This window comes from Chroicocephalus ridibundus, chromosome 2 (genome assembly GCF_963924245.1).
Source record: "Chroicocephalus ridibundus chromosome 2, bChrRid1.1, whole genome shotgun sequence".
NCBI classification, from domain to species: Eukaryota; Metazoa; Chordata; class Aves; order Charadriiformes; family Laridae; genus Chroicocephalus; species Chroicocephalus ridibundus.
Window position 1 is genome coordinate 22,659,515 of NC_086285.1, and position 71,632 is coordinate 22,731,146.

Sequence of the window (71,632 nt, forward strand, 5' to 3'; positions counted from 1 at the left end):
CAGGGTATGTTTCCAGCCATCCAGTGGTTGCTTCCACCATTGTGAGCACATAGCGCTTGCCTTGATGGGTTTGTGGCAGTGTGATATAATCAATCTGCCAGGCCTCCCCATATTTGTATTTCAGCCATCGCCCTCCATACCAAAGAGGCTTCAAACGCTTGGCTTGTTTGATCGCAGCGCATGTCTCACATTCATGGATGACCTGTGCAATAGTGTCCATGGTCAAGTCCACCCCTCGGTCACGAGCCCATCTATATGTTGCATCTCTCCCTTGATGGCCTGAGGAGTCATGGGCCCACCGAGCTATGAATAGTTCACCCTTACGTTGCCAGTCCAGATCCACCTGAGCCACTTCAATCCTGGCGGCCCGATCCACCTGCTGGTTGTTCTGATGTTCCTCCGTGGCCCGATTCTTCGGTACGTGGGCGTCTACATGGCGTACTTTCACAACCAGATTCTCTATCCGGGCAGCAATATCTTGCCATAGGTCAGCAGCCCAGATGGGTTTGCCTCTGCGCTGCCAGTTGCCCTGCTTCCACTGCTGTAACCACCCCCACAGAGCATTTGCCACCATCCATGAGTCAGTGTAGAGATAAAGTACTGGCCATTTTTCTCGCTCAGCAATGTCCAAAGCCAGCTGAATAGCCTTCACCTCTGCAAACTGGCTCGATTCACCCTGTCCCTCACTGGCTTCTGCAACCCGTCGTGTAGGACTCCACACAGCAGCCTTCCACTTTCGATGCTTTCCCACAATACGGCAGGACCCATCAGTGAACAGGGCATATTTCTTCTCATTTTCTGTCAGTTTATTATATGGTGGGGCCTCTTCTGCACGCGTCACCTCCTCCTCTGGTGACATTCCGAAATCCTTGCCTTCTGGCCAGTCCATGATCACTTCCAGAATTCCTGGGCGACTGGGGTTTCCCATTCGAGTTCGCTGCGTGATCAGTGCAATCCACTTACTCCATGTAGCATCGGTTGCATGATGCGTGGTGGGGACCCTTTCTTTGAACATCCAACCCAGCACCGGCAGTCGAGGTGCTAAGAGGAGCTGTGCTTCTGTACCAACTACTTCCGAAGCAGCTCGAACCCCTTCATATGCTGCCAATATCTCTTTTTCTGTTGGAGTGTAGCGGGCTTCGGATCCTCTATATCCACGACTCCAAAACCCTAGGGGTCGACCTCGAGTCTCCCCTGGTGCTTTCTGCCAGAGGCTCCAGGTAGGGCCGTTCTCCCCGGCTGCGGTATAGAGCACATTTTTAACATCTTGTCCTGCCCGGACTGGCCCCAGGGCCACTGCATGGACTATTTCCTGTTTGATTTGTTCAAAAGCTTGTCGTTGCTCAGGACCCCATTTAAAATCATTCTTCTTCCGGGTTACTTGATACAGAGGGCTTACAATTTGACTGTAATCTGGGATATGCATTCTCCAAAAACCCACAATACCTAAGAAAGCCTGTGTTTCCTTTTTACTAGTTGGTGGAGACATAGCTGCTATTTTGTTGATCACATCCATTGGAATCTGACGGCGTCCATCTTGCCATTTTATTCCTAAAAACTGGATCTCCTGCGCAGGTCCCTTGACCTTACTTCGCTTTATAGCAAAACCAGCGTTCAGAAGGATTTGGACTATTTTACTCCCTTTCTCAAAAACTTCTTCTGCTGTATGGGGGCAACTGATACCGGCACGGGTTGGTTTCCTGGTTCAGTGGCAGTGTCTGCTGCAGGGGTTGCAGTAGCCGCAGGGGCCGCTGCAGGGGTTGCAGTAGCCGCAGGGGCCGCCGCAGGGGCTGCAGTAGCCGCAGGGGCCGCCGCAGGGGCTGCAGTAGCCGCAGGGGCCGCCGCAGGGGCTGCAGTAGCCGCAGGGGCCGCCGCAGGGGCTGCAGTAGCCGCAGGGGCCGCCGCAGGGGCTGCAGTAGCCGCAGGGGCCGCCGCAGGGGCTGCAGTAGCCGCAGGGGCCGCCGCAGGGGCTGCAGTAGCCGCAGGGGCCGCCGCAGGGGCTGCAGTAGCCGCAGGGGCCGCCGCAGGGGCCGCAGGGGCCGCCGCAGGGGCCGCAGGGGCCGCAGGGGCCGCCGCAGGGGCCGCAGGGGCCGCCGCAGGGGCCGCAGGGGCCGCAGGGGCCGCCGCAGGGGCCGCCGCAGGGGCCGCCGCAGGGGCCGCCGCAGGGGCCGCCGCAGGGGCCGCAGTAGCCGCAGGGGCCGCCGCAGGGGCCGCAGTAGCCGCAGGGGCCGCCGCAGGGGCCGCAGTAGCCGCAGGGGCCGCCGCAGGGGCCGCAGTAGCCGCAGGGGCCGCCGCAGGGGCCGCAGTAGCCGCAGGGGCCGCCGCAGGGGCCGCAGTAGCCGCAGGGGCCGCCGCAGGGGCTGCAGTAGCCGCAGGGGCCGCCGCAGGGGCTGCAGTAGCCGCAGGGGCCGCCGCAGGGGCTGCAGTAGCCGCAGGGGCCGCCGCAGGGGCTGCAGTAGCCGCAGGGGCCGCCAGTCTGGTTTCCATCTCTTCCCCTTGAGGGTGCTGCATAATTCTGAGCAGTGCCTGGTAGATACTGGCCAGGGCCCAGCACAGCGCGGTGAGTTGTGCCTCTCTAGAATAGCCACAGCATTTTCCCTTCAAATATTCTACCACTTTATCAGGGTCCTGTAATTGTTCAGGGGTGAAGTCCCAGACCATTGGAGGTGAGTAGTTCTCTAGGTACCTGCCCATGCTCTCCCACATGCCATGCCACCCCTGACTATCCAGCCTCGGAGCAGATCTCCGGGTGGTAGTCTTAAATAGTTGCTTAACCCTAAACAAGACCTGGAACGTATTCAGGAGACATAGCACTAGGAACACGCTGGTTTGAGTATCCCAAGGATATTCAAGATTCTCAAAAGCTGTCATACCTGACCCGAAGGAAAAAAGGGAGGCAAAAGGGCTGGGGAAACTATTAACAAATTCTGAGAGACGGTGTCCAATGTACGGACAGGACAACAAAACCACATAAACACCCCAAAACAGCCGTCTGAACAGTGATGTTATCATATCATAAACAGATATCGCACAGGACAGCAGAATGATAATCCTCATCCCTCTTCCAGACATGGTAAACAGCATCGCAGGGAGTACATAAGCCATATAGGAATTTATGTAACACAGCCATGAGAACAAACCAAGCAACATGATGACCAGTGACTGTTTACCTAATAAAATAAATGCATACAAGAAGAAAAAAAAAAAACCAAAACCGTTTTTTCCACGTTCTAGTTGGATTCTGTCGTTATCTCAACCCTTCGTGCCCCACGTTGGGCGCCAAAAAGGACTGTCGTGGTTTAGCCTCAGATGGCAACAAAGAACCACGTGCCGCTCGCACGTGCCTTCCTAATAGAGGAAGGATCGTAAGAAAAGGCAAGACTCTTGGGTTGGGACAAAGGCAGTTTAACAGAACAGCAAAGGGAACAGGCAAACAACAACAACAACACGGATAGGGGAATATACAAACGCGATTACGGAACCGCCGCTCCCCGCCGCTCCCGACCGGCCGGACCCGGGACGCCCCAGCCCGCTTTTAAGCAGCAACTTCCTGTCCCCTCCCCCGGCAGCTCAGGGTGGGCGTGGCTCACATGGCATGGAATACCAGGGAAAATTAACCCTATCCCCACCGGAACCAGGACAAACCATTTCCACAAATCTTGTTTATCTTCTTCTTAAGACACAGTAGGCTTGTTGGTAGAAATGTGAAGATTACAAGTTTATTGTAATAAGCAATTTAACACCTGGATTGAGTCTTTGTACTTTGCTTTAAAATATGTAAGTAATGAAAAAACCCTTAGAGGCTTTCAGGGTACACTTTACCTCTGTTTTCCTGAATGTTTAAAGCATTTAAAATACTCAAAAGGCTGAAAATTATTTTTATAATTGTAATGAATGACTTTGCATGTTACAAATTTCATATAATTTATAAAGGGAGCTTGTAACCCACATGGCCCAGATCCGGTCCGGCCTGTTAAATACAGCAGCTTATAAAGGTGAACAAACAGAAAAGTAGGCCTGATACCTTCTAAAGGATATAATAAACAGGTAGCAGAATATAAATTAAGTAATCAAAATTAGCGCATACATAATTAATGGACAGTAGCAAGAAGATGAATTGTTTCATGACTCCTTTTAGGATCCATTGTTTGAGAGATACCAGAAGGGTTGAGAGAGAGGACTAAGTTTTATCATGCTGGGTACTGTATTTACTGTCTCCAAGGACTTATAATTCACTGTGACACTACTGCGTGTCTTTCTCTTACAACATAAATGCAACGAGGAGAGTTTACAGTTAAAACCAGCCAGGCCAGCAGTGCCAGTCCTGTTGTCTATACTAAAATTTGCAGTTCTGTCAACAGTTTAGTCCATTGCGCAGCAGTAGTATCAGGTTCAAAATCTTCTAACAGGTGCAAAAGCAAACTAGCACAGAAAACTGAAAAGATTAATTCTGGGAGAGCTGACTTTGTAATTTTGAGAACAAATTAGTTGTAATTCCATAGATTCCCATGTTATAATTCAGGTATTTCGAACACAGTATCATACCAACTCTTCTGTGGCCACAGTTGAAAAATAAAGCTTTTCCTTTGGCTGCAAGAAAAATAAGGATTCTATATTTCCATAACTGAATTACATTTCCCTGTCACAGAATGATCACAGTCTAGTTACAGAGGAGGTGATATGTCCTTCAGAAACTGGTAGGGAAAATCAGGCAGCATTTATTTATGAAAATGAGAGGAAGAATCCTACACAAATACATGTGCACACATCAATACAAACACTTATATTTGACAAGAGTGCTGATGTGTCTTCTCCGCTCTGAAGCTAATTTAAACAGAGGCATAATAAGCAGTGGTTTTCTCATCCCAAGCACTGAAGTGACAGTGGTTTTAAGTATACAGGACTTCTGAAGAGAGAAGAGAAGTGTGCACACAACTCAATTGTGCAGAAACACTGGGATTTGGGATTAAGCATTGAAAGCAGTAAGGGTTTCGTCTGCCCTGTGCAATTCAACCAAGTGCCAGCCAGCCGCCTTCTGTGTCTGAGCAATGCATGAGTTGTGTGGCCGATGGCTTACTCATATCCTATATCAAGTCCAAAAGACAAATACAGAGGAGTCAGAGTGTTTGGAGGCATTGATCTCTGCCCCCGTGGCTGTTCAGTTGTTTGAGACTCAGTAGATGGAATGACCCATCCTTGCTATGGCCATGCTCTCCCACGCTGCAAGCAGTGGGTAAAGATGCCAGTGCCTGCCTGATGCGAGCAGGCCTGGCCGGGGCTGTGGGTCTCCTCCTGTCAGCCCTCTCCCCAGGTACGAGCACTGCTGCACTGGCTCACGCTGCCCTCACCTGTTTTCACTGCTGTTCTCACCACAGTGCTCCGTCTTTCCTGTTTCTGTAAGACGCGCTTTGGATCAGCCTTTGCAGTGTCTCAGTCTCTTGCACAATCCTCTTTATATGACATTTGTAAGTCTCATATAAGGCATAAGGTATGCTGCTCTTGCATGATGTTCAGTCTAACTATAAAATAGCTATACATAAAAATGTATGTATAAAAATGTATATCCTTATATGTCCTCCTTATGTGCGCCTTTCCATATTTTCTTATTGCAGGAGGAGCAGCATACCTTATGCCTAGCCTGTGATCCCGTCTTTGTTCAGGCATGATGTGCAGTCTAATGACAAAATATCTGTACATAAAAATGTATGTATATCAGAAGATTTTCATATGGTAACACAGATAGCTGGTATGCAGAGCAGCCTGACTGTTGAGCTCTCTGTGCTTCCCACGTGGTGGTGATACCGGCCAGGCTTCTCCTCTGGAGGTCCTAGGCTGTGCTGAATTTAATCACCAGAATACCTCTGTTATGAGCTCCCAATTTTTACAGTTAACCTACAAATAACTTAAAAAAAAATTAGTCTCTTCTATCATATCTTTCCTTTTTTCTTTTGGGGAAGGTGATTTTAATTTATCAGGTTCACTAAGCTGGGCGTATATGCGGTAGGATCCTGTACTCTTTGTAAGTATAGAACAGGAAAAGGACTTCCACTATTTACTCATCCAAAAGGCAAGTGTAATGATGTATTCCCAGATTTCTGTAGCACATACCAGGAAACAATTTTATCTCTAGTCATCTCCATGGGAAGCAGGTGGTGTTTTTCTCATTTGCACAGTTTCACGCAAAGTTCTCTCAGCTATTTCCTATTTCCTCCTGAAAATAGCAGTTACTGTTTCTTTATCACAGGAGCTGATATTACAGGACCTACTATAGTAATTTAAGGAATTTTTTTCTGTCTAAGGGCATAAAAGCCTGGGCTTTACAAAGTGTGCAGAGGACATTAATTGTAAAATTTACTTTTGGTTTACTTTATTTTTAACTCTACTTTAAAGAATCTGTAGGGTGTTTTTGTTGGTTTTGTTTGTTTTTTTTTAAACCAGGTGTCTTGGTTAAGTAATGTCACACAGGCATACCAGAAAGAGAAAAGCCATACAATCTTTAGACATCTTTCTGTATCTGTGATTGGTGCAACTTCTTTACAAACTTACAAACTTAGCCAAAGATGTAGAATAATGTGTGTCCATCCAGCAAAGGAGTGCAGGGGAAAAAAATTGAAAGCTCAGGAGGAAGCATGTTAGCAGGGGTGCCCCATGTTTTAAGATAGCCCTTGATAAAACAACTGAAGTAGGTATTCCTAAAGGAAGGGGGTACTTCCATTCTAAGTAGCTATCAATAGCATTTTTACTTAGGAGCCTTTATTATTTACTGGATATCTAGAAAAAAGGTAAATAATAGAGGTAATACAAGCGTGTTCTCAAGCTCCTGAGGCATAGGCACAGATGTCCTGGTGCAGAAACCTCTTCTACTTATTCCACATATTCTCTTTTCTTTAAAAGAGATCTTTAGCATGACATCATCTTCGTGTCAGTCAGAGACTTTAAGCATAGGGAGAGGGTAAGAAATTCTGCCTACAGTTCTCACAGAAGCGCCAAAGAGAATCTGTTTCCTGTTACAGATATTTGGTAGAAGGTCCTCTGCTCTAGCCCTGCTCCTCTGTGTGCTTCTTCGCTGGGGCCTGTTAGTGCCAGGTGCCCTCCTGTGGCTTGGAGAAAGGTGTTTTCATAACTCAGGAGGAACGATGCATGTCTTAAAACACAGAATGATAAACTGCCCCCCTGAGGCAAACACTGCTATTGTGTACAATTGAAGAAGAGCTGAAAGGGGACCAAGGCAGTACATCATCAAACAAAATTATGACAAAAAAATGGAAGGATTTATTTTAAAAAATTACATTGGTGATTTTATTTCTCTAAACTGGAGAGTTATATAAAGCAGTATAAGATAGCCGTTTATTATACATGCTTGGATTTTAAAAGGGGCATCTCTGTATACTGAAAGCATCATTATTGAAATAAAACCCAATGGAAAGATCACCTACTGTTGTACTTTTATTATCAATTTGAACCTGTCAGAAAAATGTTGATATTTACTGAATAATAGAAAAGTTCTATGCTGTAGAAAATGGCATAATTATTCCCAGAATTCAGACTAGAAGTAGGTATAAAGGAGTCTCTTCAATTTTTTTCCATCTTTCCATCTATATTCTGGTAAGGAAATAATATTAAATTCACAGATAGAGGTATTACATCAGGTTTTACATGAAAGAAAAAATAGTGTTGTAAACTGTGAAGCTGAGAATCTGAGATGAGCAGTGTTTCCCATCATAGTCCAGATAACACTGATGTAATACAGCAGGAAAAAATAATGTAAAGATATGAGTAATGATTTCCCCTGCGTGCAAAAAGGAGAATTTCTGCATTGAGTTAAATAAAATGATTTCACATAGTGAATATCTGTGAGAGTTTTCCCATAACACCTCTGGAGCCGGCTTTTCAGCCACGCTCCCTTATGTGAAAAATCTATGTGTACTCCCCAAACTAAACAAACTGTAACACTTTGTAGGGAATTTTGAAAGGAGCATGTATGCGTGTGTGTTTATATAAAACCATGAACTTTATTTTTGTGGCAAGAGGAGACTATTATCTGGGTAGGAAAATGCAAAGCTCGTGTAAGATTTCACCGATTCATAGGCAGTTTTTTGTTAGTTGGAATATACAGGGATTTTGTCGGACTACATGTCAGTATGTGCATCTTTTTCTTGGATATCCACAGTTGCTTCTGATCCAGTCATTCTGGTTGAAGTAGGTAGCAGGTTTTGTCTTTTCCTCCTCAAGTAGAAATAAATTATACTTCCAGCTCCAACTATAGAAAGGGCTAGAAGAACGTACAGCCAAATGATGCCGGCGGAAAGTACTTTCTCCATTTTTCCTTCTGTAAGCGGATGAAATGGAATCAACAGTTTTGATCTTAAGAGATTTCAGGATCTAATATTTAAGGGGAATTCTTTAACCAGAAATCAGACAAATGCAATATGCATGTAGATTTTCAGTTCAGCGAGTGGTTTTGTTATTTTTTTTACTAACAAACCCAAACAAAATATGATTAAATCTGATCAAAACCCAATTTACTTCCTATATCTAGATACAGATATACTCCTATATCTAGATACAGATGTAGTTTATGGACTTTTTATTTTTAAGTACTCTCAAAAATAGTACCTATAAACTATGTAATTATACTCTTGTTGTATTTGAGCATCTCCTTATAATTCTACTTAAAAGGAAGTATTCTTACCTGTGTTTTCTGTTGACATCTCTGTGTTTTCAGGCACTTTTGAAAGGAAAATAAAATGTTTATTCTGACCGCTTTAAAAACAAATGAGGCATTTTAAACTTCCTGAGTGCAGATATTCCTGACAATTCCCCCTCAATCCAACTTGCTGATGACATTTCTCTCCCAGAGGGATGGAGCTAAGCATGTGTGAACCGCTAGTTGGATGATCGGCTCTTTCATCCCAAGAGCATCTGACCTCCTCAGTTGAGATACCCAACAAGACATGAACTTAGAGTCAGATTTCTGTTATTTCTAAAAATGTTTTAAAATGTTAATTTCTGAGAAACTGCCCACAGGATCCTTAGTCGTTTTAGGGTATTTTCTGAAACAGGAAAAAATTGCCGAATGAAGGTGTCAAGTGTTAGAGATGTGTCATGAGCATTTAATTTGAGCTGAAAAGATCTTCTTTGAGTTCAGCACCTTCTGTCAGAGGCAACCATTCCATGTGGATGTATTTCCTAACGTAATTGCACTTCCTAAACTTAGCAGGTAAGGGAAAGTTGAACAGAAATATGAAGTTTAACCAAACAAAATGTTCATGTTCTGGACCACTTCCACTTAATCTCAGTTGGTCATCGAACTCATGCATTTTTGCGCAGATGATAGTTTTGCTATCAGGATGGCACCAGCATTTCATTAAACATGATTCTATTATACTGTAGATAAAGGATGCCACAAGAATGTATGTTATCATTTTCCTCTAATCCATCAGCTCAGAGGACTGTAGTGAAAGGAATCACCAATTCCAACATTTCTACAAGACAGTTTTCATTGCACTCAATAGAACAAGATTTTTTTTGAGAATATATTCGGCTGAAATTAAACAAAACATTGCTTTTGAGCTTATACTGTGTGATATTTGAGGGAAAATGCTACTGGCAACTAGCTTTTTATTAAAAATGAGTGGTCTTTGACCATTCTTTTCCTTAAACACAAGGATCAGAAGCAGTCATGATGGCTGCATGGGGGTGATGGTAATTTTACAGGACTTCTTTAGCCTTCTGAGGAGGCAGTTGGAAGCCATGTGGCAGTATTTAGGCAGCTGAATCCTGCTATTAGCGTCTATTGGTTTTGAACACAAACCTGTAATGTTTTACATTTTTACATTATACAATGAAAATATATTATCAGGCATTATTGACCTTAATGTATTAGAAATGTTACTTACTTTTTGGTTTTTTACAGACATATCCTTTTTTGAAAGAACAGACATTGGTGTTCCAGAAGCCAGACAATGCACATACTTCTCCACACTCTTTATACCTTCTGTTTGAAGGTTCTCCCATTTGCCAGTTGACAAAATCCATTGCAGATTTGTCTGTCCATTCCCACTGTCCTAATATTTAAAATGGGCGTATATGTATAAAATACAGGGAGGTAGGCAGATGGAATAAGTTGTGATGGGGAAAACAAGCAATTATATTACGAATAGGTAGTTAAATGTTTCAGTTACATTTGTAAGCATATGTAAGCATGCTTTGAAATAAACTTTGTATATTTTTTATATACATCTACTTTCAAGTATACAAAGTTGCTTTCTTTTAATATAACATATCATCATTTTGTATGATATGATAGTGTATGATTAAATATTGAAGATATTACCTCTGTCATTTTTCTTTAGCCCTATCCAAAAGTTCGGTGATTTTCCGTGGAGTATCTTAATGGTGTCTGACAGAAAGTTTGTTTCAGTATAGTCTCCTACTGATACCAAATTAGCAGCTGAAAAAATATTAATGAACACATCACAATGTCTCATTTTCTTACAGCTTAAGTCAATAAACATATAAAAGATATGCAAAAAGATACAAAAGACACTGATTTGTGCACATAATAGTCACTAGTCTCGTTATGGTTATTATATAGCTATGTTATATTTTGAGCATGACTGTGAGCTGTATGGATGAAAATCAGCACAAAAACATAGATTTTTGTTTAGCGTTTGGTATTTCAGAGAAGAAAAATTGCTCTCCTGCAATACTTTTTGGACAGGTCCAACCACTCGCCAGAATGTGATGCAAGGAGGCTGAAAGTAGTACATATGATGTAGTCAGCACCCTGCCCCTTGCCACTACAGCTCTGTCATCCACCAGCGGCTGGGCAGCATTTTTGGCAGTGCCTGATGCTAGGTACTGCAAGGGTAGAGAGGATGTGTAAGCAGCTAGAGGTTGCGGTCCAGAAGATGTCCAGAAGTTGATTTATAATTGCCATATGCCCTGGCAGTACAAGTACACAAAGCTGTGTTGGGGTCATCAGGAAATGACTACCTTCCTGGCCTGGCATGTCGGCAAAAGTGTTGGAATTTAGAATGTGGACAAACGTCCAAATGTGACCTTTTATTCTGGTTATTAGTGTAATGTTTATTTTTTCTGGTAATTGTGTGATTTGTCTTTCTACAGAACCATTTCAGGAATTCTGTTGTCACACAGCTGTAAAGTGTAGCCTTTGCAGAGCTACTTTTTCTGTTTACTCAGTCATAGGTCAGTGTTTTCATACATACAAGGAAATGCTGCTAGAAATCCTTGTATTCTCTCTTACAATTAGAATACTATCACTCAGACATAAAGTGCTGATGTGTAGGATATTTCCTATCTTGGTCACACTGAAATGCATGCTGCATCACAGCAATTCTCAGTGTACAGTCAGGAGGAATAAAAAATGTAAAGTGTCTTTTCCTTCCTCTTGATCCACACACAGCTCTTCTTTCCAGATCCTAGACAGCAGTGGGGGCTGTTCCAGACCAGGAGCTGCATGACTGGATGTGTTTTACTGGTTCATGAGAGGTAAATGACTCTTCCATCTCGCTTCTTGTTCAGCCAGTGAGATCCAATTAATAACCTGTGCCCTGGAACTACCAAAGACAGCTTTCCTATGAGTTTGTGTCTCCTAGTTTACACTGTGTGTGGATTCCCTTTTGTTTGGGGAAGGGAAGGCTAACCCTGCAGTCTGTGCCTCAGTGGGACTCTTAAAAGTGTTTATCTCCCTACACAATTACTGACTTCCATAAAACTAGCAGGAATTTCATATTTTTGAGATATTCATATTTCACCTATTATTTGAGATATCGGATGCCTCTGTCTCTGACAATGTTTACTTTTATAGTGAAAAAGAATGCTCAGAAAAGCAAGCTAAAAAGTATTAAGTTTGAAGTTTTAAAGTAATATAAGATTTGCTTAGCAATATGATTCATTATTTCATGTGTTTAATTACAACCTGAATTTTTCTAAGACAAAACACTCACCTAGTCGGGCACATTCCTGATGAGCTTGAGACCAGCTTCTTTTCCTGGAGGCATCAAAGTAATAGCAGTGGCCATGGAAAGGTATCCAAGATTTGTGTCCTCTTGATTCAGGGCATTTTCCAGGAAGTTGTGGGGGCTCAGTAGGCACCGTGACTGATAAGAGATCAGGTAGCTGGATTCTTTATTTTATAAAATTTGGTTTTCCTGTTATACTAGTCAAACGGAACTAAACAGACTATATTAAGTTTGTTACCATAGAAGAAATGAAGCATGTTCTAAAAAGAGCTTGAATATGGGGTTGATTTTGTGTTTGAGAGCACATTTTGCTTCATATTCATTTATCAAGTTCATTAGGCAGATACATTAGTCTATCAGAAGAATAGATTCTATCCAATGATGATTTTGTAATTACTGTAGTCAATAAAATATCCAGCTGGTTTTCTGACATAAATGTCTGCCAAATTAGTTAAAACTGCTATTTGTAAAATGTCCTCTGACACTTCAGTCTCATTTTTTGACAGGATCAAAACCTTATGGCAGAAACTGTGATTGTGAATGAAAGTGTTGGTATAACTAAACATGGCTTGCAGGATTTTTTATTAAACTGCATCCTGAATAAATTCCATAGTGATTGATATAACAGGAAGATTTTGGATGAGAAGATAAATGCAGATGGAACGAAAATTAAATGTTCTGCCAAATTACATTTTCTTCCTGTGAGTCTTCTACAGTCTATTTCTTTCCCTATTAAGGAACATTCAGCTCTCAAATTAGATTCCAGAATATTAAAGTGGAAAGAGACATTATATATCAAATCTGAGGACTTTTGTCAAATTACAACATCTTTGAATGTAATTTGGTATGTAATTTTAAATTTTCTAATGATTCAAGATCTTCCATAATGTTAACAAAATGAGAATATAGCTAAATTGTGAAATCATATTTATATTTATTTCCATAGAAATTATAGACGTTTGTGCTTGGCTCAAGGGTCCTCAAGGGGTTATTTACTTTATCCTTGTACTCACAGGTGACATGAAGTTGATATGTAATTATATCATTTCTAACAGATGTTTGTCCAGTCTGTTCTTAGCAACCTGTAGTGGTGGAGATTCCCTGACCTGTACAAAGGATTTATTAAAGGCTTCCGTACTGATAAAATTAGAAGGTTTTTCTTGCTGTGTTTAAGTCTGTTACTCCTTTCCCACTCATATCAGACATAGAGAAGAATTTAATTTCATTCTTTAGGGCTTGTTTTTAATATTTAAAATTTATAATGTGGTTTCTCTTTGTCCTTTGTTTCTTAGCCTTTTGTCCAACTCCAATTAAATTTTTCTTTTTAATCCTTGTTTCCTGTCCATTTGAAAACCCTAGTTGACTGAGAGCCTTTTCAAACTTTGGTGCCCCAAACTGGCTACAGAATTTCATCTGGTGCCTAATCAAAACAGATCTCATAGCAAGTGAATGACTTTTCCTATTAGAATGAATAGTTAAGAAATGAATGATTATTCAATCCTTTGTTTCTTAGGATTTTAGTAATTATTATTATGAATTAATTTATTTCTGGGAAGAATTCCTGTCAATATTTAGAGCTATATAGTTAGCTATTCGTGTCTTCCTGTGTACTAGTGTATAAGTACTTTTCCAGTGACTTGTTATATTAGCACAGTTGATAAATCTACAGGCCTTCTAGTTTCTCATATTCAATTGCTTACCATTTGATTTTTTACAGACAGAAAAGAGTTTTTCCTTGCAAGACGCTGTCTTCCAGGTGCCATCAATGTCTAGATAGACACATGCTAATGTCTGTTTTGGTTCCCCGCTGGACCACTTGCTGTAAGCTAATCTCCATCTGTCAATCCATTGATACTTGCCATTGGTCTGGAAGCAAAATCTGTATGGTAATTTCAAGGTTGCTGAGAGTGACATAGCTGCTACACACGATACTCAAGAGAACTCTCGTGTAACCAGTATGGACTCCTATGCTTACTGTTGCCCCCTTTTTGTGCTTGTAAATGCTAACTGCAACAAAATACACAGTGTCTGTTATCCACAAATATGAATGCAGAATGATTTTTTTTCTCCCCTCCAAAACGTATCTAACATTAATTCAGAGCATTTTTCAAGCACTGGGAAATGGAAGGGATAAAAGAAAGGGGGCATGAGAGAAGGCATAAAACTGGGAGTCAGATAAGACGTCATGTTGGTAGGACCACCCAAAGGTCTGCATGAAAAATGGGAGTGTGGGTGGGAGTGTTCTTAATAAGCAGCGCCGGTCGCCATCCCTTTTGTTATAGTTGTCATGACTGTGAATCATGGGGAAGAGTGTAGCATGTCAAAACACACCTACCATCCAAATGTTCGCTCTCCCCTGTCATACAACTGATACAGACATCTCACAAACAGAAGGGATTTTTTTCCATAATATTCTAACTTCCTCATGAGAACACCATTAAGAATTGCATTTTCAAATGAAAAAATGTACCCATTGGTCAATATGTACCATATCATATAGCCTCCAGATTCCTATAACTAATTTTTACCCTTGTTTCTGTTCACAACTGTATTTTGCTACTGCTACCATAAATAAGACTATTCTAGTAGAATGTGTGAGCATAAACACACACACAAAAAACGTTTCTTTGCAGGTCTCAGATCTGCAACCTGAGATATAATATCACTGATCACTAGGTATATAAATGCATGGCAGGGGGGCAGGATGGACATTATTCCTGGAATATTTTTTATATTAAAATAAACTAAAAATGTGGGAGATTTTACAATTTATATTTGAGAGTCTTTAAATTACTCCAAATAACACACAGGGTTGTTATGTACTGGTTTGCAGGAGCATTTCCTTGTGCATTTCAGAGTTCATTAAAATCTCCACTGTATGAGTCTTATTTGAAGAATATCAGTAGGTCCTGTACTGATGTAGCATGCTGTTTGCAGCACTACACTGGCAGAAATTCCTGTAGGTTACAAGATGAGAGCGTAACGTAAGATCAGGTCCAGTGTCAGCTTGACTACCTGTATGTAATGGATGTGTTCTTACCGCGTTGCTGTTAAGACCAATCCACAGAGGCTCTCCATATTCCCATGCAAGTAAGAACAACAATGCCTGGTGATATGGGTCTAAAATGCTGGCAAGTTCTGAGGCATTGTTATTGCAGTTTTTCTGTGCTTCCTCCCAATTCATTTTCGAACGGGTGACAGCATAGCTAACGCCACCAGAATGGTCAAAAGCGAAGTCCAGCGATGTTGCTGATGACTTAAAGAGTTCAGGATCTGTAGCAATAAGGTGAAAAAAAAACCCAACCCAAGAACAGTAAAATCTGGAGGCCATATTTGACTTGAGCAACTGAATGACATCTTAATTATTTACAAACCTAGTAGAAAATGGAATGGAACACCTTCTCAGTAGCTGTTTATAAGTAACAGATAACGTCAAAACAACAGTGAACTTACTGCATGAAATAAATACATTTTCAGCCTCTGAGAATTTTGAATCAGTAAATTCACAGTATCTTGTATTGCAAAGGTAAATTCACCCCATCAGTCAAAAACCCCACACCTACCCTGTGTGTTTTCAAAATACTCTTTGGGGCTTAGCAGCTTTGTGACTGTCAGGTTTATTTGGGTTGGAACTAGATGATCTTTAAGGTCCCTTCCAACCCAAACCATTCTGTGATTCTGTGATTTGGATAAATCTAAAACTTACCAGTTATGATAATCTATAGATCATTATGAACTTATGTAATTAAAATGTTTGTGGGTTTTGGCTATTTAATTACACTTTTGAAAATAAAATGATTTTGCTTTCCTAAATTCTGACATTTTATTTATTGTCCCCTTCTCTAAAGCATTGCTAAGTAACACTGGGGTGCAAGATGGGCCCTTAGATTTTACCAATCCTTTGCCTAAAAAAAAAAAAAGATGACTGATCTAAAGCATGTTAAACAAGGAAATTGGTTTTAATCCTTGTATTATAAATTTCAAGATTAATGATACAGAGCTCACCGCTATTCTTCTGGCATATATACCCTTTGTACTTATAACATTCCTCATTGTTCCATTTTCCTGTGTCATCAGCATGACCTCTCTTCAGAGAAACACAATCAAACTGTTGGAGTAAGAGAAAGAATACGAGTACATTGATATTAGAAGTTATAAAACAAAGTACTATAACCCCCTGGGTTGTTTCACTCCTTTTTTCTTTGAATTCTGATATTGTAGGGTTTGTACTAAAACTCTAGAAACACCTTTTTATCCTTTTCAGTCCTTTCTGGCCTTGTATGTGGTGGCCAGCTCCACCTTGGTACTGTCTTTGTAATCTTCAGTTCAGCCTGCTTGTTCATTTGGTTATTTTTGAGGAGGTGTACTTGAAAGGCACTATTATTTTCAAGAACCTTCTGTAACACCTTCTGTCTTGACTAATGAGTGACTATCAGTGAGTTTGTTGAGTAAGAATGAAATAAAAATAAATGGAGGTCATGCTATGTATTTGGCTTGCAAAGCCAACTTTAAATAGTGGTTATTCTTGACAGAATCATCTAAATGATGGTCCTTGACAGAGTTATCATCAGCTCTAGTTCTCAGAATTTGTTTCAGCTACACCAGATCAGGTGCTGGGTGCTTCAGAAGATGGAACTTGAAGTTTATTACAACCTGCAACAGCCTTATTATGGAAATAAATGGAAGAAAGGCAATGTGGATGTGCAAAGCAGTCTATATTGGTCTGAATATGTAGAACTCTATTTTATTTACAGCAATCTGAGGTTTAATTTCAGTGCTAGCAGTGGAGAGGGTTTGATTGGTTTAGAAAGTAGTTGACATCTGTTGGCCCGTAGCAATTCAACTACAATTTTAAATAGGGAAGAAGTAGAAAAAAATGGAACTCTTTCCTCTTGCATCCTCTCCTCCTTCTTTTTCAAACATGAGTTAACATGTCAAACATGAAAATATTTCCAATGTGTATTTACTTCTAAAACTCTAATGTTGCATTTATGTTTTCTCCAAAATGAACAGCAAATTACTATGAAAAAAACAACTTTACACAATCTATCCAATCTTTATTCAATCTGCCCATTGCTGCAATTTTTCCAATTTGGCAAAATTGCAGTAACGCCATTTTGTGCTCTGAAATAGCTAGAATACTCAAACATTGAAACTTTTTATCACTAATCCCAGTGAACAACTTGGGGAGAAGGCTGAAGCAATGACTGTAGCAAAGTGAGCAGTTTACTTGAAGTGATATTTCTCCTCAGATTTAACCTGATGGTAAACGCTAGGTGGTATTTACCTGTTGCAGGTTGTGGCCATCTTCTGGACGCAGACTGGGAAACAAAACAGGTTCTACAAGTTTTGGGGAATCTGGAGCCCAGTTTGTATAGGAGACAGCACTTCCATCAGCCCAAACAAAGTTGAGTTCTCTGAGTAGGTCATTCAAGCCAATCCAGGGATCATTTGAAACATCCTTCAAATGGTAAGTGAGAAAAGCTGGAAAAAAGCCGATCGAAAAGATGAACATGTCATGTCATCAGACTGCTCATAAACAAGTCCTAAAGTATTTCGTTTGTTGAAGTCTTGTAAATACATTTTAATTAGCATTTGATTAGAAATTTACCCAGGTTTATTATTTCAAGGTTATGCCAAGTGTTTGCCTGTGAAAATTCTCAAAGAGTGAAAGTATTTGGAACTACAGAGCAAGATTGGAAAGAGGAAAGATAAAAAAAAACCTGCCTGACCACCATGTTATCTAATGAGTTCACTTATTTCAACACTCAGGATGAGCTGATTGACTGATGGAAATGTGTAGCTGTATACAGGTGCAAATGGAAGCCCGGGAACATAGGCAAGGTGAAAATGTGTCTTTCTCTGGCATTCTACTTCTGAATTAAGTTGCAGAATTTAGGCAGTCATTTCAGAGATATGGTAATATATCCCTTTCTACTTCTGGCAGAAACAGCCCATGGTTTCCTTTTCTTTCTCTGTGTCTAAAACTACAAATGCCAGGTCTGGATCTTTTATTTTATGCTAATTCATACCCTATAAAAAATGTAAAGCAGTTTGCACGGAACAGGAGGAAGCAGCCCTTAGCATCACTTAGTCTTTAGCATGACAGATGGTTCCAGTTCTTCCAAAACCATTTCATGCCATGGCCATATAACCTATGTTGAGTATACATATTATAAAATACATATATTTATGTACTGTCTCTTTTTGCTATGTTCTTCTTTGCATGAAATGACCACTGTATACAGAGTAAATGCTATCTATTACATAAAGCGGTGTTGCACTGTACCTTGTACTTGTTCGTTATGTATGCTCGCCAGATTTCCTCCAAGGCTTGTACAGGTTCTTCTTGCGCTATGCCAATTTTCATAGGAATGGCCAAAAAATTTGTAACACTAGGGAAAAATTAGTATAGACTGTTATTGAGTGACAGCAAAAGGAATCTACAATGGAATTACACTTGTTTAAGCAGAAATTAGCCCAACTCAGACACACAAAATAATTTTCAAAAATTAACAGGGACTTAGCTCTGAACCAAGGCAAAACCATTCACAAATTTTAAATTTACTCTCTGTCTTTCTGTGAGGGACTGAGAAAGTCTCTATACACTATACACTACACTATACTCTTTACACTATAGTTGGTACTTTCATTTGAATTCAGTTCAATTTTTTGAAAGTACATACAATATAGCAGTTTTTCCAATGTATCTCAGATGACCACTTCTCAGGAAAACAATTAAAAACCTGTAAACCCACTAATTGGCAAGAACTAGTCAACTGGTTCAATTTTTAATGCAACTTTGCGTAATCAACATCAAAAGATATCTGGAAGACAAAAGGTGTCTTGTATATCTTTAAGTACCTTCCCAAGGACTAATATCACTGTATCTAGATGGATGTTATCATACCTGATTTTTAAATAAAAGCCAATCTTTAGGACATCCTCCAGGAGGTGAAGGTACCGCTAAAGGAAGTGTTGAATTTTTCGAAATTCGGTGCCTCTCACAGATATAGCCGTTTGAAAAACCACAGCTGACATCATTCCACAAGCCTGAAATCAATTTAAATATAGATAATAAGACACTAAATAAGATTGAAATTTGTGGCAAAGTGAACTGACTTCCATGCTTGGAGGTTCGAAAGCAATCTGCCTGGGAATGTGAGATAACAAGCTTCAGCCCAACTCTACCTCCCATCATCACTGCTTACAGGAGGACTTTGGTCCTGCTGTGACTGTTGGAGTAGAGGCCATACAAGATGGCTGATATGGCAACTCCATGACCTCTTGAGTAGATCCCACCTGAACAGCTTTGTTGCACTGAAACATGCAAGCGTAAAGTAACACTTTATCAGTGAAAACACTATAAAACGTGAAACTCCATATGTGTTCTATTCCTTTGTAAACTATTCCCTAATTAATTTTTTTGAAAGACCAATTTGCTGTTGATTTGGATAGAAAATATTGTTTGTGCAGTGGTTATATTGTCCCTGCATTCCCCGTTAAAATAAATTTCTTTTATTCCACATTTATGGCCCCTGAAGAAGCCTCAGATATAATGACTACATTTTATTATGCATATTTTCTCAAATTGCTGGGAAAAAAATGGATTAAAGCTGGCAAGTTATTTTTAACAAACAGGGTAGGAGCAGTACCCATAAAAATATTTTTTGTTTTAAAGTTTTATAACTCACCATCGTTTTTATTTAAGACCACACAATTTTCTTGACCGCGTGCAAAGTTGGGCTCACCCTGGGACCAGGCTGTGTAGTGCACCAGGCTTCCATCCATCCAACTGGAAAAAAATCCAACAACAAAACAGTAGCAGTTGCTCAGGTAGAGTGCATGGAGCAGTTCAGAAAAATCTACCTTAACATACTAAAAATATTTTTTTTTTAAATACAGCTGAGTCTGTCTGTAAATTGAGTTTCCATTAGAATTAAAAGACCTTTGATAATGAATGCATGCCAATTAAAAGAATAAAAACTCCTTTATTTTCATTAGACATTATCTATGTATTCGTAGCATGCGTATTACCTATAAAAATGCCATTTAAACTAGTGCTTTTACAATGTATTTAAACCAAGGAGAGCACACATTTCAACATGCAATATAACTCTCTGAATCTGCATTTAATTCCCTTGCTGTGGTCCCTCTAGAAGGAATTCTGACAGTACAAAACTTCTACAACCACTTTTTACGAATCTTGATGTATCTTGTTTACCTACCTAAACTGTCGATCAGCATTCTGAAATAATCCTATGAGATATGATTCCAATTTGCCATTTTTTAAGATCTAAACACAAAAAAATGTACTTTTAGTTAGTGCTTTCTAATATTTAGCAGTTATCTAATATCAAAAAGTGTAATTTTTGTGCTATGGAAGCAAATAGATGAATACACGTTGTATAAATGATCACATGTAGTCACAGAGAGAACCTCTGTTGATGTAAATACCATACAACACATACTTTTGCTTTATTATCTTTATTATGCTGCTTTCCCACTTTTGGCTGCGTTATTGGTATGATCAAAGCTTTTAAAGTTGTGTTCTCAATTTAAAAAGAAACTAGGAAGACTTGAGAAAAAAATTAGTATAAAATTTTTTGGTACTTTCCTGTTCTTAACCATCCATGTAATTCCTGTGTCTCACGCTGTCTGTCCTCTCCTCCTTTCCTATCCTTTCCCGCATAAACATGGAATCATAGAATTGCCTGGGTTGGAAGGGACCTTTCACTAAACCATATCTCTAAGCACTGTCTGCCCATCTTTTAAATACCTCCAGGGATGGTGCCTCAACCACTTCCCTGGGCAGCCTGTTCCAACGCTTAATAACCCTTTCAGTGTAAAAATTTTTCCTAATATTCATTCTAAACCTCCTCTGGTGCAACTTGAGGCCTTCTCCTCTTGTCTTATCGCCTGTTACTTGGGAGAAGACATGAATCCCCACCTCACTACAACCTCCTTTCAGGTAGTTGTAGAGAACGATAAGGTCTCCCCTCGGCCTCCTTTTCTCCAGGCTAAACAACCCCAGCTCCCTCAGCCGCTCCTCAGAAGACTTGTGCTCCAGACCCCTCACCAGTTTCACTGCCTTTCTCTGGACCCGCTCCAGCACCTCAATGTCAAAGCAAGCACCTAATGGTCTGAAACAGAAAGGAGGTTGTGTGGCTACTTCGGTATTACTAAACCAAACAGGATTATGGCCCAGTTTTGAGGCAACGTCCATGCTGTTAAATTTTCAGCATGCCCCGACACAGCTTTGGCATGTACCTATCAGAACCATCTCAGGCAACATGTAGGCAGTGCCCTTGAAATACATGAACAGTTTTGGTGCATGTTGCAGGGAAACTATTTCATGAAGGTCGTAGTTTGTCAGTCCCTGACCTGGGCCAGGCTATACCTTTCTTTGAAAAGTTGTTTTGTTCAGCAACATTATGTGGTATGTGACCATCAGAGCTACACTGGCAGTAGCCTCACATCTACGTATAACATTGTATTCTAGAACATGACATCCAGATGAGAGGTAACCACCCTGTTAAAAGGACAGTTTTCTCAGTATACACCTGATCTGCCTGTTCAGTGCTCCTTAGGTATATTTGGTCACGGGCAGAACTCTATTTAGATTAGAATATACAAGAATATACCCACCCTAGTAAATGGTAGATTCTTTTGTATTTATTTTCCTACAGAAAAGCTCTATTCTGTAGAATAAATACTTTTTCATTGAACATTTAAATCTACTGCTAATAAAAAGTAGTAGTAATATGGAACAAGCACATTCTCCTGTACTTCACAAGCATGTGCAGCAGGGTATATAGGCCATATATTTTATAACATAGCCAAATTTCCTCTTACATTTTTCCACAAAAATTTTCTTTCACTATTATTTCCAATAGTAGCAAGATCTCCATGATTGTTTTTGCAGAATGTTCTGGCTTTCTCCATAGAGACCTTTTCTGTGCTGAAGAAATATTGTTTGTCTCCTTTTATAATCCAGCCATCTTCTGTGACTTCATACGCTGCAACACAGAAGAGGAATCTCTGTATTCTTCACAGTTCTTAGGCAAAGAGTGATATTACACTTTAGGTAAGAGAAAATAAACAAATAAACAGAAGCTTACTGGCAGAAGGGCCTGGAGGTTCTGGTTTCAAGGGTGTCCCTATAATGAAATGGGGAAAAAAAATGAAGATGTAAAATGTTCAAAAACGTTGAGCCAGTATAAATGTTCAATTAGTGGAAATTATCTTCATGTCTATCAATTTTTCATATTTTACATACTCAATGCAGAATATATTTATATCATGTCTTTGATACAGAGAAAAAAAGGATGTTCAGGGAATAACAGATGCATTACAGGCCCACATCTCTGTCTTCATAGATTATTCGTAAATGCATTTTATACATCCTGAATGTTCCCTAAATTACGTGACTGAAGTTAGTCTGAATGGCTACTTGTTTCTGAAAGAAAACTAAATAGTGAAAATACTTTACTTCAATGTTGGTGTACTTTGCACAATAATAAGAGATTCTTTATGGATATTTTCTTGCATATGAACAAGAAATTAAAATCCTAAACAAATTTTTGCTTCAAAGTATTTTATATTTTATTAGTATTCATTTGTTTGTGAAACTTTTTTTTTCCTGTGTAACTGCTTTTTGAAGAATCACATTTGACTGAAGATCCACCAGCTTTTGAGGAATAATTTAAAAGAAAAAATTCCACATGACACGGAGTGGGGTATTGGAGCAATGTTTCTCTAAACATGCAAGGCCAAGAGCTATAAAAATGTAAAACAAGCATCACCTTTATAATTTTTTTCCCCAGGAATTCATCATAATGTTTGTTTTGCTGTGTGTGTAATTACATTAAATCAAGTGTGTGCTTGGGTGAAAAAAAGAGTCATGTCATCTTTTAAAAATAATCATCTCCTGTATGATTGGATAAAAGTTTTAAAAGAAAAAAATATATGTCTGTTCTGGAAGTACAAAGCATTATGGCTATTTCAGTATATTTCAGTATGACATTACGCACTGCTGACTAATGATCGTAATTTCTTCAGGCTATAATTTCTGCCATTCATACACTAATAATAATTAGCAGTATACAATTCCTATTGACAGTTTTGCTAATGATTTTTAGTTGTGCTGAAGTTATCAGGAAAGATATCTTCACATCATCTCTTTGAGGTAGATGTCTATGACCATTACTCTTTAAGTATGAGAAGCTGAGACAATGTGCCTTGAATTTTGAATAATTCACCAGTACAGAAATTATCTTATTTAGAAAAGCATCACTTTAAATGTTAACTCTTACTGGTTGTGGGAAGGAGCCTAAGGAGCCACCAAAGCAACATTTCTGTTAGTCTTGGAAGTAAAATGTGTAACTCAATGCAAAGCTGTAATTGATTCCTCTCTTATTTTGCTGAATATCTTTCTCAACAGTAGTTACATTTTGAAAACAAACAAACAAACAAACAAACAAGCAAACAAACCACCACCAAAACCCAGAAGTATAAATGTAGAAGAATTTGCTACTAGTATGAGAGGAAGATGTGAGTCTGCCTATTGTCTTAAAGTATATAAATTTTGAAGCTTGGATTACCATCTTTTGATTACAGCAAGCCTGTTGTTACAGGAGTTTCTTCACATGTCATCTTACAAAGAGCAGGATTCTAGTATGCTGGTAGTCTTGTTTAAATTAGGGTAGGTGACTAATGTGTCCTTGTGTAGCATTCTAGCTGCACCTGAGCGGAGGAGTGAAGTTTCACTTCACAAAGAATACGGAAATTGAAAGTAATCTTTTTCTTTCAAATTGTTCCCCCAACTTGGAAATTCCCTACGAGCAAAAGTTCCAAGAAACATTCAGTTTCATGTCAGTCAAAGCTTCTGGTTTGATAAAAATCTGCTTTTATGCAGAGCATTGAATTTTGCCAGATGAGCCCTTGAGCTTGCTTTCACCTTATTGTCTATGATACTATAATTATATAAACAAGTATGTTTTCAGTAAATCTTATATATTTTTTAAATAAAACAAAGTTTATCTTTAAGACTTGAAACGTTGTAGTCTGAAAGTATTTATATGTGTTGACCTATTTTTCCTTATGTAAAATTCCCGTGAAATCAACCAAATTTTTTACCAGCATGTAATTTCCAGAATTTCCTGTTTTGATAGAATGGGATTACGTTTAATTTCTTCCTAATGTGAGTTTAGAGTAAAAATTAACCTACCTTTCTTTATTTCACAAATCCAGTTATGATTGTATTCGCAGTGCACCTTAATCCATGATACGGAAGATGTTTCACTGATTGCTCCACAATATTCAAACGCAGTATTGTAAAAATAATGGTTTGCCTTATAATTCACCTACAGAAGAAACAGAGCTTTGGTTTTTATTCTTATCGTACAGGGAAAAAAGTTGTATTCTGGAAGGAAAGAGAAGCAGCACTGAAGTTTCAAACCACTCCTTACTTTCCTCCTACGGCGGTGCAGCCTACGTGGGCTATTAAAGCAATACAGTCCGCAAGAAAAAAGAAATGCTGCATTTGCGCAGCGTTGAACAGACTCTAGGAGTCCCGTGAAAACTGTAATCAAATGAGGTTATCAATCAATAGGAGGGGAAAGGAACGTGGCAATATGTTACCAGAAACTAATAAAAATCAGGAGAGACCTTTCTCATATATTTGCCACTTAGATAATCACCTCTGTAGCTGCAGCTAGTACTCCATGTTACCGCTGTTGTGATGGTGTAACCTCAGAGTTTATTGGCCTTTTTCTTTTTGAAACCAGTATGAAGAATAATGATTTAGAGTTACCCAGTGGCAAGGTGGGCATTTTTGGGAATTCTTATACAACTTTCATTTACACCAGTCATGGAAACAGCTCCAATGGCGAAAAAGTCAGAACAACAAGAAACTAGCAAGGTCAAACACTCACCGGCGATCCGTCACTCCAGGAAAGTCCGCCATCAGGATCCAAACACTGCAAACCTATCCAGAAAGGCTGAGATGATGGGGTTTTTTTCCTAGATTATGAAAAAATGTATCATGGAAGAAGAGGACAGATGTGGCTAGCTCTGATAAATTTTGCAAATTACATGGGTCAGTAACTCTCCCATTTATTGAAGACTTCAAATGGAGTAGAAATTTTAAAAATAACAAAATGCTGTTAGCCAGCAAACTCCCGTTAGCAAGTCAGTGAAGTTCACACCTTAAAATTTTCTACTTTGCAAATGGTTGTGTTGAAAACACAGCACATCATTGTTTTTCTTCATTGATGTTGTGATTATAGTGTTCTTTGAGAAATAAAATGTTCAGGTTTGCTGGAAGTCACAATTTAGTTTCAAAATGTTACAGTGAACAAACTTAGAAATGAATCTGAAGGCGAAGCATTCAACCAATTTGGTTGCTGGGTTGGTTTTTTTTAATTTAAAAATTTGCAGATGATGACGCATTTCTGGAACTCCAAAAATGTCTTTGCAAATGGTACCCATACGATACATTTTCTCAGTTCTTTTTCTTATGAGTATGATGATAAACAGATATAGATTTTCAACTAATTATCTCAGGAGCAACTCAAGTATATTATCATTTATTCCTATATAACATATTGTTACACCAAAATATGAATTATTAGATATTTTGTTTACTTACATTATTAAGTTTGCTATCACTGTTTGCTCTTCTTCACTTCTAATGGCGACCAGGTCTCCTCCTATTTCTCTGCAGAAATCTCGGGCTTCAAACCATGTTCTCTTTTGGTTTTCTTCTCTCACAAAAACCTATGGATACAGGTAGAACACTATGTTTACAGCACGTCAAAAATAAATCTCATGACTGCCTCGTATAAGCAAAATAGGAAAATATTCCATTACATATATATAATATGGATTTAAAAGTATGTTAATTGGATGAGCTTACGTATCACTGATAGAGTGATAACTGCAGTGATTTCTGTGAAGAGCTGTGTAAAATCTTGCTACATTTGTGCAATAACGTAGCATTCTCTGAAGTTTAGATGCCCTATCTATTTGATGCGCTTTTGTCTCATGAGTAGGACAACTGGAAAAAAAAATACTTACTCTGAAGCATGAATTAGTGCTACTGCTTGTATCCCAACCCAAGGGACATTTGGAATCAGAATAGTTGTTGGGAGCTAGAGGAAGAGTGATTTTTTCAGCTAGTTTTTTGCAGAGGAATTTTGCCTTTACTTCACAGTTCTGAACATCCCATAGTCCGGCTGCATTTCCAGTCCTTAGGGCAACACAACCGGCTTCATTCCCTTTGTGAGATGTAAAAGAAAATTGAAAAGTGTTTTAAAGTAGTTCCCTTGACATTTTTACGGCTCATGTGATTCATTTACAAAAAACTTCGAAATATTAAGTGTAGTGTCCACTCAAAGGGGGAGCGTTGTAAAAAGAGAAAACCAGCAACCAGAGTCCGTCATCATCTTTCCTCCCCTTTGAAGAGCTTTACAAGTGCATGAACAACCTGCTGCCTGCCTCTTTCCTATGCCACTCACTGCAAAGATTTGGCAGCCCATTGCCCAGGCTGGAAGGGATTTCACCCATTCTGCTCAGTTCGATTTTGCTCTTATAAGCAATGAGGACCCGGAGAAGAAATATTTTCATGGCATCGTAGAAAATCATGGAATCATAGAATCATTTAAGTTGGAAAGGATCTTTAAGATCATCAAGTCCAACCATTAACCTAGTACTGCCAAGTCCACCACTAAACCATGTCCCTAAGTGCCATATCCACATGTCTTTTAAGTACCTCCAGGGATGGTGACTCAACCACTTCCCTGGGCAGCCTGTTCCAATGCTTGATAACCCTTTCAGTGAAGAAATTTTTCCTAATATCCAGTCTAAAACTCCCCTGGAGCAACTTGAGTCCATTTCTTCTTGTTCTATTGCCTGTTACTTGGGAGAAGAGACCGACCCCACCTCACTACAGCCTCCTTTCAGGTAGTTGTAGAGAGCATCAAAGTCTCCCCCGAGCTTTCTTTTCTCCAGACTAAACAACCCAAGTTCCCTCATAAGACTTGCTCTCTAGACCCTTCACCAATTTCATTGCCCTTCTCTGGACACGCTCCAGCACCTCAATGTCTTTTGTATAGTGAGGGGCCCAAAAATGCACACAGTGTTTGAGGTGTGACCTCACCAGTGCCGAGTACATGTATGAAAGACATGACTATTTCAAAGGCAGAATGTTCATATGTGTCATCATGGATGTGTTTTAGCAAAGTTGGGAAACAGTTTAGAATTACAATACAGAAAGTTCCTCAGTAGCATAAATTTACTCCTATGGCAGAGTACCAGGCATTGCCGCGTTCCAGTTTGTGTAGAGAACACCTTCACCAGTCACCCACTTGAACATCCCTGGCTCTTCTGTGTCTGAGAGACCAATCCAAAAATACTTCTCGGAGTTCAGACCAACAAGGCTGGTCAGGTAGGCTTGTTCATACCTAAAATGGCAGGAATCAGATGGGGATTAAGCCTAGCTTTCCCTTCGTCTGCCATTTCTCAGCATCCTAAACTACACAAGACTAGAATGAATGGAGTCACCATTACGTTTCCTTTTATGTGGAAATATGTTGCTTAACTGGGTACCAGATGGACTAGCTTTAATAGTAGGTGAAGCTGTGCTATACTGAAAAACTGCTTCTTACAGAACAGAAGCATCTGTGGTCTGTTCTTTCAGAGGAGAGTACTGGAAAACATCAATGTGTAAAATACATTTAGTTAGAAAAGACATTCTGGATTTATGGATTTTAATTTTTTTTCTCCAGAAGAAGGATATCCTCTTTTTCTAGTTTCACATTTTTTTCCAAAAAGTTCTCACCTGTTTTATAAAACTCCAGTATTATTGCATCAGATATACAGTTTTTAAAACTCTTTTCGTACCTGTCTCCTATACTTGTCAAATAACCACTGCTCCTTTCACAGGTTTTCTTTGCTTCTGAAAATGTTACAGAGGTATGTCCAACTAAGTAGCAGTAAAATCCATGTCTTCCCCAGCCCTGTCAAGTACATGTGAAATATACTTGCAGTAAAAAGAGCATATGTTACAGTGCTTGAACTTCAGTGTATACTCTTAAATCAACATATTTTTAATATAACCTAGTGCAATAATGTATTCATTTGAATTCCAGTGGACTAATGGAAATTAAGCTTAGTAAACATCCAGAAAGAAGAGATTTAATGCATATGAGTCCGCCTTTTTTGACGATTATTAGTAACTGATAAATTTTAACTCATAAAAAATCAGAGGTACACAGAATGGAGGGTGTATTCAGAAGCAGGTGAATAAAACACTTCCTTAGTCAGAACCAAAGAGAGTAGTCTGTGTTATAGTGAGATGCTGACTCAAGTTTCCTGATGTTTCTAGCTAAAAGAACAGTAACTAGAGTAATTAATTGCTGTAACTCATCAGCTCACCTCAAGTCTGACTGAAGAGGCGGCATAAAAACTATTAAAAAGCAAAATTCTCAAAATTACAGCTGAATTCCAAGTCCCTTTTCCCTTCTATACCAGTTCAAGATTCGCTTGTTGCACCCAAGAAAGGTAATAAAATCTGTGTTCAGTATTTGGCTGCTGTCTAATTCCAGGCCTCAGCTCTGTTCCCCATATGGGGTTGTGGGAAATGTTACTAAATATAGAACAGAGGTAAATCGGAAAGTAAAAAAAGAGAAAAAGAGAAGAAAAAAAAGGCGGTAGAATACAATAACTTGTTCAAAACAAATCCACTCATAAAAGCAATTTGATTGGTTTGATTTGGCTTCAGCAGTGAGATTTGTCATAATCTTACATCACGTCACATAGTCCAGAAATGGCTCCCAGTCTCTATTATGTCTTAGATAACCACAGATGGTTGTAGAACAATATAACAAATAGGCAGAAAACCGCAGTAGAGGCTTTAGCCTCTTTCACAGGCAGTTCTGAGAGATAATGGGCCTGACTCATATTGGCCAAAAAAGTTTCAAAATAACTTCATTTTAAATAAGGATATGTAGTGCAAATTATCACCCCGAATTTGATATACAATCACACATGTTAGGGAGGAGAAAAAAAAAAAAAGAGATAGTTTCAATGTCAAGTAGAGCTTGTGAAAACAATGGATTTTGCTAACCAGATTCTTGGTTGCGCTTTCTTCTTACCTTCAGGCAGGCAGGATCAGTCTTTGCTGTCCCAGAACCTCCTTGTAGTGGGTCTGTTCTGCAGATGTAACCCAATTTTCTATCACAGGCACTGTCTGCCCAGTATCCATCCTGAATGCAGTTTGGGAAGAGGTGAAAAATAGTGAGGCAAAACCTGTTTCCTTTAGGAACATTACTGATCATTTTGTTTTAAATATTGCTTCAATGGGACAATAAAGATCTATGCTTTTTAATGAATTCCAAGTATTTGTGCTCAATTTTGAGGTTATATTAAGCTATGCTTGGCATAGAGTTTACACTCACAATCAGATATGAACATTTATCTAGTTGTCTCCAATTTAATTTTAAATTTAATTTAGAACAACCATCTTTCTGAGTGAATAAAGATACCATTCCCTGATTTGTTTCTAAATTAAATTAATTAAAAAAAATAGAAATAGAAGCAAAAATCATATAGTATAGGGCTACACAAATATGGAATGATTCTACCTCTCCTGCCATAATGACACAATCTTCTTGCCCATTGATTGCATGGGTTGGTTCTCCAGGCAACCATTTGGTGTATGTCACGGGAGTCCCATCGCTCCACTCGAAGTACATTGGAGTGCTGAGATCATTCAGACCAATCCACAGCTCATCCACAGCTTCTAACAACAGAAATTCACTTGTTTTAGTACCCAAGTTGAAACAGTCTATAGGAGCAAGGTTTTATGGACGTGAGCTGAAATTGCCATGTTACAATACAAATTCATCAAGATTAAAGACAGAGGAGTTTATTTTAAGGTCCAATTCACATTCTTGTTTCAAGAAGTTAAAAAATGAGATACCAGCAGGAAATGAGATTCCTCAGCTTTATCGGTAAAAGTCCATTACTGTCTGTACAGCTACAAGGTGTCTGAGGCAGATAATCCGCCCAAGTACTGCAGTAACTAGAGCTGTCATTTCCTTAAGTGATTTCATGCAGTGAAAAACAAATGCGCATCAAAATGAAAAGAATGAAAAAGAAAATTAGGAGAGCACTAATGGTTCCTCTTGTGGGTTTTCGGTGGTTTTTTTTTTTTAACCTATATATCTGTGGGCTTCTCTATAAATATTCATCTCAAGCAAATAATTTTCTTTTTTTAAATCTTGTATGGTTCCTAATAATATGGTTCTCCATTTGTACCAAACACTGCCCTGTAGAAATACTCACTGTAGCCAAGCTGAGAGAGTATGAAGCCATGCTCCTCGGGGTTGTGGATACTGGCCAGATTGCCATTGCTCTCATTGCAGGCAATCAGGGCTTCTCTCCATACTCTGGGGTCTCTGTGAACACTGTAACAGTGATCTCCATACGGCAACCATCCTTCTGGGCATTTAACAGGCTCTGCATCCCCTCAAAATCAATAGATAGTTCAAGTTTTTAAGTAGTGCAAACTGAAGTCTAGAAGAACTGCAATTACATTTGAAATCAGTCAACTAACTAATTAGAATTAAAATGGAGTGATGACAGATAAGCAGTGCTTCTATTCATTCCTCATACATGTTAAACATTTTACTCTATTTGCTGTCGCACACTGTACTTTTACAGAAAAAGTACTGCATTTAAACAAAAGAAGAGAATAATGGAGCCAGTGGTAACTGGGTTTCACTAGTGTGAAAGACGCACTTTTGGACAGAGGAATATTTTGGAATGCCATGTGTAGTGTTTTCACCCATTATATTTTGCATATTTCATAAAGGCATTATTAATGCAGCACAAGTAATGCTCTGGACACGTTGCTTTCCGTAATAAGTCTCATTAAATAAATCAGAGAAAAGCGTAATAGAAAAGTGGTCTGAAGGAACTTGTTCTTTTTGCCATCTTTTAGGTTACAGGCAGTCCCCCTGAGGAGGTGGTTTGAGCCTACTGGTGCCATCTTTCCATGACTTCAGTGATAAGCCTCGGTGTTTTCATTAGAATGCACTGCAGGAAGGGTGAGGCATCTCTAACGTTATTTTCACATCCATACAGTCCGTGATACTTTTGTGACAGTGTATGGCTTAGACCACTGCCTCTGGAACCGGGAATAATAACATGAAATAAAAATTGCTTGTGTGGTTACTGGGTTCCAGGAACATTTCCAGTATTTAAATATATTTGGTTAAAGGAATAACAGTATGGTTTGTTCTGTGCCACTCATCAAAGCAGAACAACAAGTGGCAATGCTTTTTTTTTTAAATAGCAAATAGCTGTGAAATTTCATTTTAGTGACACAAATTCTGTCTTTATCAAGGGGTTTTTATTTGCTTGACACACCTGGTGGAAGAATGAAAGGATCCAGCGTGGAGTTTTCCTTTTTACAGATATAGCCAACTTTCAGCTCACATGGCTGGTTTTCCCATTTAGCATCTCTTCTGGGATTTAGTACTGCACAGAGTTTCCCAGGCTCAGGCTCAGGGCTTCCTTCATAGAATAAAGAACAAATTATTTTTATGTAGCACAGGTTTTATGTCAGCAGCTGAAAGAACAATTTTCTTCCAGCCTTTCCAAGTGTCAATTATGGACTCATGACTTCATTGCTACAGTTATTCTTCTACCAGAGATAAGGAAATGTAATTTAAAAGTACCCATCAAAACATTTCTTCAGATGCTCGATGCATAATTCACACTTTCTGCCATATTTGATTGCAGAATAGTGGTCTCAAAAATAAGACATTCCTATAAGTTTTGTGAAAATTGTTGGCTTGCACAGAAGAGAGACTAAACTTCGAGCCTGCACTGACGGAAAGGCTGCAGCAAGTCCTTTTCTTGTTCCCCCCACCTGTTTAATCAGCCTGTGTGTAGGGGTTGGCCATACATCTGCTGAGAAATATCCGCCTTAGGACCAGTAGCAGAATAAATTATGTTGTTGCCCAGTCAGTAGATGCCGGACTGAAGAGTCCAGACATTGGAGGGGTACCTGGTGCTACTACAGTTGCAATGCCGTACACAGACTGTTGGAAATCAGAGTTCATAGTTTTACAGCTCATAAAACATCTAGTTTTATATCCAATTTGTGGTCAGGACCCAGTTATGTTAATAGGACTAAGTAATGAGCTTAAAACACCATGTTACAGTCATGATATGGAGGACATGGTTTGAGCTAATATCTTTGGGCAGGAACACAGTAAGGCAGCATCTTAACATAGGTCATATTTGCACAAGGAATTTTACAGATGTGAAGAGAGAAGAATGTTCTTCAGAGTAAGAACCATCAGCTGCTAACAATAAAAAGAAATTTCAAAACCTGAAAATTAGACTCCTAGCTCTGCACTGTAGAGCTAAACCAAGCTCAGTGAATGAATATTATTTGTTAAAAATATGAGAAAACAGCAAAATGCCACTGATCTGTGGGATACGTTGTCTGGCAGCTGAGTACGGAGTGTTGGGAACCTAGATTGGACAAAGCCTGACAGGGTAAGCTCCCTCTTCATGGGCGCATGTTATATGGCTTCTAGTTTCTAGAGCTGTGTTTAGCAGAACACAAAAACAGTCATATGGAATTCCTAAAATAAAATATAAGGCACATCTTTTGGATGGTCACATCCAAATCACATGTGAAAACAAATTTTCTCGTGTCTGCAATGCCCTTGCGGGGGAGTCTTTCCTTTCTATGTCAGGTTCTGGTCCAGCGGCTTTCAGTGGTGTGCTGGAACAAAGAAGTTCCATTCAGACCCTTTGGAAAGATCCTTTCTGCATGTCTCTGGCAACCTGGCTGCAGGTTTGTTCCTTGCTGCAAGCAGAGCCTCCTCACCTGCCCTCATGCTTCCTGTGTGCCTCTCCTCTGCCTGCCTCTGCAACCAGCCCTCCAGGAGGTTCTCCGGGGCCACGGTCCTTGGGGAATGAGCAGTGTTTTCCTCTTCTCAGAGAGGTCCACAGTGTGATAACTTGCTTTTTCTTTTTCCCTCCCCCCAAAAAGTGTAAGTTATAATAATTTTGCAGTAAACTGTAAATGCGTAGATTAACTCATCATAATAGCCATCATGTGGGGACACAGGAACTCCAACAGTGTGGGCTGCTTGACATGGGAGCTAGCTGCTCTTCTGCTCTGCAAGGCTTAAGGAGTTTGACCAGCTCAGTGGAAGGCAGAAAACCCTCCACCAGACTTGGCAGCTCTGGGCTTTCCCTTCGTCCTCCGTGCCAGATAAAAACAGGTGGCACCTCTGAGACTTGGAGAAGCCCAAAAGATGGAATATGCGTGCATTTATTCAGCATCCAACATTCAGCATTTGCTGCAAACAGCTGTTGCCATGACAATCATTAAGCAACTTTCAAAAATAAGTTGCCAATGCTGCGAACTCTATTTACAGTCTCTCTTGAATGTTAAAGAGGAGACGAGAAAAGGGGAAAAGCATAAAAAGTGAAGGGCTTTGCAAGACTGATGCTCACTGACAGCTGAGTCCTTGCAGGATGCGAGGTCTCATAACCCTTGTGAGATTTGAAAAGATACAGGGGTTTTAACTGACTTGAAGGCATTCCTAGCATGCTGCAGCTCAACTAGTGCTTTTCACTTTATGTAATTCTGATAGGAGGTGAGTTTATTTAACTCCTCTGCTTGAAACTCCTTGTGATATACCCAGTGAAGAAAAGCATCATTTTCAGCTTTTTAATCTGACGTATCTCATAAGCTTTTCAACTCCATTTCCTCGTGATGGTGGGGAATACTACAGGACAGTAATTAATATGCATTCAGCATTCTGGCGGGAAACATTCATTCCAAAAACTTAAAAAAACAATTACTACCTTGTGCCCAGTTAAAGTATCTGAAGGGAATGCCGCCACTCCACTGCCAGCCACTGTTGAGGTTCAGGCTGTTAAGCCCAATCCAGAGAGAGGATCTCTTGCTGTCAATCAAATCTAGGTAACAGAAAGAATTCTAATGAGATCTGTTAGGAAATGCTCTGCATTTTCAAAGTTTGGGGGACGATAATAAATGTCTGCGCAGTGATTTCTAAGTTCAGTACAGAATCCATGTTTGCTGGTAATAAACTCAGGGAGTTTATTCTGTAGTTAAAGAGAATTGTGAAAGACTATTTTGCATATTAGTTTATCTGAATGAAATCTATATTCTACAGTTCTATATAAGCAATAAACTTTGAAAACTGAAACACTGAATATTTATGTTACAAGTTCGCTTTAGTGAGATGCAAATGATACAGGGCCTTAGTTCTGTGCCAGAGTCTACGCAAAAGTCCAGCAAATCTTTAGATTTTTAATAGTGTTATGCATAAAACTTGTATGGTATTTCTGAAAATCTAGTTCATTAGATATATGTGAAGAATACTGATTTCTTAACACAATAGTCATATAATGACTGTATTCTATAATGACTTTCCTTTTTGTAAGGTCCATTTCGGGCACCTTTCTGGTGTTTTCTGATCTTGAGCCAACTTTTAGTTAGTTAGATGGAAATTCTTCATTTTCTTTGCAAAGAATAATAATAATAGAAATAATTTAAAATGGCAAATCCACAACTTACAAAAGTTCCACTGATAAAAAGCTTAATTTACAGTAATTGTGCTATTTCTCTAGCAATACGTATACTATTATTACACTGGCTATTCACTGTAATATGATTAAAGCACTGAAACATTTGTGATCAGTCAAAAAATCTATTAGACACTCTTTTTACAGAGTTTTGCTTATTAGTTCACCTCTGAGATATATTTGTTCATGTATCTCTGTGACACTTAATAATTCTGCATTCTGCTGCTGGCAGCTCTTCCTTGCTTGGTGCCACGTGAGAGCTGACTGGTAGTTTATCTGGTAGTAGGTTCCTGTCAAAGGATCTGCGCTCCAAAATCTGTCATTGTCTGTGTGAGAGAAAGGAGATTTAGTATTGCAGTTTGTTATAAACATCTTACATAAAATGGTATGAGACAATTTAACTGCAAGCTTACTTGTGAAATGAGATTCTGGAGCAAATAAGGCTCAGAACCCCCAGACCCATACTCTTTGTAAAGTAAAAGACTTTGCTATCGACGTTAGCAGAGCTGGGCCTTTCATTCTTTATTTTCAATTTTCCCCTGTCAAATCTAATAATCTCCAGGTGAAAAAAAAATAAAGAGATCAATAAAGCAAACCTGCACCTTGGTCATTATCCACTCTGAAAACCTTTTTAGCAACTCATAGGCTATGCCCCAGTTACTTCTTAGCTGCAATAGAACTGAAATGCAAATATTTCCAATGATGGAAAGTTTGCTCTTCATCATTAATTACATTTCCAATGCTACAGTCCTGGGGAAAAGGGGCTGGAGAGCTGTCTGGTGGAAAAGGAGCTGGGGGTGTTGGTCGACCGCCGGCTGAATATGAGCCAGCAGTGTGCCCAGGTGGCCAGGAAGGCCAACGGCATCCTGGCCTGTATCAGAAACACTGTGACCAACAGGACTAGGGAAGCAATCGTTCCCCTGTGCTCTGCACTGGTGAGACCGCACTTCGAGTTCTGTGTCCAGGTTTGGGCTCGTCACTACAAGAAAGAAACTGATGTGCTGGAGCGTGTCCAGAGAAGGGCAATGAAACTGGTGAAGGGTCTAGAGAGCAAGTCTTGTGAGGAACAGCTGAGGGAGCTGGGGTTGTTTAGCCTGGAGAAAAGGAGGCTGAGGGGAGACCTTATCGCTCTCTACAACTACCTGAAAGGAGGTTGTAGCGAGGTGGGGTCGGTCTCCTCTCCCAAGTAACAGGCAATAGAACAAGAGGAAATGGCCTCAAGTTGCACCAGAGGAGGTTTAGACTGGATTTTAGGAAAAAATTTCTTCGCTGAAAGGGTTATCAAGCATTGGAACAGGCTGCCCAGGGAAGTGGTTGAGTCACCATTCCTGGAGGTATTTAAAAGACGTGTAGATGTGGCACTTAGGGACATGGTTTAGTGGTGGACTTGGCAGTGCTAGGTTAACAGTTGGACTTGATGATCTTAAAAATCCTTTCCAACTTAAATGATTCTTTGATTCTATGATTTTTTTAAACTGTATTTCTTATTTCTAGTCTGCATGTGTTTTAGGTAATTGGAATTTAGAAATTGTCTTGTGAGAGCCCACTGTTAACAAAATTATTCCCTGGGCAAGTGCTAATAAGCTGTGATTACAACTTCGCCTAGCTTTCTATTTGTTGAGGAAAAGATATTGAATTTCTTGAATGATTCATTAGATGAAATGTTTTCTATTTTTATTGTGTGTGTTTATTGCTGTTTCACTTCAGATTTTTAATATACTTTTAAAATTGTAGATTCAGTTGTTAATGATAGTGTCTCAACAATTTTATAATGCCAAATACTTCATGTTTGCCAGTTTCTAAAGTGAGGATGTTCTGGGATTTTTCAAGCTGCTACGTGCAATATTACACCATGAAATAATTTTCAGTATTATTAGTGAAAATGATGGTGGTGGTTGGTAGTTGATAACGAGTTGAACCTGGTTTCCCTGTGCAATACTCCTATCAAAATGTCGAATAGTGAGTCTGTGGTACAGCACTTAAAAATTAGGTCTGAGGTAGCATTTTTAATACCTTCATTAACACCGTATTTCAGTGTCCTTCATCCTGCACTCAGATGCACATACATTTATTTGTTCAGATAACACTATCCTGTCATGTTATCTGAAAAATTACGAGGGAAGGACTAACAATGCTGCTATTTCAGTAAGACCTTTGAGCCAATCTTCTTATATTATGTCTTTCAGAAAACAAACTACATCCTCCCATGCCTGTAGACCAATCTTATTAGACAGAACAGGGATTTGCATGGGTAGAAGAGGTTGTACTACTGTTACCACAAATAGCAACGAGGCAAGGAGAATTAGGCTGTGAGCATCATCTCAATTGATGGTTTTATGCTGAACGCAGTCATATTTAAAGTGTACTGGTCTTTTCCTGGGTGGTAGCTACTGATGGATGCACCCAGACAACTATCAGCCTAACTGTAGACTCATTTTTGTTTCTTCTGTAAGGAATGTTATGGCATGGCAGAGACATTTTTGAGTAAAATAAAGTCATTACAAGTTTTCTCCCTTCTGCATTAGTAACAGCTTCTCCGTATTGATGTATTAACCTAACAGTGTTGTGTTATAGCATCTATGTCAGCATTTGGGACTTACAGCCAGTCGGACAGAACCCATACAAATGGTCCGTGTCGAAGTCGGGGGTGGTTGCACACCAGAGCAAGCCGTCTGACCTGCCGGCAGCCGTGCACCCGGCGTGCCATTTACCGCTCAGCCGGAAGGGGAAGGCACATGGAGCTCCATTGGCATTTCCTAACAGTGTAAACAGATCTGAGGAGGCAAAAGAGAAATGGTAATACAGGTACAGGAATCTGTGAGACCTACGTATCTGTACACTCCATACGGGTACGTGGAGAAAACGATTACAAGTGTCACACCAGTGTGACTGGGGACCTGCTGTCACCAACAGTGTCTTCCAAGGAATTTCTAGGTAGGTCTTGCCATTTACCATTTACTTATGGTATTGCCAGCTGTAATGGTTCAAAATAGAGCAGTTTCATATTGTAGCCAAGAACCATGAAAAAACTGTAGTGATTTTTGTCTCATTTATTTATAAATAATTTTCTAAAAATAGCATTATTTGGTTTTTCATGTAACTTCCTGTCATTCACTAAAAATAAATCATTGATTTAGCTCTTATAAAGTTGCAGGTTTTTTTGTCATCTGAAATCTTGTAGAGGAACTGAATGGTAGCATGCATGGAATTATTTCCTTATATTCACTATAGGAGTATTAAACTCAAAGATTTTTGCCTTTAATACAACAATGCTAATCCAACTTCACTAGTACTAGTATACAGTTAAATAAAGCACTCTGATTAAAGTTAACAATTAAAACCAGCCTAGATCTACCTTTTGCTTTAAAAATAAAGAAAAAAAATTGCACATTTTGCATCTAATTTATTCTCTCTGAAGCTAAGCACCTGTACGTCTCCAGAATGGAAGAACACAGGCCTGACTATGTGAATGAATCATGTTCCACTCCAGTATTGCCAGAGGTGGAACAGCTGATTTGGTTGAACAGCTGACTAAGGGCAGCAGAAGTCAAAGGACCCTATCCTTGAGGCAAACAGGTGAGTTCAAGACACTGTCAGGATTAACCTTTAAACTTTACCTTCATGGCCTTTAGAACACAAGTCATCCATGGTTCCGTAGATCTTCCATTTATTCATCGTCGCTGATCCTGTGTTCAGCATGATACTGTCTTCTTTCCTTTTGCCAGCGCTGAGGAATAAGTCCTCCCCTTGGATTGCCAAGGTTGCATTTCTGCACTCCCATTTCTGGAATTCACTTTTCTTGTTGCAGGGGTACAAAGAAATTTTAGCCTGATTTTGCTTGTAGGGCACTCCCAAACATTGTGCAAATGCCATGCTCATCACCTGGTGATCAGACACCCACCTGAATTTTTGTAACTCAGTGTTTTTGTTGCAAGCAGCTGTTGTGACTGCGTGAGAACTCTGAGCAATTAAACAGAGCTTAGTATCCGCATTGTGGATTAAAAATATTTCATTGTCTGTAAAACAAAATAATCAGAATTAAGGTATTTATGGTGAGCACGTGATGAGGGGAGCTTGTGAGGAAAGAGACACGCTGTTGATTCTATGCTGATCTGACTCATACCAGGAGACTAAATCTGAGTCACTTTTGCAAAGATCAAAGAGCATTTTCAAGACTTTTATTTTCTTCTGGGAGGAAAAATAACTGCAGTTCGTGTAAATACAATACAGAGGAATAAGAGCACATAAAATACATTATGACAGCTTCAAAAATTATATCACTATAATGGAATTTTCATTACTCTAGTAGATTTTATTCTCTAAATCCCTCCTGAAATACACATTTCTTTCAAGATTTCCAAAAGAGACCTTCCTGAAGATTTGGATGCTTGCCGTCACTTCATGCATTATAGATTTAGCTCACGTTGCATACGTCTCCACAGGGTTGCATTTGTACTTAACACAGTTAGTGAGCGAGCCTTCTGTGACTCTTGCTCCTTCTGTAATTGGCATGTTTGGTTATGGTTTGGGGTTTTTTTAGGATGAAAAACTGTGGAACAGTGACTTGTTACCTTGCCTTGTTACAGTATCCTCTCATTAGTACATCTATCATAAGAAGTCAGCATAATGCACGCAATCAAATTATAAACCTCACAAGAACCAACACTGGGCAGTATATAAAGGTACTATAGGTGTGTGCCTGTGCATTGTTATGGAAAGACCATACGTGAGTGCTAAAGAAGCTAGCTAACGCTCCCAAAGGATCATAGGCATCCTAATTTAGTAATCCATCAAGACAAGTAGGCCCTGCTGGGAAGGGCAGCCCCGCACCTGGAAACAGAGATGTAGCATCGCTTCCGTATCCAGCTGAGAGAATAACCACAAAAGGGACAGTGAGATACCCTTCCAAACACTAAAGTAAATATGTAGGACAAGGGTAGGATGTTAGGGCACAGCCAGTGTTGAGTAGTGAACAGAACAGAAAGCGTCTGGGAAAGTCTGGGAAGCTATGGCAGGAAGAATAGTTCTTGTTAGGATATCTGTATTTAATGCTTGAGCTCTCCCAAGAAGGCCTTGTGTTTGACCAGCTTAGTAATCTATGGAAGTTTCACTTCTTCAGATCTAAATTGGGAGCTAAGACCTAGTTTCTTCTTCTCTTGTCCATTTAGACAGGAAGTTTTAAATCTTATTAAATCTTTTATTTCTTACTGCTAACTAAATAAGTGTGTCATGTAGTGCCCTAAGTTTCAGCTACTGCCCCTCGTAGTATTTTTGGGTCTAATAATAGGAGTTCTCGTTGGACACTGTGAGGCTCGTGCTTGGGCTGTCATGTGGGTTTGAGTCCCAGCTTGCAGAGCAGAGGGGAGGCCCCCTTCTTTCACAGGCTAGTGCTGGCACAGCTCACGCGGCACAGCGTCTGCTTTTGGAAGCTGTGATTTGTACCCCGCTCCTCCACAAATCTAATGAATTGAAAGTCAAAGGAAAAACGTCCTTGAACCTTATCACCGTCTTTACATCAAAAGGGAGCTGTGATCAGAGCCTTAACTGTTCCTCTCATCCTTACCCTGAAAGATGTAGTGGTTGTTCCAGGGCTGTCCTTGACTCTGATCTTTTTAATATGTTTTTCACTGGCGTCTGCACAGCCACAGTATTGCACCTCACATCAGTCCACCAGCTCCATCTCGTCCCACACAACATCATACTAAGGCTGGGACATACACGTACAGCACCCTATTTAATTCCTTTCTCTTTTTCATTTTTCATACCTCAGTCACATATACAGACAAGGACTGTGGAGCACACTGTGAAGTCCATCTACTTCACAGAGCAGACATAACCAAAAATTAAGTAGTATCCAAAAGGAAATCTTTATTCGCGTACATGACTGTGTCCTGACTTCTGATTCACAGCTTTACCCCATCTTCAATCTTCCCCTCTTTTTAAAGGTGAACAAGTATCTCTGTATTTGCATATTTTTTAAACTTCTGTGGACCACTCCAGCTAGGATTAATATGAAATGCAGGGCAGCCAAGCTGCGTTAAAATCTTAAAAGAGCCTGAGAAACGAGCAAGACAACAAAAACGCCCCACTTTCACATCCACTTTTGCCAGGGATAAAAAACAAAGACTCACCGAGTGTCTGAAAAGCGGTGTGAACGAAAGAGAGGAAAACTAAGACTGTAGAAAAAGTCAGGTGTTTCATTTCTTTCTTCTTATTCACAAAGAGATGAGCTGAAATTAATTGCTGCAGAAGTCCTTAAGGAACCAGTTGGCGCTGGCTCCTTCTCCGTTTTGGAGAGTTTTAGTTGAAAGAGAAAACTCCAGGCTCTAAATAAGGAAATATCCTGTCACATGAGGTATTTTGAATCTATAAATAATTACAAAATTCAAACTTTGCCTCTGAAAGTGAAGTTTCCTTTGCCTTTAAATGCAAGTGGCAGAGTTTGAGCAGCTCAACATCATTCCAATGATAAATTATTTTTAACTTTCTTTGTTCTGCTCTGGGATTGTAAAGTCCTGACCCTCAAAAACAAAGAAGCAGGGAGAGCAACTTTAGATGGAGGTACTTTAAATCTCATACATACATACCTGGGAAACTCAGAAAACGAATACGCAAATTTCTTGGCCAGATAAATCTTCACTGCTACAAAAGATGCATTTATTTAATTTGGTGGAAAGAGCAACGCCGACTATTTCAGTATGAAAATTTAACCCAGACAGGAAAATTAAATTTTGCTCCGTAACTTGACAAACTGGGCCCTATGTATACACCTGGCTTTTATCTTCTGTGATTTAACAACTGGTAAAACTACTGTGCTGTTATTTCATGAGAATTTATCTCAGGAGAATGAATACAAATTAGCCAAATCTTTACAAACCTTTCTGTTAACTAGTGATTTTGACAACAAAACTGTCTTTCAAAATTATTTAATACATAAAGGACAAATAAATTTTAATACTTAATAATTCTTTCTCTGTACCAAGTGTAAATGAGACATGAAAAGATGAATATTCACAAACGTTACAAATGAGCTGCATCCCTTTATTAAGTGGATATCAGCCTCAACTACGATGCAAAATCCCTTATTTGTTTTGAAGGAAAAGGAGGAAAGATATTTAGCAGAAATTGCACCTAGAATTTTCTCTCATTTTTCACAATATATTCTGCAAAGGCAAAAGGTCACTTAATGTGAGAGAAGAAACCTATTTACAGAGCATAGCGTCTTCAGAGGTGCGTTACCAATATCAACTATCAAAATTACAAATAATGATATTATTTCGAGTTTCTTTTTTTTTTCATCTGTTTACTCTTTTCATTTGGGTTGCCTTTATCATTAGCCGTCAAACAGCACTGAATCCAATTCAGCGTCAGTATTTACCAAAAAAAAAGATAAATATGGGTATGTGTTGTAACTTACACGAAGCAAAAAAAAACAGGTGTAAGATGAAGGGAACTGTCAGTAAAAATAATCTGAGTACCTAATGCCCTTCATTCCCAATCCTCTGCAAAACGTTTTGTGTGCAATATCTACAAACCAGTAATCCAATGTCATGCAAATGTCTCCTTCCCAGTGACTTCTCCTATACAGTTCTTATGCAATTTCTAAGGATCTGTTTTTTCCCAGAGATCCTTGAGATCTTTTTCCTTTTTTTTCCCTTCAGTCTGTTATAGACAACATAGGTTTCATAGAAAACTTAAAAAGCACAGTCAACCTCTAAAGCATTTCACCACCAAGACATTGCGGTGTGCCCCCCTGCCTTACTGGTGTGTAGCATGGATACAGAGCTCCATCGTCGGTCCATTTACCAGAGTTGGAGAATAGTGAGAGAAGGCATCCTAAAATGAGCAATCAGGTGAAATAAAAACAGGAATGGATTGTTCCAGCTTTATTTGGCATCCACTTTATTTTATAGTTCATTTATGTTTCTTTTTAGTCATATGCCTTGTTCATGTTTGTGTGTTACCTCCTGTTAGCTTCTCTCTTAAGGTAAATGACTCATTAGATCATGAAACCATATAACATCTCTGCATGCTAATTAAACAACACTGAAGTATTATTGTGTAAGATATAGATCCTTTATTGATATATTCTCATGTTTATAACTGATACAAAACATTCAGAGTCATAGAATGGGACTGAGCATTTGCAAAGATTTATTTATTTTGCAAAATCTAAGTTGAAGCCATGAATGAAGGACAAGTATTTGCATTTCACTTATGATACTATGGCAAGGAAGATATTTGGGTAAAGAGTGTAAAACAGGGGCAATAATGCAAATCTCTACTTATTCCAAACACCGTTTTACTTGAGTAACAGCACGCAGTCTCCCGTACGCCGTGGCGAGGTGTGTTCTCAAAGGGCAGGGTTTGGGGCTGAGTGGTCTGCAAAGAGAGTGCTCACCATATGGCTGCACTTGACTCACTAAGTGATGGTGTCACAAATCTCTAATAAGAGAGAACGCTGGGGTATTAATCCATAATTTTAAAATCTAAATTCACACTAGTTCTGCTATTTGTCACGCTTGTTTAATTATCCATGCTATACATTAGTGAGTCTTAGTCCTGAGAGTATTTCTTGAAGAGCATAGAGCTATATCTCTTAATCCTTACCAAAGGAATAATTGCTGATTTTAGTTCATAGTGTCTATAAGGTCAACAAAGATTTCCATTGTTCCAGCTAGATTATTTTTTTTTAAGCTTAACCATTTAGTTTGGCTGTGTTATCCCCTTAGACGATGCTATGTTCATTTTTTTCTTTGTTGTTGCTAGAATCATTTTCATCATCCTTTCCAGTTAGGACACAGCTGTATTCTATCAGTGTGCTGCGCCGCCTCGCCTCTCTTTCAGTCACACTTTGAGTTTTGATCTTGAATAAGAAATAAATCATGAAGCCCATCCCTAATAAAATGATGAGGACGAGAGTAAGTAGTATCCACATATTCATGTGACCATGGGCTTTGTCCTTTTTAACATCTGTAAATAAACACAAAGCAAACAGAAGTGGGTGTACTGTGGCCGCCAATAAATAAGAAGAGGACTGAAAACTATTGGTCTCATTTCCCCCTTAGTTACCAGGTTGTTGTGAAGCAGCAACTCGCATTTATGAAGGAAATGGAATATAACCTCAACATCTCCCGGCCTTCTCCCACTGTTCTCTTAGGGCAAGGATAGGAGGGTGGGCAAAGACACTATGCTATTTAAGGTGTAGATATTATCGTACGGGTTTTTTTAGGATAAGAGTTTTGTTAAAAATCTATCATAATGTCTCTGTGCCAGTGCCACTCATAGACCTTAGCGTGCAAAGAAGGAGCAAAGAAGGGGTGGTGAGTTTACCAAAGTATTTAGTTATCCTGGGATGCCCTAAGTGTCTCATAGGTACTGCTAAATTATGCTGGGAATTAATTCAGTGTCAACTAAGTTCATAGAAAGAAATATATAAAAGACAAATAAATAATAAATAGCAATTCGTAAAAAAACCCAAGTATTCCTTTTCATGTTTCTCTGAAACTATTGGGAAGGAAAAATAAATCATACCTTCCATGTTTGCAGGTGCTTTAAGAATTGCTGCCAAAGATAAAGACAAATGTTTAGTGAAAATCTAATAAGGTCACATTTTCATCCTGACAGTTTCTGTTAGCAAAAGGTCTAGAAATCTGCGCGTCAAAATTACCTCATCACTTCTCCTGGAAACACATGTGCTAAATTAACTGAGATGAAATGGTGCGATTGATTTTTAAGCTGATATTCACTGTAATAAAACTGCAGTGTTTTCCATGTTAAAGCCCCTTTCTCGCTTCTTTTTTAATAACCAAAGAATCTCCAAACACAGGTAGTTTCTGACTATTTTAGCTGGACTGTCTCTTCTCACACGGATAATAAATCTTGCCCTTTTTGCTGGGTCTGCATGCCAGTGGAGACTGGGAACAACTTGATCAAATACTGAGATATTTGACTCTTTTCCTGTACTGAATGCAATTCCTTTAAGACCCATCAGTTTTTAATTTGCCATAATTCATTTGCATCTGTAATTACATTCATAAGCTCGAGTTTTGAGTTTTCTTATGCAGTTTTCCCTGGCTGTGCGAAGGGGGCGCCATCTGCCAGATGTTTCCTGGGGCGCTGGGTGCAAGCTGGGTGGTGGCGGGTCCAAGAGCGGATCTGGGATCGGCCCCACGGGCAGCGGGAGCCTTGGGAAGAGCCGGAGCACGCGTTCCAGCGTGGGAAGCACCGGGAGCCGGGCCGTTGCAGCAGAAGCACAGCAACGCATTAAGCTCCAGGGTGTTTGTGAGCACGAAGGAAACGCAACTCCTAAATTGTTCCTTGGAAGGATGCAGAGCTCCTTGCAATGCAAGATTTACTTGTGCTGAAACCTCCTTCTGCTGGAGAAGGTGGTGTCAGGGAATATTCTCTGTACTTTAGCATTGCACGTAGGGGCCACTCATAGTCGAACCCAGCAAATTAAGTATGTGTTGACACCGCGTTTCTGCTTTCTGATATATCGGGTAACAAAGAATTAACTTTCTGTAGCGTCTATTGCACTGACTACCCAAAGAAAATTAGGATCTGCCCTAAATGCAGAATTTTCCTTTTCAGAAAATGCTGTGACTCTGCTATGAATGCGTACGGCTGCTTTCCCCACCAGCTGCAGCTTTGCTCTGGGAGGGGAAAAGGACAGAACCTCAGAAACATCCCAAACCTCAGGGTTGCGAAACAGGGCAGGAAATCAGACTTTTTTTTTGCGGAGTTAACAGTTAAACTCCAAAATAACACATGGCTGCTTGGCTCACAATATTCTGATATTTCTACTTCCTGACCAAAGCAGATGGTGGTCAGTTACACAGAAACACAATATTAAAAAAAACCACAAAAGCCAACCAAAACACTTGTACTATTTTCAAAGGTCACTATACGCGCTCTGGATCATGCTTCCGTTCTGTTATTATTTAAGTGATATTGCTTCATCCATGTCTTACTGGAACAGCATGTATCGTAGTACAGCAAGAGGAAGAAAAGCAAATTATTGATGCACCCCTTGTTCCATAGAGGGTGAATACAAATGTTAGCAGGAAAATATGTGTCTATGTTGGAGGGGCGCAAAACAACAAAGGAGTTTAAAAAATTTTCAGAAAATATTGATCATCTTTAGTTATTAATTGAATATTCAGAGAATGCAAGAAAGTCTGAAGTTATGATGCAATAAAACATGAAAAGGGCAGACAGAAAAAAGGATAACTCTATATATTAGTATTAGTTTTGTCTGGTGATATTGAAGACTGTAAATACAGTGTTTTACGTTGGTCTTTTGTAATGACCAGATTGTGCTATTACTGCTGAAATAAAACCATAAAAATCAAGAGCAGATATTAAAGAAGTCACTTACTCTTTGGTTTCTTACAAATAAAACCCTTTTGGGAAGAGCAAGGAAGGATACTCCAGTAGCCGGAGAATGCAGACAACTCCACGCAGTAATCAAGCTGGTCCCCCGAGGGCTGTCCTTCACCCCAGTTGACAAAGTCTAAGGCACTGTCGTCTTGCCAAAGCAGCTGCCCTAATGTTGCAAATGTTAGTAGCAATACTGTTAGTTCCACATCAAATATCTTCACTAATATTAGTGAATATGAATGTTATTACTTCACTCAGCCTAATAAAACAATACTACTTTCTTCAAAAATCCCATCTGTGCTTACTTTCTAATGCATTGTATTTCTTCTGATTCTCTTCTTAGAATATAATTGCGTTTCCAAATTATGATTTGCAGATTTTCCAATCATAATTTAGTTTTAATTTATGCATCCCCATATTTTTGTCAAGGATACTAAAGTTTCAAACTGAAAAAAAAAATAAAGCTAGGCTTTTTTTTTTAATTTCTAAAGTATTATTTCAGCAGCGCTCATTCAAAATCAATCAACTTTTACTGTAATGCTTAAAGATATGCTTAGTTAAAATTAAAACATTTCTTTTCTGCATAAACTCCGAAATAAAAATTTTGATGTACCGATGAGTTAAAATGAATCTGAAAAAAAAAAAAATCCTTTCTGACTGATTGTGGATTGACACTAGTGGTGTTTTTTCCAGGTGCATGTTTTCCACTGCACTCTTCTGGTTGCCAGCAGCCTAGTTTTCTCCATACAGAGAAACAGAGAAGCTTGATGCTGTGGGTTCCAGCTGGACACCTGCAGGTGCTCCCCAGCCGTGAGAAGATAGGAGCCAGCTGGGGCATGTTCCCCACCAGGGCACAGAGCAAAAAGGGTGGGAAAGGCTTTCTCACAGACCAGAAATAGGAGACATCTCCTCAGGGAGGGCTGAGGTCAGAGGGATGAATGCATGTCATTGGCTGTGGTCTTCTGTGAGGGTCCTTGGTGACGCTGCAACCGTAAGCGGCTGTGCAAAATTATCATCAATTGCAGCAATTCCTGAATCATTCTAATTTAGAAATGAGTCTCCGTGATTGCCTCAGGTATGGACAGCTGAAATTACTTGTTATATCTCAGTTTCTTAAAAAGCAGTATCTTCTGTGTTGTGCCTCTCAAGAGATATTTCTATCACCTCTCCACATCTTTTCTACTGAACCAGATATGGACAGGATATTTGAATTGAGGCAGTCCCATGCTGGCATCCCTTTGGTGGAGCCATGCAATATCCAAGACCTGTAACTGAAGCCAAGCAAATTTCTTTTCTACGGCCTTCCACACCTATTGGATAAAACCATCAACTTCCAAGAATTTTTAGATTATATGCTGTCAATATATCTTTTTGTTTCTAACTAGGTTCTACTATACTTCAATTAGCTCCTTAAAAACAATGATGTATGTTATTCATATTTCTGTCCATTTCATGAAGTCTGTTTATGATTATTAGTAGAAGTTAAAATAGTTACCATTTACATTTCTGTATATTCCTATCCAAAAGCCGCTTGTCTTGCTTGTGAATAAGTCTGCATGCTCTACTAAAAAGTTTGATTCAGCCACATCTTCTACAGAAGCCAATGTACCACCTATAAGAAAACCAACAGAAAATGGTTGGAGATGTCCCCTACCCTAGAAGTCAGTGGTAGTTACAGCCTGTGATACAGGATAAGGTTAAGGATAAAACCTCTCCTGCTGGGAGGGAGTAAGCAAGGATTTAGACAGAGAGAAGAAAGTAGTGTTCAGCTGTAAGGGAACAGCACAGACTGTGAGTGGCGTCATCAGAAATGGAAGACATGAAAGCACAGTAAAAATGATGATTTTTAACCACCAGGCATAGTGCATATTACTTTCAAGTGATTGGATGATATTTTTCATAGGTATTACAGATGATTTTTTATTTGTTCTTCATGGTTTGTCAAGATATTACATAGCATGTAATATTGTGCAGCAAACAGATTTGCAATTCAAACTGAAGTATTAATTTTTTTCTGGCAATGGTGGTGGAGGAAGAAGGCTAAGAGGATCTAAAAAGATATGAAATGAAAGGACCCATTTTTGGGGGGCAGTATAGTGCTTCCTTTTCTCTTCCATGGCCTTCTGAAGCACGGATGAGGTAGCTGATGATTCAGCAGCACAGGTGGAAGAGGGCCAAGGAGCAGCTCATGGTCTTGGCCAGGACCAGATGCCTTGGAGATGGGAGAGAGAAGTGTTTGCCCTCCCCGGGCTCTGAGTCTGCCAGGGAGCCCTGCTGATAGAGCAAGAATTTTCAGGCAGAATGTGCAGCCCCTTTTGGATCACACACCCCGTGTTAAAAATCAGTGATTATTACTATATTTACTTCTACTTTTGTGTAGGGAGAGATATGGAAGACAAGGGATAAGGCTGGAAAGAAGGTAACCCGTTTTAAAATCTCACTAGAAAGAGAAATTTTGTGAATGAAGAAATGAAACAAGAAACAAACACAGCTGGGAAAGAAAAAAACCAAACCCAAGAAAAATCAATGACCTTAATTTCAAAATAAATGAAAAGCAAACAGCATCAACGGTGAAAAATAAATGAGACATTGATTTCCTTTTTATAATATGTGTAGAATTTTCAGCATTAGTTTTCAAGACTTTTTCAAAGTTATTTTTTTTTTTATGTCAGGATTGAAATCCTGTCTTTGGGTAAAACTAATAATTACCTGATTGAACGCACTGAGTCACAGACTGAGCCCAGCTCATTTCATTGGCATTGAAGTTATAGCAGTAGCTTCGGAAAGGAATCCAAGAGATGTGATCAGAATCAGGACATTTTCCAATATCCTGTGGGGGATCAGAAGGAAGTACATCTAAAAGAAATAGGATAAATAGGTGCTTTCATTCAATAGGGATTTCTTGACATGAAATCAAGTTTTAAAAAGCCCTTTCTTAGAAGTACTTAAAATATTCTTCGTCACACAGTGCTAGAATTATCAGTGACTATGTCAGGAGTGACAATGAGGAGCAGAACTGCCCAGTCACAGCTGAATGGCTCAGTGTGAGCCTGCCCTCTTCTGTGTTACCGACTAAATCAAACTTTGACTGTCTCAAGAATATTTGAGTGTTCTGGGGTTTCTGGTTCCAGTTTTTTTGTTATAACCAACAAATTTGTATAAATAAAAGATACAGTAAAAAGCAGAAAAAGAAAAGCCAGAAAACTCTCAAACCCTCAAGAGGTTCAAATAACAATTTGATTTTAAATGAAATATCATCTAAATCATAGTTTGCCATGGAAATTTCTCATTTAATATTTTCCTCAAGATAATAATGCTTACATAAGATTTCTGAACAGCTTTAACTCTGACAGTGCATGGAATAAACCCAAAGCTCATTGAATATTTATGTAGTAGCCCTTCAATTTCCTGCAAGCAGTGACATTGTGGAATAAACCAGTAACGCTGTCAGTTGGTACATGCATTTTTAAAATTAAGTTGCAAATGAATAGATATGAAGTTCAGAGCATGGCCTGGAAAAGAAATTAAAGAAAAACTACATAAAAGCTGATCAAAAGAAACTCAGGATTTCCATTAAGTCTGTGTCACTAGAGCTAACAGAGGTTTCTCTAATACAAATGAGAAAGAAAAAAGTTTCAGTCCCATCCCAAGGTTTGTCTGTAGCTTTTAATTTGTAGTATTCCTCAGTGACACCCATAGAGTCACTATGAAGCATGAACTTTTGTTTGGGCCGATAACAGACTCTTCTTCTTTCCCAGATACAACTCTTCCTCCTTTCCCCAGTTCTAACAACAGTGAAGCTGTAAACCAGTGTCTGGATGCTGCTTATGTTGAAGGAACAACATCTATTTTATACTCAGTGGACTTTACAGTCCCTCCCACAAAATCCCTGTCACACTTTAGACTCGAAGTGAAAAGTTTAGTACTCCCGCAGTCTGTGTTCTGTCTGCCTGCGACGTAGGATAACTCCTACGGCCGTTATTGCCCCAGTCCAGTAAAATGGCACTGTCTTGGCTGGTGAATGACAACCCATCAAAACGGAACATTGTTCATGCAAAATAAAGGTATTGACATTACATACCCAGGCTTATTATTCCTTAATATATACTTAGAAAATTCGTATTTCAGTCAAAGCGGATTGAGCAAGGCTTCTGCCATAAAACCAAAAGCAATTACGATAGCTTACCCTCAGATTTTTTGCAGACAGGAAAATGTTTTTCATTACAAGGTGCTGTTTTCCAGGTCCCACGGAGCTCTAGATAGACACAGGCTATTCGCTCTGACGGTTCTTCATAATACCAGTTCGAAAAAGTTATTTTCCTTTTATCAGTCCATCTGTAATAGCCATAACTCTAAAATGGAAAAAGACATTTGACATAATTTTTCTACACTCCCATCTGCTGTTTCAGGTAAGTGGATTTATACAAATGCACATTTTCACCGTGATATATAGAGCTCAGTTGTCTGTCTGTGCTAGTACTGTTAAAATAGTAATTGAATCAGGATTCAGCAACATCAAAATAAGACACAGCAGTATGCCTCCTGCACTGAAACAGCCCGTGAAGGTGTTTCAAAGGCTAAATGATGTTTCCTGGGTACTGCTGGTGCTCAGTCCCTTGTCGGGCAACGTTGTGAGGTGGAATCCCCATCCCAGAAGTGTCAGGTCACCATGAAGAGCACTGCGACCACAGGAACATGAAACCTGTGGGAAGCGCAGGTGGAAGTGTGTCTCAGGGTCGGCTGTCAGACAAGGACTCTAAGCTCAAGTACAGTTTTGAGGAGAAACATTCAGGAGCAAACTACAGCTATCACTTTGAAAAATCTGAGAAAATTATTTTGTAAGGACCAAAAGAAAAATATGCAGGAGCAGGAAGTCTTGAGTCTTTGTTTAGTCTTCTCCCTCTCCTTTTTTTTTTTTTTTTTTTGTCCCAGGAAGAATTATAAGAATTACAAGGAAAAGGGAACAGATTCAGATAGTCTATTGCTGACATTAAGAACTGGGAGATAAAATGTGATCTCACTTTAGTGTCTAGACATGTCAAGTGGCCAGGTACGCAAGCTCCCCCTGAGCTTGGCACCATCAGGGCAAGATTTCTGCCCGGGGAACAGGAGGAATCACAAAGCCTCACTCTGCGACAGCAGGGCCAGCTCATTTTTAAGGACCAGGAGAACACGTCCGGTGCTCCAAACTTGTTCATAATGGAATTTTAACTGCTTTTCTAAACCATGTTTCTATGACTTTAAAAACGACGAACTTTGATATCAAATGGACGTAAACACTATTATTTTGTTTTGGATAGGGATTTCCTGCGGACTTGTGCAAGTGGGAGGATTCAAGTCAAGGTTTGTGACTACTAACCACTTATATACTCTAAGACCAAGCATTTTGTCTGGTAGGAAGAGGCACTGTTAGAATCATGGAAATACGTTTTGTTCGGCAACAAGTTAATTGTCTCAGACAATGCAGTCTTCTAAGAGGCTTTATCAGAATGCTGCTATATCATATAATCAGAAACACTATTTTTACACAACATTTATTGCAAGTTTTCCCTAGATATACTGAATTTCAGACGTGTTTTGCTATGTTATATATCAGTGTGGAATCACAATTAGTAAAAACGATCGCTAGTTAAGAAAATTATTACTGATGAAAGAGCTCTTTTTTATTTTCAAGGTACTTTAGTCAGCTCAAAAAACAGTGCAATAGGAACATGGTAGTTAAGTGCATTGAGCAACTGCATATTCACTAGAGAAGCCGAAGGTCATTTTGGCACTCAGTCACAGAGCTAATAAGACTGATGTTCACTTGAGTGTTCCCGTACACAGCGGTGGACCTGGATCTCTGTATCCTCTTCTTCTGGTACAGTATAAGTTTTACTGCTTTTAATCTTTTGGACTTAGCAGAACAAGGAGGGTGTTCAGAGGCACGTGGTAGCTCCTGTGAACCCTTCTGAGACAAAAAGTAATGAAAAAGCTACAGTTGCCAAGGATCGCGAGGCATTAGCCTTAGGGACCCTGTTGGTCCCTTTGAGTAGAGTTCACCTCTCCTAAAAATGGCCATCTAAAAGTTAACCAGGTAGTTTGACTTAGGTGTCTAAGACTTCCATAGAGTTAGTAAAGGGGCCCATACTGTCAGAGGTTCCCAACCTTCTCCACTGTCTAAAGTGGAGTTTCATGACTTAAGATGGATGAAGTTAAATGAAGTGAGTGCTGTCCACCAGTCCTAGGTTCCTAAATCTGTTCATGCTACAATTCTTCCTGCTGATAGTAATCCAATCGTAGCATTTAACTGCACCACCTATGAATTTATTAAACTTACCACATTGCTATTGAGCCCAATCCATAAGGGTTCTCCATATTGCACTGCCTGCAGCAGCAGGAATGTATTACTGTAATAATCAAAAATGCTGGCAAGCTCTGAAGATTTCTCCTTGCAGGCTTTTCTTGCTTCTTCCCAATTCATTTTAGAAGGAATGATTAAATAGCTGCTGTTATCATAAGGGATGAAATCAGAATCTGGAGCAGTTGTGGAACGAAGCAGTTCAGGCTCTGTAGGAAAGAGGTACAAATTTGAGAGGAAGGGGAGAAAAGAGTGAAAATTACTAGCTACCTGACTAGCAGCATTATTTTTGAGTAACGGATGAATGCAGTGTGGCAGCACAGCAGCAAGTAAAAGCATTTCTTGTTTAAAACGCAGAAGACCTATTTTAATGGTAACTTGAAATTATTTGTAACTATAGTGTAAACAGTGCATCCAGAGATTAGGGAGAGGCAGAGGACGAGCTGTGCCTATCTGTAGAGACGCACAGCACCAGATTAAATGACGTGAATACTGGTCACACAGTGATCCTCCCCCAGGGGGTCTCTAGGTTCCCCTCCCACAGTGCAGGTGAAATTCCTCCCAAGCAAGCGCGGTGCAGGATCTCCACACCGCTTCAGTCTCAAGATAGGGCTGAATTTCATTCTAAGTAAAGTTTGCAGCTCTGCTGCTACTTCTTTCCCAGGTAGGATGAAGTGAAAGAGGAAACAGTAGTTGTACCTTAAATGATATATGTGGAAGTAGAAGACAAAGACCTAGAGCTAGTAATGGGGACAGAAAAAAAGGACAAAAACTGCCTTTGTGTTCAGTCAGTGTCAAGAATGCCCTGGCAATTGTTTTTGCTAGTGACGCCCTTGTGCAGCTTTCTGCACTTGCACAGGTCCGAGCTGCGCAGCATCTGGCCCAGCTGTGGCTTCTTCCTCTATTTTTACTTGCTGCTCAGCAGTTCCCTGTTTCTATTCCTGCGCACTCCGCAGGGTAGCAGTGCTCCGGATGTGTCTCCCACCCTGAGGATACACGAAGAAAACTAGAACTTTTGTTCTTCTGATTATTGCTGGTCTTGCGATATAAAAGCATTGCTAGAGACTGGTGAGCAAAATAACCAGTTTAACTGACCTTAGTTAACCCCCCAGTGGGGTATGTTTGAGGGGGTATTTTGGGGGGGTAAGTCCAGGGGTGAGGGTTGAAAAGCTGCTTTTAGTGTATTGTCTAGCTAGCGAAGATACCTATGGTGGAGGTTATTAATGAATTCGTCTTTATGCTTTGTATTTGCTTTATGCTTTTTGCATCACAACTGGCTCCAAAAGGAAAAGCAGACGGGCTATTGTTGTGGGTGACTCTCTACTGAGGGGGGCGGAGGGGCCAATATGCCGTCCTGACCCACTTCACAGGGAAGTCTGCTGCCTCCCTGGGGCACGGGTCAGGGATGTGTTGGGCAAACTTCTGGCACTGGTAAACTCCTCTGACTATTACCCCCTCTTAGTATTTCAGGTGGGTAGGGATGAAGTGGGTAGAAGGAGCCCAAAATCGATTAAAAGAGATTTTAGAACCTTGGGGCAGCGGCTTAAAGGATCAGGAACACAAGTTGTATTCTACTCTGATCCTTCAGTGGCAATCATGAATGAGGAAATTAACAGGAAGAGGCAACAGGTCAACTCGTGGCTCCGGGACTGGTGTTATCGGCAGGGCTTTGGGTTATATGATCACAGGCTGCTATGTGAGTCACCTGACCTGCTGGTGGCAGGCGGGACGCACCTGTCCCAGAAGGGGAAAAGAGTTTTGGGGCAGGAGTTTGCAAGGCTCATTGACAGGGCTTTAAACTAGATATGAGGGGGGAAAGGGAGATAACTGGGCCTGTCAGGAATAAACTCAAGGGAGGCATGCCAGGGCTTGAAGGATGGTTGACTCGCGAGGACTCTCACTCTGCCGTTTCATTTGAGAGAAGGGACAGACATTTAGAAATCATGGAAGCACCTGAGAGGGGTCTGGTGGGAAATGGGGCCCACACTCACAAAAAGGTGCTGGAGTCATTGACACATCTGAAGTGCGTCTATACCAATGCACGCAGTATGCGCAACAAACAGGGGGAGCTTGAAGCCATGATGCACCAGGGAAACTATGACATAGTGGCTATCACAGAAACGTGGTGGGATGCCTCACACGACTGGAGTGCCACAATCGATGGCTACAAGCTCTTCAGGAGGGACAGACAGGAAAGGAGAGGTGGACAAGTGGCCCTATGTATTAGAGAATGCTATGAGAGCTCAGAAATCAAGTATACTGATGATGGGGTGGAGAGTGTTTGGATTAGGTTAAGGGCTGATAAAGCTGCTATCGCTGTGGGAGTCTGCTATAGACCTCCCAACCAAAGCAGTGAGGCGGATGAAGCTTTCTATAAGCAGCTGGGGGAAATCTTGTGGTCACTTGCCATTGCTCTTGTGGGGGACTTTAACCTCCCAGATATCTGCTGGGAATACAACACAGCAGAGAGGGAACAATCCAGGAGGTTCCTGGAATGTGTGGAAGGTAACTTCCTCGCACAGCTGGTAAGTGAGCCGACGAGGGAAGGTACCCTCCTGGACCTGCTTCTTGTGAACAGGGAAGAACTTGTAGGGGAAGTAAAGGTTGGTGGCCGTCTAGGGCACAGTGATCATGAGATGATCGAATTTCTGATTCTTGGGGAAACAAGGAGAGGGGTTAGTAAAACTGCCACCTTAGACTTCCAGAGGGCAAATTTTGACCTGTTCAGAAGACTGCTGGACAAAATCCCTTGGGAGGCTGCCCTGAAGCATATAGGAGCCCAGGAAGGCTGGACATACTTCAAGAGAGAGGTCTTAAAGGCACAGGAGGAGGCTGTCCCTGTGTGCCGAAAAACAAGTAGACAGGGAAGGAGACTGGCATGGCTAAATAGGGACCTTTGGCTGGACCTCAAGAACAAAAGGAGAGTCTATGACCTCTGGAAGAGGGGGCAGGTCTCTCATGAAGACTATAAGGATATAGCGAAGCTATGCAGGGAGAAAATTAGGAGAGCCAAAGCGCAGCTAGAGCTCAACCTAGCTACAGCTGTTAAGGATAACAAAAAATGTTTCTATAAATTCATTAACAACAAAATGAGGATTAGGGAAAATCTCCCTCCCTTATTGGATGCAGAGGGAAACATAGTCACAAAGGATGAGGAAAAGGCTGAGGTGCTCAATGCCTACTTTGCCTCAGTCTTTAGCAGTGGAACTAGCTGTTCGCTGGGCACCCAGCCTCGTGAGCTAGGAGACAGGGAGGGGAAGCTGGACGAGGTCATCACGATTAAAGAGGAAGTGATCAGTGACCTGGTACACCTCTTGGATGCGCACAAGTCTATGGGACCGGGTGGGTTACATCCAAGAGTGCTTAAGGAGTTGGCAGACATGCTCACCAAGCCACTTTCCATTATTCACGGGAAGTCATGGCTAACTGGGGAGGTCCCAATGGACTGGAGGGTAGCAAATGTAGCACCCATCTACAAAGAAGGCAGGAAGGAGGATCCGTGAAACTATAGGCCTGTCAGTCTGACCTCGTTAGCAGGGAAGGTCATGGAGCAGATCATCTTGAGTGCCATTACAACTCATATAATGGACAAGCAGGGGATCAGGCCTAGTCAGCAGGGGTTTATGAAAGGCAGATCCTGCCTGACAAACCTGATTTCCTTCTATGACAAGATGACCAGATTATTGGATGAGGGAAAGGCTGTGGACATTGTCTACCTAGACTTTCAAAAAGCATTTGACACTGTCCTCCATAGAATTCTCATGGAAAAACTGGCGGCTCATGGCCTGGATGAGCATATGATCTGCTGGATCAAGCACTGGCTGGATCGATGGTCCCAAAGAGTGGTGGTCAATGGAGTTAAATCCAGCTGCGGGCCGGTCACAAGTGGTGTCCCTCAGGGCTCGGTGTTGGGACCTTTTCTGTTTAACATCTTTATTGATGACCTTGATAAGGATATAGAGTGTATCGTCAGCAAGTTTGCAGATGACACGAAGCTAAGCGGGAGTGTTGATCTACATGAGGATAGGGAGGCTCTACAGAGAGACTTGGATAGATTGGACCGATGGGCCAATGCTAATGGAATGTGCTTCAACAAGGCCAAGTGCCAGGTCCTGCACTTGGGCCACAACAACCCCATGCCTCGCTACAGGCTTGGGGAAGTGTGGCTGGAGAGCTGCCTGGCAGAAAAGGACCTGGGGGTTCTAATTGACAAGCGGCTGAACATGAGCCAGCAGTGTGCCCAGGTGGCCAAGAAAGCCAATGGCATCCTGGCTTGTATTAGAAATAGTGTGACCAGCAGAAGGAGGGAGGTGACTGTCCCCCTGTACTCAGCACTGGTGAGGCCACACCTGGAGCATTGTGTCCAGTTCTGGGCACCTCAATATGAGAGAGATATCAAGGTGCTGGAGCGAGTGCAGAGGAGGGCAACGAAGCTGGTGAAGGGCCTGGAGAATAAATCTAATGAGGAGAGATTGAAGGAGCTGGGACTGTTTAGTTTGAGGAAGAGGAGGCTGAGGGGAGACCTCATCACTCTCTACAACTACTTGAAAGGACATTGTAGAGAGGTTGGTGCTGGTCTCTTCTCACAGGTAATTAGCAATAGAACAAGAGGGAATGGGTTCAAGATGCAGCAGGTAGGTTTAGGCTGGACATTAGGAACAAATTCTTCACAGAAAGAGTGGTCAGACACTGGAATGGGCTGCCCAGGGAGGTGGTGGAGTCACCATCCCTGAATGCGTTTAAGACTCATTTAGATGTGGTGTTAAGGGATATGGTGTAGGGGAGAACTTTGTAGAGTGGGGTTGATGGTTGGACTCGATGATCCCAAAGCCTTTTCCAACCTAAATGATTCTATGATTCTATTTGCATTTGCAAAATAACCTAATTCAGGTACCTCTATGTGTGCTAGTTGGGTAAAGCACAGGTGGCTAAACTTTTATGTCCATAGAGAAAAAAGGCATTTTGAAGGCACAGCTCTTCTAACGTGTTTTGGCCATTTGCCTCAGGATGAGGCAGGTGAATCCTGCCATCAAAGTGTCAAATTGCCACGTTCAGGCAACTGATTTAAGAGTAGATGTCTGCAGGGTAGGTGAAGTCGGCCCCTGAGAGTGTTGGTGGGTGTGCTGGGAGGAGAGAGGCTGTAAAGCCAAAACTATTTTATAATCCTTATCCCAGAGTGTGTTTTGTGTCTGGAATTTCTGAGCTGGGAAAGTAGCTCTGCTTCTTCCCTCACCCCGGCTGCAGGCACAGGCGGGCAGATACAGCTGAGAACTCATACAGTTCAGTAAGTATCTTCCAACAAAGAAAGCGAAAAGTAAAACTTACTGCTGTCCATCTGGCAAATATAGCTTTTGTTATACTGGCAGTCCGTGTTTTCCCAGTACCCTGCTTCATCTACAGAGCTTTTCTTCATTGCAATACAGTCAGTCTAGGGAAAAATTAAAGAAGAAAATGATAGCTGATCAAGTCCAAAATGTCTGGCAAAATAATAAAAATAGGTTTAAGGAGACAATGGCTTGCTTTTCTAATTTTCTGGCTCTTATTTTCATTTACTGTTTCTTGGAAAATAAACTTATTGTATTATATATGTTAAGCAAATGTACTTTCCTTGGCAGATTACTGCAAGAACTCCTATCAATTTATTAAAATTCCTTGGAGTGCACCAGAGCTATTTTTGCTATGCAGTTTATGGTAACCTGTACTGAATTTGTTGAACTTTCATTTGGATTCATACTGTACAAGGAGAAACAATAAAACAAAGTAAAAATCACAGCTAGTGATAATTAATGTTTTCAGTAAAATCTAATTATTCTAATAATTCTAATTTATTCTAGTGGTAATTATAATACATCACCCCTTTTTCTGCAGTTCTAGACTTCTGCAAAGGAATGACAATAAGTATAGACTCTAAACAGGCCTATTAATCTCTAGGTACAGCTTTAAAAACTTGATCTCTGAAATATTATTCAGCTGCCTCTGCTTTAAGCCACTTTAAGGATCCTAGCTGAGAGAGAAGTCAGACTGGTTACACTGTCCTTGACTATGTTATTTAAGTTATGCATTTTCTGATATATTTTTTTTTCTGTTTACCTGTATTGTAATATAATTCCCGTCAACTTTTATGACTTTATCTCTAAATTGGAATTGGCTCGCCCACTTTGAATAGTCAAAAATGCTTCCGTCTGTCCAAAGAAATACGCCGTCATTATTAATATCATTCAGTCCTATCCACGTTTCACTGGCAACATCCTTTAGGTAGAAGGTGAAGAAGGCTATTAAAAAAAAAAAAAAAAAAATCAGGTAAAGAGAGTAGCTGAGGAGTTGCCTTTCTTCAAATTCAGTATAAACCAAAGTTCAAATAAAACAACCATTCAACTTTTAAAAATATTGCTAATATCAGATTCAGTATTGTTACACTATGAGTTAATGGTAAAAGAGAAAAATTACAATGGGTAACAGCTGAAGCAGTTGATTTCATTTAAAAAAAAATGAAGAAAAGTTTTTTACAGAAAAATTATAGAGATTTCTTGGAAATATTGTAGAATTTAGAGCTAGAAGGGACTTCAAAAGGATTAATCAGTCTTGCCCCAAGGCACATATGTCATTTCTGATGGATGTTTTCTTACTTTCTGACTTGAATATCTGTGGACATTTCATTACTATGAACTATAACTATTTATCACATCTTCCAAGGCCATGGGGAACAGATTATTCTGTTCCCTCCACAAGATGCTTTTGCCAAGAGGTGGGAAGTGTCATAATATCTCATTCCATTCTTCTCTCTGGGTCAAGCAGCTCCAGGTCTTCCTTCATAGGTTATGCTATTTACATCTGGAGGCTAGTTTGGCCTCGTCATTAGATGGTGAAATGTCCTGGCTTCATACTTAGCACCAAAAGGTTCAGACGTCGTACCTTGCACTTGCTCATTGTGTATAGAAGCCAGATTTCCCCCTAATTCTATACAAGCACTTCTTGCAGCGTGCCAAGTCAGTCTCTCTTCTTCTCTGAATCCAAATATTTTATAACACTGCAGGGAGAGTAAAGGATTAGACAAAATTTCAGTTATCAAAGTATTAAAACCATTGGTTTTGATTAATTCAGTTCTGGTCCCTGCAGGTAAAGAGCAGCAGATGGGGGATACACTGAGCCAGCAAGAAGGAGACCCAGCTGATCACAGCGATGTGTCTGCAGCACTTACAAACCTGTCCCAAGGCTGTCCAAGGTTAGTGCTGGGCAAGAGCGGGCGACCTCCAAAAGCTTTTGAGGAATTATTTAGAGGAATATTCATTCTTTTTCAGGAATTAATCCAATACTCGTGGGTAGAGATTTCAGGTCATGTTACTGAAAAGTAGACTTTTTGAGGGACTGAAACTATTTCCTGACTGGGAACATAATTTGGGGCAGGCGTCTCTCAGGTCAAGTTCTTTCAATTATATACCACAGACGTAGTGCTAAAGCCTGAGGTTGTGGGAGCACCCAGCACGAGCGGAACAGCATCAGGGAGAAGTGCCCTTTTGTACCATGTATTAGTATCCCATGGGGAGTTTTCCTGAATACCAGTCTAAAAAAATGTTTTGTGGTTGTGTATATTCTGAGGGACAGAAGACGTGTTTTAACTGGCATATGCTGCTTCTCCCTTTTTATGCCCTTTGAATGCATAAAAACTTTTCCTATTGATTGCACTGTGGCATTGATTTGTGGTTTTCATTTGTTGGGTTTTTTTTACGTTCATATGGCCAGATGTACTTTTGCTTAACGTAGCAAAAAACAAAGCTTGCTTGTTTTCTACATTTGATTTGACGTTTCTTGCTGTTTGTGTTACTCAGTTTAAGAATAGTTGTTATGATAGTCGATTACATATGGATAGCGTGACCTTTCATTTTTTCATCTCAGTGTTACTCAGAAAAAGGGTCTTACACTTACAGATAAAGATAATGGAACAGTATATCTGTGCAGTAAGTATGTCTAAAATAAACAGAAAATTCTAGAAACTGAAAAAGTTACTATGGCTAAAGGCATGTGGGCGTTTACAAAAATTATAAACTAAAACATGCAAACTCAACTTTTTTGAGATTTAGGTACAGACTTGACAACATGAAAATTGACTACACTGCTAATTAGAATACCACTCAATAAACTGGTGTATAAGGTGAGAGGATTTATGTAGTGAGACGAAACAGATAGTTGTTTTCTCTACCTATAGCACATCTTCTAAATATGGCTGAGATTTGTTATTGCACCTTATTGTTGAACAAAAGCCAAGTTTCAGGACATCCTCCCAGAGGTGTAATTACAGTAGGAGCAAATCCTGAGTAATTTGAATTGTGCCTTTCACAGATGAAGTTGTTTTTCACAGCACAGCTTATATCTTTCCAAAAGCCTGTAAATAAATGAAATACAGAGAATCACTGTCTGAAACTCTCATACCACCATTACAGCAGTCAGCCCCCGGCGGAATTCATAAAGCACAAATTAAACCTTCCGAAGGCAGGTGAAACAGTTGCCATTTACACTGTTTCCCTAATACGCTCCTCCTTCCTTTGGGGTACATTCGTCTTGAAACCTCAGCATGCTTGGTATGAAAAACCATCAGTATTGTTCAACCGCCTGTTCATGGGGTAGCCCCAAATTTAAATATGTAGCAAGCATTTTAGCTTTTGATGATAAATTTTCAACCAAGTATTTCTCACCAAATTTACTCACCAAAATCTTCTGACATTATCACACAGTTTTCATCATTATTGGCAAAGTTGGGTTCATTTGGAGCCCAGGCAACATAGTTCACTGGGGTCTTATCCAGCCAGCTGGAAAAAACAAGAGGACAGTGGCTGCCGGACAGACATCTCCAGCAGTCCTTTAGTTATAAGGTCTGTAGCTAAAGGGCCAAGCATGGTATTAAGTGTAACCAGAGGGCAAAGGCCCTACACATACTGGAGAGGACTTATCCACAGCATTACTGCTGCTTGGCATCTGGTTAGTACTATGACATTCAAGTCCCATCAGTGTCCCACTTTGCCAGAGGCTGGATCGACAACGTCATACTCGAGGCGAAGGCTTCTTATGGCCTGGAAGAGACTGAAACCCCAAGATCTCACCAATGCACTGCCTTCCCTTTCATCTGAGGAAGGTGTCCTCCTGGAAGCCTTCTACAAACAGATTTCTAAAGCAGGTTGCCTATGAGCAATTTCAGAAAGCTGTTGGGTAAGATGTTGCTCACACTCCTTGCTTCCAGCTCACAGAAATTGAACCACTGGGGTTAGTCTGATTAAACCCTTACATCCATATTTTATCAATATCTCCTGGGCTTTCTCTGTAGCCATTGGAGATCTGGTCAGAATTAATCTCATCCTAAGGCTGATGTCTAAAGTGGATCAGGTAAATAATATCCTAAATTAGCTGCTTCTCTTCACTTCCTACGAAGGGTTGCTTGGGTGTTTAACTCAAGTTCTGTCAGTGCAAGACTTCAAGTGAAATGAATATTAGCCATGAACTTTTTTTTTTTTTCTTAGATTTGGAAGGAAAACACATTGCTCTGCTTAAATATAGAAGAACTTAACACTTCTGATCTGAGACTTCACCTGAAAACTATCCAGAGGTCAGTTGCACAAAAGTTATTAACTTGTAAAATGAAAGCACAAACAAATGCTCCCATAGAGCAAGATGAAATTACCATCATTTGTTATCCATTACCAGTTTTCCTTTACTCACCTGAATTTCTGATCAAAGCTGACAACTAGGCCAATTAAATATGATCTCCCTCTGAGTATTGTGTAAACCTAAACCAAAAGTGATTAACAGTTAAGCACTGAACTCAACACCAAGGAAAAATCTGGAAGCCACTTAACCATTGCTGTGATAATTTTTTTCCTCTTTTTTTTTTTTATTTTTTTTTAAATTTTTTTTTTATTTTCAGGATTTGCGCCTCAGGCAAGAACATTGTAGGTTCAGACCCAGGTTTCAGGCAGGCAACAGGGATATGGGGAACATCCTCAAGTGAGGAAAACACTGGACAGAAAAGCAATAATCACTGTGCTGAACACTACATATCTTCGAAGAGATATGGGGCCTGGGAAGGGGCCTGGGAAGCAGCCTGGGCCTGAACTATCCTTTGCTGCACCTTTAACGTTTGCATGCCTTTTTCCTCTACCTACGAAAAGCAATAGTAATTTATTTACAGGTCCAGAAGAAATATATTGTTTTATATATAAGTAATGTAGGACAATAGCTCAGGCCTCTAGCCTAGCTAAATAGCTAGACTGTTCTCTTTATTTTATCAGCTGTTCTGCTTCAGAATTCAATTATAATTAATAGACTCAGTGCTTACATATTTCCATAGAAATTGTCTTTTGCTTTCATTCTCAATGACCACAAGATCTGCAAAGTTCTTCTGACAAATTCTCCGTGCTTCTTCCATATGGACACGTTCTTTGCTGAAATAGTACTGCTTATTTTCATATATAATCCATCCATCGTAAGTGGCTTTATATTCTGACAGATAAAGAAGCATATATATTACGTTCATATCTGGTCTGTACGAAGTCTGAAAACTATACAGTACATGTTTGCTTGAAAGAGGAAAAATATCCTACCAAGTTTGTAGTGTGGTTCAGGTTTTAGCAGTGTGCCTGTAAAATAGAATATCATCATGAGCAACATTCCAAATACACACACAGAAAAAAAATAATCCAGAGATTTCCTTTATGTAGTTGCAGATGCTTTGTATAATAGAGAAAAAAAATGAAACTATGAATTATCTATCTAATCTAATGCATTTTCAAGATTTTAGAGCACATACCAGTGGATTAAATTTAAAAAAAACCCAAACATATAATTTAGAAACATTTATCTAGTGAAAAATACATTATCTTTAAAGCACACATACTTACCTCCAAAAGCACTGTATTGAACAGTCCAGGATGTGCAGTAAACACTTTGTAGATGAAACTTGAATCGGTTTGAAAATTTATTTAGTATTTTTACTTGCCATGCTATTATTAATTTTTATGACATTCATGGGACTAGAGCCAAACAACATAATCCAACCAATGTATCCAACTTTCAACCTTACCTACATAATAGTAAAATATTCAGAAGTACAGAAAGCTTTAATGCTGGTATTTTGTTAATACCACACCTCATTTCTGATATGTAGATGCCATTTCTCCTATCCTGATGTCTTGGCTGTCACTAGGAAAGTCTGTTTTTAAGAGAGTCCTGGAGAGAGCCAAAGTAGGCTGGGGAGCCAGTAGATACCAAACCCCAGTTTCTTATTACAGGATGGAGCATGAGGAAGCAATTAACCTGTTGCTATTCCCAGAGCCAGCTAAAGCCCCTCAAAGGTAGCTCTGCTTGCTCTTGGGGGCCTGTTATTTTGCTCTTTGCAAGGACCACTAATTCTGTTATTAGCTTTCTCCACTTCTTCTGTGGTTTGATGGAGACAAATATGTTATTAAAGAAATTACAGGAACAGTTTAGATGAGAGATAAGCAAACAAATTAAAAAGCAATTTCAATTTTTCTGTTGGGAGCTTTTAAATATTTTCTGCTTCAGCAGTTAGTACAGAATAGAACTAAAATTATTCACGTATCTTCATGATGAATTTGCATACTTTGCCTTATTTGGATTTTATTTTTTAATCCTAACATAACTATAACATTCCTTGCTTCTCCATAAAAAATGGTATGCCTTAAGTAAATATATGGCTTAAATGAATTTAAGGGATTTAACAGTGCACCAGAAAGGGCTGCACAGGATGTACTACTTTGAGCTGGTATACGGAAGTCAGTGTTTTGATGGTGCGTTTGTATGACTAATCTACCCACAAGGGAACAGTGATTCTTCCTTTTTGGTTAAGCAATTTTTCAATTTTTCAATTGTAGCATAGTGTCTTACTCACTGTTTAAGGATAACAGTTCATTGGCAGAGTCATCAAATATTAGATACACTTAGTGCTTTGTATATAACTGCTTCTCCCTTCCCCTTCCTATTGTGCCTCCTACTAGTTCCCTGTGTGCATCCTATTTCTTTTCATTTCAAGAAGCTTTTAAGAAGCTCCTGCTCCGTGGAGATGCACACAAGTACTGAGTTTACAACCAGGAAGCAGGGATGTAAAAGTAGGACCAAGAAAGCAAAACAAGTTCTTTCATTATCCATTGTCACTTGGGGTCCTCAGCCTGTGAAGCTCCAGTTTCCCACTGGCAGGCACCCCAACGCGTGTCCATCGGGTCCGTGTCAAGCCCTGGCACCAGGTGCAGGAGGCCTGGCGTTAGGGCCCTGCTTTCCACACAAAGCTGGTGGATGCAGGAGTCCTTCAAGGCTACACCAGACTCTACTTTTGATCTCTTTTTCAGGGTTGCCAGTTTCTATAGCAACTGATCCCTCTGGTTCCCATTATTCATTTCACAGTAGGAAGCTTTTTCCTCTTTTGTAGAGGGAACTCTAGTGTCCTGCATCTCCTGGGTAAGCCTGAAGCTGATAGAAATACAGGGAGGAGATAAAAGGAGACGGTATAAGTACCTTTGCCTTGCAAATTTATTCAACCCATGGCAGAAAGAGATAAAGCCAGAGATAAAGTAATAGGGACATCTTTAACTTCCTGCATCTGAGAACAATTGAAATACCTCAATTCATTCCTCTTGCTTTATGTGTTGCCTTCACTGCAAGTGATTTTAAAATGAACAATTCCCAGTATCTTTCTTCTTCTCAATTTGTTTAAATCCATACAACTTGTTTTTGAACTTGGGTTTATTGCTCCAATTAAATGGGGAAGCAATCGTACCTTTTTTTGTTTCACAAATCCAATTAAGTGAATGTTCACAGTACAAGTCATTCCAGCGCATTTGGGGTGATCCATTAAACATAACACAATGTTCGAGTTTGTTATGGTTGTTGGGTTCATCTTCATCCCAGTTCTCATAAATTACCTGTGTCGGAAATACGTCTCAATTACTATGTGATTTCAGCGGAGTGGAAGTAATTGAGGTTGCCATTGTAACACAATTTCAGGGTCTCATCATCTCAAGTACCTTTTTAATGGGATCGATAGGAGTTCAGGTAGGTCTGAGGGGGCTTTGAAAGTCATGCTGATCATCTCACTTTCCCCACCGCTCCCCGGAGAAAGTGTAAAGATTACATGGTATAGAAAAGAATGTGTCTGATGGAGGAAAAACTGACGGGCCAAGGGAGTCGTGTTTATCTTGCTTTGTGAAAGATGGCAACTTCACTCCTCTGTAGTGACATACAGCAGTGCCCAGTCTGGGATGCTGTCAAGATCTAAGAGCACAGGCTGTGGAAGATGGGATATAACGTGGTACCAGGGATGAAACAGAGGCAATTTTGTACTTCCATTAGTGTGCTAAGACACTGCCACCACTGAGCACTGCAGCCACTCAGCTGATGGATAAAGGGCTGCCGTGCACCTGGTGAAGTTTTAAAGAGGTTGGAAAAGAGGCATAAAAAGATGAAAATCTATATATTTGAAAGGACAGGAAGTCAATTAATATCCAGCAAATAAGTACTCACAGGGGAACCATCAATCCAGGCAAATCCTTCATCAGGATTTAAGAGAAACAAGCCGATCCAGAAAGCCTGATTGTGCAGTCCTTTATCCCTAAAATAAATCATATGGTATAGATACATGAGTATAGAAAGAGGGGCCACCATTTAAATGCTGGAAAGCGTGGAAACATACTGCTTCCTGTCACGTCTGAATTGGGAGCTACTCCTTCACCGTTGGCCCATAGCCAGGCTCGCTGCCTGGACTCTTTTCAAGATGATCAGAGGGCTGGAGCACCTAAGCCGTGAGGACAGGCTGAGAGAGTTGGGATTGTTCAGCCTGGAGAAAAGAAGGCTCCGAGGAGACCTTATAGCGGTCTTCTAGTACCTAAAGGGGGCCGACAGAAAAGATGGGGAGGGACTCTTGATCAGGGACTGTAGTGATAGGACATGGGGTAATGGCCTCACATTGAAAGAGGGTAGATTTAGATTGGATATCAGGAAAAAATTCTTTACTGTGAGGGTGGTGAAGCGCTGGAACTGGTTGCCCAGAGAAGCTGCGGGTACCCCATCCCTGGAAGCGTTCGAGGCCAGGCTGGATGAGGCTTTGAGCAGCCTGGTCTAGTGGGAGGTGTCCCTGCCCATGGCAGGGGGTTGGAACTAGATGATCTTGAAGGTCCCTTCCAACCCGAACCATTCTGTGATTCTGTGGGTTTGGTAGTGCTCTGTGTTGGCACAAGACTCGTCACATTTGAATGTAAGTTAAAAGACAAGTGATGTGGCACAGAGTAGCTCAGCCTCCCGTCCCTGTGGCTGCAGGAATTCACAGAGAGAGGTTTTAGCAAAAATAAATCATAAACTGAGAGCTATAATACAATTTAACTAAAGAAAATAAATGAAAATTGTTTTTCAGCTGCCTTGATTTGCTTCTTGGCACTTCCGATGCAGTTTATTTAATAGTTCATGCTATTTATCTTGTCATACCTATGGACCAGATAAAATAGAGTCCTGTTTCATTCACTACATAAAACGAAGATTTCCCTCTGCAAAGATTTCATAGTGTAAAGCAAAGAGACTTAACAGAGAAGTAAGAACATTTTCAGTCTCACAAGACTTTTCTATATAACAGTTTTAAAGCTATTAGAGAAATTAAACCTAGATTCACCACTATGTGAAACAGGGTTGGTTAAATAGCTATATGTTATGTGCCATTGACATTACAGAATACAATCAGAATGTACTGGTCTAATTTTGGGGGAAAATAACAACATAATTTCTACATTGCAGGCAAGACATGACACCTACAGTACCAGCAAAAAACTAAGTAAAATTAATTATTTTTTGATTTCAGGAGTCTTCAGTTTATAGTCAGAAAATTTTCACATTAAGTCCTTGCATTTTGGTTTAGTTTACACACTAACTGAAGGGGTTTTCTGGTGACGTTAATTGAAATATGAATTGCAGCTAGTTAAAAAAAGGCACAGTTAGAGCTGAACATCTTATTGTCTCCCTTTTGGGAGAGGGACTAACATGTACAAAGTTGATCTAATCTGGAGAACAGCCTTGATAACCTGTGATGAAAATTTCAAAAATATCAAAGCCACTTTGAAATATTCAAGATTAATTTTTTTTTTTAAAAAGCAATGTTTCAGGATGGTATTTCCAAATGAAAATTTTAAATTCTAATTTAAAATTATATTGTTTTTATTCACTCAGTTGCCCAATGTGGCATGAATATGAAAAAGAATCATTGTGCAAGTACTCACGATGCTAATTGCCATATTAAAATTTGATCTTCTCTTGTGTTGATCGTGACCAAATTTCCTCCTATTTCTCTACAGAACTCTTCAGCCTCAAACCAAGACTTCTTTTGGTTTCCCTCTCTCACAAAAAACTATTGAAAAAAAAGGGTAAAAACAAATTACTAAATGTGCAAAGTTTGACATATAAGAATATATAACTGACTATGTAATTAAAATCAGTATCACTTTAGCACCCCTTTCCTCTTGAGTGAGACAACATTTGTCAAGACCTATATTAAACATTAGTAATGTAAAGCGTAAGTATTTTTTTTTTCTTAGCATCCTCTATTTTAAAATAAGACAAGAGTAGCATAAAACTCTGAGGAGAACAAAAGGTATCACAAAGTACAGAGAAGAAAAAAATAATTTATAACTTCATTGGAACTTTGACCACTGAAAGGCTCAAAGAAAGATGAAATATCTCAGTTGTAGTATTTTGCAGTAGAAAACAGGAGATTTTTGAGAAATGGAAGGTGGAGGGAAAATCAATAGGTTGGGGTAGAAAAGATAGTATGGATGGAGAAAAGTTTTGCAAGGTGCTGACCCTGGCCAAGGAAGAGATTTTGGTATGGTGGTGCAAGCATACAAGTAGTGCCGCTTTCTACTATGAAGTACACACGTACTTCAAGTAAGCAACTGGGTGCTTGACATTTTGAGGAAAGAGTAATCAACGATTTGGTAGCTGGCAGAACCAATAATGTTAGTAACAATAATTGAGTGTGACACAGAAATTGAGACCTTCCCAACAGGCAGGGAGTCTCAACAGAGAAAGTGAGCGGATACTTAAGTAAAGACCTGGAGGACCAATGTTGCGTATTTACTTTTCCTTGATCTATTTTGTGTTTTCTTTACTTTTTTTTTTTCTTTTCAAAACTGAGACTTTTAAAGGCATTTTTATCTAAATGAAGAGAATGCACAAAACCTTTACTTTCCGAAGTGTCACCAATATCAAACTGAACCTGGATCTAAAAGTATCACTAAAAGTATCACGTGCTGTGTGAGAAAAGGCTAGCAGAGGGCCAGGTATGGAGTCTCAATACTGTTTTTCTAAAGTCCCGAATCCCTGGAAGTAAATAAATTAGGTGAGGTTCTCACCTGGCATTTAAATAAAAGAAAGCATAATTCTAGCACTCTATTTTTGTGGTTTCAAGTTTTTAATTGTTTACTTTCATGATATTTGATGGATTTGTCTCAGGGGTTTTTGCACTCGAATACCGTGGATAAGATCATTCCCAAAAAAGGATCAGCACTTGGATCCCTGAGTACTACAGTGACCAAGTCACCAGCTCCCCCATGCTGGGGCTCACAGGGAAGGTAGACACACGCTTACTTTGAAGCAATAGCCTGGTCGGGAGGCTTCATCCCATCCTTCGGCACAGGCGGCTGTGGGGACCTGTACTGGAGGAGCAGAAGGCGACACTCCCATTGCCCGCTGTTTGCAAAGAAAATTTGCTGTCTTCTCACAGCTGACAACATCCCATAATCCAGCTGCAATTCCAGTTGCCATGGCAACACAGCCTTGCTCTTTTCCTTTGTGATATGGAAAATAAATTAGTAAAACAATAGACTTAATTACTCTCTAAGTTATGAGACCTTTGCTTTTATTCATAGAAAATTATGAAAAGGAAGATGCAGATTATGCAGATTAAAAACACCCTGGATGTAAAATTATTTTGAATACCTCCTGCCATAGCTTAGATATGGGCTGATGAGTCTTACAAACACACTTTTGCTAAAAATGGAGATTTGCAGCTTTAGAATACAAATCTTCCTTACAATGGAATCATAGAATCATTTAAGTTGGAAAGGACCTTTAAGATCATCAAGTACAACTGTTAACCTAACACTGCCAAGTCCCCCACTAACCCATGTCCCTAAGTGCCACATCTACACATCTCTTAAATACCTCCATGGAGGAATGGGGACTTAACCACTTCCCTGGGCAGCCTGTTCCAATGCTTGATAACATTTTTGGTGAAGAAATTTTTCCTAATATCCAACCTAAACCTCCACTGGCGCAACGTGGGGCCATTTCCTCTCATCCTATCACCCTCCTTCCAGATAGTTAGAGAAGGCAATAAGGCCTCATCTCAGCCTGCTTTTTTCCAAGCTAAACCACCCCAGTTCCCTCCACTGCTCCTCATAAGACTTGTGCTCTAGACCCCTCACCAGCTTGGTTGCCCTTCTCTGGACATACTCCAGCACCTCAACGTCTTCCTTCTAGTGAAGGACCCAAAAGTGAACACAGTATTCGAGGTGCAGCTGCGCCAGTGCTGAGTACACGGGGACAGTCACTTCCCTAGTCCTGCTGGCCACACTATTTCTGATACAAGCCAGGATGCTGTTGGCCGCCTTGGCCACTTGGGCAACCTGCTGGCGCACATTCAGCTTGCTGTTGACCAGCACCCTCAGGTTCTTTTCCATTGGGCAGCTTTCCAGCCAGACTTCCCCAAGCCTTGTTGAACCTCATACCAGCCCCATAGACTTGTGTGTGTCTAGGTGGTTTAGCAGGTCACTAACCATTTCCCCTTATCTTGCCATCCCAGGGAAATCACAGGGCAAATCGCACTTGATTTTTTTACATATGTAGCAGATGGTCTGACAACTTCTTTGGGGTTCCAAATAATTCAATTTCAGGAAGGCTGATAGCAAGCGCAATGAATTTTTTTTAAGGCATATCTCGTGAGCATGTGTGAAGGTCAGAGTTCCCATGTAGATCCTAATCTGTTTTGTTGAAACGCAAAACAGCTGGACATTTGCTGCTTATTTCTGACATAGGCAAGTTGTGGGTTAAAAATCTTTGTCCATAATAATTTTTCTCAATCTTATGAATTGTTGTTAACTGGTGTTAAAAAGTTGAAAAAAATGAGACCATAGACCTTGTTAACTCGTGCACAGTATTCCCTTCAGTCTGGCCCATAAACTACCTGGTTTTGTACAACTTTGCAGGAGATTGAATTACACAACACCTGACACACAGCTGTGGCTGCGTTTGTTACAGTGGTGCCAAATACAAGGTCTGATGGTGTTGGCCACCTACAGCTCAAAGCACAAAAGAAAGTGCCTACTGTAATTTCTAACACCAGGGGATGGAAAGCAGAAACCCACATGAATTCCAGCTGCACTCCAGTCACAAGGGTTGAGCCCATGCAGAGCTTACCTGGCATTGCTGTGTTCCAGTGTGTGAAGAGAGGAGTTTCACCACTGGTCCACCTGAATGTCCCTTGTTCTTCTGTGTTGGAGAGACCGATCCAGAAGTACTTTTCAGACCTCAGCCCCGTCAAGCTAATCAGAAAGGCTTGCTCATTTCTGAAGTGGAAAACAGTGTTCATTCACAACCTATTACCTTGCAATATTAATCTAAGTGGTACAAACAGAGATATTGCTATCATGCTAGCATGATCCCAGGGCAATAGCTCCTCAGTGAAGTTTGGTCAAAAGTTGGGCAAGCTTTTAAGTGTGGTCAAAAGAATTTGCTGAGGGACAACTTTCTCCTTTCAGCTGAAGGCATCTCCTTTCTGCCCAGTTCTGTGAAATGTTGCAAATCGCTGCTCACTTGGGCATCTAGTTATATTCTACTATTTTCCTTGTCTTTCCAGATCTTCGAGGTGCCTCAAGCAGACCACCAAGTCAGGACCAAACTGCCAGCTTTGCTACCCATCACCTCTGAAGGCAGTCACATTCCTCAGAGGCCATGAAGCCTGCAAAGCCTGACTGAGGTACGAGTAGGTTGGAGATGATACGTTCTGCCTGTGGTGGGGCAGGCCCTGGAGAAGATTCCCTATATATTTTCAGAATGTGGCTTAGAAGGTAGTTCAGGAAAATATTTTTTGTTAAGGCTTTCCTATCATAATGAGATAACACCCATCAATAAATAGATGAAAATTGTAGCAACTACTTTCCAACAGAAAAGGAACCCCAAAATAACACAGAAGCTGCTTTAATTAGGAATTGAAAGATAAGCAAAAGCTTTTTAACTCAAG

General features: G+C 40.1%; 2 protein-coding genes across 4 annotated transcripts in view; both read right to left on the bottom strand.

Annotated features, from left to right (window-relative positions):
- Nucleotides 1–7,067: 7,067 nt before the first annotated feature.
- On the bottom strand, nt 7,068–40,941 carry LOC134511161 (macrophage mannose receptor 1-like). Of its 3 annotated transcripts, none has more exons than XM_063324721.1 (30): nt 40,763–40,941; nt 38,249–38,647; nt 37,232–37,405; nt 34,799–34,957; nt 33,888–34,001; nt 31,422–31,568; nt 30,336–30,509; nt 29,633–29,790; nt 29,144–29,254; nt 27,891–28,006; nt 27,303–27,451; nt 26,067–26,266; nt 25,639–25,766; nt 24,923–25,010; nt 24,217–24,352; nt 22,109–22,147; nt 21,843–22,006; nt 20,216–20,283; nt 19,682–19,782; nt 18,898–19,040; nt 18,277–18,382; nt 17,275–17,471; nt 15,993–16,095; nt 15,028–15,260; nt 13,688–13,853; nt 11,973–12,125; nt 10,337–10,453; nt 9,900–10,067; nt 8,693–8,728; nt 7,068–8,329 (listed from the first exon to the last, which is right to left on the bottom strand). In XM_063324721.1, the coding sequence occupies exons 1-30, from the start codon at nt 40,830–40,832 to the stop codon at nt 8,130–8,132; spliced, it is 4,317 nt and encodes a 1,438-aa protein (XP_063180791.1). In that variant the 5' UTR covers nt 40,833–40,941; the 3' UTR covers nt 7,068–8,129. The 3 variants fall into 3 exon arrangements, with proteins under 3 accessions (XP_063180791.1, XP_063180790.1, XP_063180792.1); XM_063324720.1 differs by having other exon boundaries at nt 30,336–30,518; XM_063324722.1 differs by lacking the exon at nt 8,693–8,728 and having other exon boundaries at nt 30,336–30,518.
- Nucleotides 40,942–42,624: 1,683 nt separating this feature from the next.
- LOC134511163 (macrophage mannose receptor 1-like) overlaps nt 42,625–71,632 on the bottom strand; it is a 39,511-nt gene continuing 10,503 nt past the window's right edge. Inside the window, exons 10-29 of the mRNA XM_063324724.1 lie at nt 70,810–70,958; nt 68,980–69,179; nt 67,614–67,741; nt 65,875–65,962; nt 65,132–65,276; nt 62,943–62,978; nt 62,678–62,841; nt 62,062–62,129; nt 61,057–61,157; nt 60,594–60,733; nt 59,266–59,380; nt 58,444–58,625; nt 57,679–57,781; nt 52,333–52,562; nt 50,200–50,365; nt 48,723–48,869; nt 47,509–47,625; nt 46,012–46,179; nt 44,166–44,195; nt 42,625–43,604 (exon numbers count right to left, since the gene is read on the bottom strand). Of these exons, the coding sequence (XP_063180794.1) occupies nt 43,360–43,604; nt 44,166–44,195; nt 46,012–46,179; nt 47,509–47,625; nt 48,723–48,869; nt 50,200–50,365; nt 52,333–52,562; nt 57,679–57,781; nt 58,444–58,625; nt 59,266–59,380; nt 60,594–60,733; nt 61,057–61,157; nt 62,062–62,129; nt 62,678–62,841; nt 62,943–62,978; nt 65,132–65,276; nt 65,875–65,962; nt 67,614–67,741; nt 68,980–69,179; nt 70,810–70,958 (2,722 nt within the window). The 3' untranslated portion in view covers nt 42,625–43,359. The remainder of the gene's footprint in view (nt 43,605–44,165; nt 44,196–46,011; nt 46,180–47,508; nt 47,626–48,722; nt 48,870–50,199; nt 50,366–52,332; nt 52,563–57,678; nt 57,782–58,443; nt 58,626–59,265; nt 59,381–60,593; nt 60,734–61,056; nt 61,158–62,061; nt 62,130–62,677; nt 62,842–62,942; nt 62,979–65,131; nt 65,277–65,874; nt 65,963–67,613; nt 67,742–68,979; nt 69,180–70,809; nt 70,959–71,632) is intronic.

Bases quoted from the DNA above. Each gene is read 5' to 3' on its own strand.
- LOC134511161 (XM_063324720.1), bottom strand. From the start codon at position 40,832: ATGAAACACCTGACTTTTTCTACAGTCTTAGTTTTCCTCTCTTTCGTT. The intron at 37,406-38,248 runs GTAAAGTTTAAA...TTGCCTCCTCAG, and splicing joins GTGTTCTAAAGGCCATGAAG to ATCTGTTTACACTGTTAGGA. The intron at 26,267-27,302 runs GTACTCTGCCAT...CATCTCACAAAG, and splicing joins CTGGAACGCGGCAATGCCTG to GGAATGAAGCCGGTTGTGTT.